The 65,036-nt window shown below is 51.2% G+C and overlaps 5 protein-coding genes and 1 pseudogene across 7 annotated transcripts; all 6 read right to left on the bottom strand.

The window, feature by feature from the left end:
• Nucleotides 1-7,678: 7,678 nt before the first annotated feature.
• LOC310913124 (uncharacterized protein) lies at nucleotides 7,679-13,148 on the bottom strand (the record flags this gene model as incomplete). Its single annotated transcript, XM_083868259.1, has 6 exons — nucleotides 12,586-13,148; nucleotides 12,110-12,378; nucleotides 11,609-11,731; nucleotides 10,781-10,869; nucleotides 8,160-8,995; nucleotides 7,679-7,965 (listed from the first exon to the last, which is right to left on the bottom strand). The coding sequence occupies exons 1-6, from the start codon at nucleotides 12,704-12,706 to the stop codon at nucleotides 7,679-7,681; spliced, it is 1,725 nt and encodes a 574-aa protein (XP_083724385.1). The 5' UTR covers nucleotides 12,707-13,148.
• Nucleotides 13,149-15,937: 2,789 nt separating this feature from the next.
• LOC310913332 (phospholipase A and acyltransferase 3-like) lies at nucleotides 15,938-21,885 on the bottom strand (the record flags this gene model as incomplete). 2 transcript variants are annotated; one of them, XM_083868675.1, is made up of 3 exons in its annotated part: nucleotides 15,938-16,161; nucleotides 21,305-21,573; nucleotides 21,765-21,885. In XM_083868675.1, the coding sequence occupies 3 exons, from the start codon at nucleotides 21,883-21,885 to the stop codon at nucleotides 16,030-16,032; spliced, it is 522 nt and encodes a 173-aa protein (XP_083724801.1). In that variant the 3' UTR covers nucleotides 15,938-16,029. The 2 variants fall into 2 exon arrangements, 1 of the variants encoding a protein (XP_083724801.1); XR_014590793.1 differs by lacking the exons at nucleotides 21,305-21,573; nucleotides 21,765-21,885 and adding an exon at nucleotides 16,545-17,124 and having other exon boundaries at nucleotides 16,049-16,161.
• Nucleotides 21,886-24,460: 2,575 nt separating this feature from the next.
• On the bottom strand, nucleotides 24,461-26,154 carry LOC310913331 (phospholipase A and acyltransferase 1-like). Its single transcript, XM_083868674.1, has 4 exons — nucleotides 26,124-26,154; nucleotides 25,509-25,708; nucleotides 25,045-25,313; nucleotides 24,461-24,659 (listed from the first exon to the last, which is right to left on the bottom strand). The coding sequence occupies exons 2-4, from the start codon at nucleotides 25,624-25,626 to the stop codon at nucleotides 24,537-24,539; spliced, it is 510 nt and encodes a 169-aa protein (XP_083724800.1). The 5' UTR covers nucleotides 25,627-25,708; nucleotides 26,124-26,154; the 3' UTR covers nucleotides 24,461-24,536.
• Nucleotides 26,155-34,392: 8,238 nt separating this feature from the next.
• Nucleotides 34,393-35,227, bottom strand: LOC310913096 (phospholipase A and acyltransferase 3-like; the record flags this gene model as incomplete). Its single annotated transcript, XM_083868228.1, has 2 exons — nucleotides 34,393-34,922; nucleotides 35,113-35,227. The coding sequence occupies 2 exons, from the start codon at nucleotides 35,225-35,227 to the stop codon at nucleotides 34,393-34,395; spliced, it is 645 nt and encodes a 214-aa protein (XP_083724354.1).
• Nucleotides 35,228-39,452: 4,225 nt separating this feature from the next.
• Nucleotides 39,453-40,051, bottom strand: LOC310913095 (phospholipase A and acyltransferase 1-like; the record flags this gene model as incomplete). Its single annotated transcript, XM_083868227.1, has 2 exons — nucleotides 39,453-39,769; nucleotides 39,931-40,051. 2 exons carry the CDS (start codon nucleotides 40,049-40,051, stop codon nucleotides 39,453-39,455), a joined length of 438 nt encoding a protein of 145 aa, XP_083724353.1.
• A 19,377-nt stretch (nucleotides 40,052-59,428) lies between these two features.
• Nucleotides 59,429-60,647, bottom strand: LOC310913333 (phospholipase A and acyltransferase 1-like; annotated as a pseudogene). Its single transcript, XR_014592756.1, has 3 exons — nucleotides 60,527-60,647; nucleotides 60,086-60,355; nucleotides 59,429-59,699 (listed from the first exon to the last, which is right to left on the bottom strand). The product of XR_014592756.1 is annotated as a phospholipase A and acyltransferase 1-like (transcript).
• Nucleotides 60,648-65,036: the final 4,389 nt, after the last annotated feature.

Genomic DNA, 65,036 nt, shown 5'->3' with positions numbered 1-65,036 from the left:
TTCCTAGGTCTCTCCATAGCTCCTCTTATCCTATTTAGATTGCTCCTCTATTGATTGCAGCTTAATGAATCATTAGGTACTGCACTGTAAAGCTGTGATTGCAGTGTGTAGTAGAAAGTGTATGCAGAAAAATGCTGCAGTTAAAAGGAAATTCTTGCTTTTAGAATCACAGGAATGATCAGAAATTTGAAAATTTAGTATTTAAAAGAATTCTTATATTAACACATAAGCATAAAAGCAATTTCCCCAGTCATGTGATTTACTACTGACAGGCAGCAAAGTCAGGCTCATTGAAGCAGACAAACTGGAGGGTTTCATTCCAGCTTCCATTTCCTGGTGATTGGCAGGAAAATGCAAGGCAAACACAGCTGCTCCCTATGTAAGCACAGCCAGGGATGGCTGCTTTTGAGTGCCAGGGGGAATTTAATGCTTACAATGCCTAATAACTGTCTCCTTGCTGGGGATTCAGAAGTAACTCTGAGGAACAGAGGAAACCTGGGGGCTAGTTCATATCTAACCCAGGGTATATGGGAGTGTGGTAGGGACTGTGCATCCTTTGGGGTGAAATCCTTCGTAGGGTGGTTCTTTCCTCAGGACTTGTGACATTACTACACGCATACCTGGCAAGGCTTTGCAGATGCAGTGGCCATCTCAGTCATGCTTGAAGTGTGCAGAATGAATGCAGTTAAACACACTTGTCTGTGTGACAACTTGCTGGGCCAAATTCCAGTGTCTGAGGTAGCAGCCTGCAGCTAACAGCAGGCTGGTATGTGTGAAAATGTGTAAAGAATCAAGCGTTGTCAGGTGAAGGTTTTACAAAGGGATCTTGCAGAAGGCTGTGTCCCTGGTTTCCTGGAGGGAAGCTGATAAGGTGGTGGTGAAATGACATGTTATGACCTCAGTCTGAAACTAATTTTTGTCTTATTTCTAGTAGGTATATGCTCATACTGAGGTAGAAATCACCTTGGAAAGAAGCCTGAAACCAATTTGCAATGAATGGAAAGTCCTCTCAGATTATTGTCAAGCACTTCTACAGCTTACTGCCAAAAGTAGATTCAGAGAAAACAATGCAATTGCTTGTCCCCCTATTTTATTTCATGTCAGTGGTGTTTTGTCAGGAGAAAGTGTTTTTTTCTGTCAGCAGCTGTAACATTACTTCATATTTTGACAACTCCAGGCAAGCTCCCACCATGCCTCAGGTTTAACCTGAACAGCTTGCTTTCAGCACCTTGTAACACCTCAGATGACAGGGGTGGCTGTGGCGCTGTGAGCAGCTGTGCAGCAGAGCTACTTCATGGTCACCTTCTCAATTCCAGTTTAATTAGAAACACCAACCCCATGTGCCACTTCCACAGCCAGCAGTGGCCTTGCTCAGCAGGGCCATCAGGAATGTGAAATAACCACCTCTAGCAGCAGAGATCTTTTACTCTTATCACTGAGTCCATAAAATAGCTGGTGCTGGGACAGATTTTCTACTCTCTAGCCAGATTTTCAGGTAGAAGGAATCTCAGGCTTTGCAGTGTTACTGCTGCTGTCATCAACCATCTGTTCTGCACGTGGGGAGCCCTTACAATGCCTGGCTGCTATAAAAGCTGCTGCAGACCACGTGGTGATCACTGGCTTCTCAGCACCTCTGACAGATCAGGCAAGGCAGAAAACACCAGGATAAATATGAAGTTAGAGGACACCTAAACCCTAAGGGGAAAAAAACATGTCAGGGTTTTTGAATTGGGATTAGAGCATTTTACAGGTGTCAGGGAACCACCAGGGAGGTCTAATCCTGCCTTGCTTCAGTGGAACGATAAATACTGCCAGGGCAGCCCATTGTTTTTTCTTTCAGATAATGGTGAATGCTCCTATCTTTGGCAGGATGTCTCCTGGCCAGAAGTCCAGCCTTGTTGAAGGATTTCAGAATTCAAGTAAAGTTCCCTTTTGTTTTCTTCTGGAACCAAACCAATAGTGTATTTTCTTGAAGTGTGATTGTCCCATCTAGTGCTGCTCCAGGCTGATCTTTCCCACCTTCCCTTTCTGTAGAAGCAATCCCTCTTTGCATCCTTTGCAGCTGCTTCTCTGCCAGTTCCCTAACAGGCATCCCTCTGCATCTGGAGTACCAGGACTCCTCACCCAGACAGAGCCTCTCTCCAGCACAGCACAGAAGGCAGCACTAAATGAGGCTGACAGAAAAACACCAGGGCAGATCGCACATTTACTAATAGCCCCAACTCCAGCAACTCCTGCACAGTGGCTGTTGCTGTCCTGCAGCCCAGCAGAGCTGAAAACAACCTGGCATAGTTTGGGGGTTTGACCCTAAAGATGATCCTCCAGGTTGCCCAGAAGAAAGCTTTGTCCCTCAACCATGATTCTCACTAATTATGGATATTGCCTTTTAAGCATAAACAAGACATGACACCTTTCTGAAAAAGCAACAGTTCATTATTTATTAATTATGAAGTGGAAGGATGTTTTTCCATCTTGTGCCTGCCATGGATTTCAGGCTTTGAAAATGATCCATGCAGTGATATCACTGTTAGAACAGGACGTGTCTGTGGCCTCATCTTTCACCTCCCAAGTCCCCAACCTCCAGTGTCTGCTGGAGCTGATCAGGTGAGTTTGTTCACGGGGCACTGCTGCCTGCTCTGAGCTTGGTGTTTGGGGTTGTGAGTGGGAATGCACAGCTCTCACAGGTGCTGATTGACCAAACTTTATTCCTCAGGAACTGTAAAAACATAGAAGAATGGGGTCTTGAATTGGGTTTGACTCTCAAATTTCAGTACTGGGAGGATTTTTTGGGATGTTAGGAGAGCTTTGTGCTTAGTAGCTAATATTTCTGGATGAAGTACAGAAGTGGAATCAAGTGAAAAGGCAAAATATAATGGTGAGCACAGAATAGATTTGCCTACCATTACTTAAAAAATTTTTAATTCCAGATGCTGCAGACAGTCATGGAGTAACAATGCCTTCTAACCAAATGTATGTGAAGATAATTACCTGTTTGTGTAGAAATGTGCTTGATTCCCAGAACTGTTGAGCAAATTAGTAATGTAAAGCAACAACAGCTTAATCTGGGTATTAAAATTGTAGCTGCAGAATAAAACAAAAGAAGCAAACTGCTGCAGATGAAGGGTAGTTAAGTAGCTCTGCAATACCTTAAGGCAAAAGTATTTATCTATGGAATTTGAACTGTTTCCTACTCTTCTGAGGGAGACTAAACATAGATCCTGAGCACAGAAACCATCTGCAGCACTAAACCTGCAGTACTGGAGCTGTAAGTAGGATTTGTGTTTTGAGCAGGGAAGATGGAGCTGCTGCCTTTGCTGTGAACACCTGACCATTTAGGTCCTGATTCAGTTTGTTGGTACCATTCTGGTGTTTCGGGTCAGTGTTGCACCCCCATTGTTTATCAGTACATGGTTCTCACCATAGGTTTTTTATCTTTATTGGTATCGCTCCGCAGGGGAAAAAGGACATACAGGCCTTCAAGTTTAACAAAGATCTGAAAAGCTGTATGATTACAGTCAGGGTGTGGATTGACTGTAGGAACCCTGAGAGTTGGGGAAAAGCCCCACAATACATCTTCATGTCTTCCAAAAGAAGAAACAGAGCTAGAAGGGTCTGAGTGCTGCCTGGCTGGCTGGTGGAGGCCAGGAAGAGAACTTGCTGTAAAATGGGGCTTTGGGAGAGCTGGAAAAAAAACCCCCAAAACCTTGAGAAAGAAGTCAGTGTCTCAGGCAGGTGAAGGAGGGTCGTGAGGAGAAATTACCATTGTGTATCACCAGTATGTGATGGTCCCCTAGAAACTTGATACATTAAAAGAAAGAGTGAAGGAAATTTAGGTATGGATTTACTCTGAGCTCTCTCCTTTGCCCCAGTCCATGTCTGTCTTGGGGGCACAGACCCACAGAGGGGGAAGGGCAGAGAGTAAAGTGAGATGCTGTGAATCTGCAAGGTTCATCCCAGGGCTGGTGCCAACAGGGTCCCCTGGTGGGTCACCATGTGGGGACAGCTTCCCCAGCCAGTAGTCCAGGGGCACCAACTTTGTCCGTATGCTCACTACACAAAGACTTTTCAACCTGGCATGAAGGGAAAAATCTGGCTGTCACTGCTAGTACTGTGTGCTGGGAGTGCATCATCTCACCTCAGGGTTTCAAGGGACATTGGAATCTGCATGGAGAAGGGTAGAAAAACATTCAAATGCCACATTAACCCACAAGTTCTGTGAATTAGCAAGGGCTTCAGTAGGATCCTGATATATTCCCTCTCCTGCCCTCCTCCCGGGGGCTCAGCTAGCTCAGTTATTAGCAGGATTTGAGAGAATTATATCAAGGACGAGGCAAGATATCTCAGAAGAGGCCCTTTCCCCAGGACATTTGTCCCAGGCATTTATTCTTCGAGTTTCCAGGGGGGAAAGAGGGCCTACAAAGGGAGGGGAGACAATTTATAACCTCCCAGCTCAGAGGAGAGATAGCTGGACCACGGGCAATGGGGTCAAAGAAGGAAGTAAGGGTCATTCTAAGTGGTCAGGGAGTCCAGGGAGTCAGGAGGGAGAAACCATTTCCCTAGAGAATTACAACAGGATCCAGCTGGTGAGCTGGGCTTCCTATTCCTCATGGGGTTGCACCATGGCTGTGAGACTGCTGGTGGTGGCAAGACGTTCTGAAGTACCATTGGATGCAGAGTTTTTATTGCCAAAGCCTAAGGGCTAACACATTTGAGTTTTCCAAATACCTCCTCTAAAGTAGGAAGGGTGCTGCCCATCTGAAAATGCAGGACAAGTGGCAGGGCCTGTGCCCATCCCCAGCCCCCTCTGCCCCACCCCGCTGCCCTCTCCAAGGTCTGGCCAAACAGCTCCACCAGGGAATAAAACAGCCTCTGGCCTGGTTTTTCTGGAATTCAACTTTGCTTGAAAACTGTCTCTGATATCAGAAGCTGGCTTGTTCCCATTTTAGTCAAAAGCAAAAAGACTGTGTGTGTGTATATATATATACACACACACAAAAGTGAGTAGTGTACCATCACACAGAAATGAAACAGCAGGGCAGGAGGCCCAGAGAGGCATTTCAGTGGGGATGTTCCCAGATGCCAGGGCTCAGCCAGGACTGTTTCCCTGCCTCTGCACGGATGCATCACAGGACAAGTGTGCCAGTGCAGGCAGCTGCAGCACACATCTTCATAGCTGTGTCTTTCAAGCACTGAGGCCATTGTCCACCTGAGAGCCAAGATTTTGGCACTGACCAGAAAGCTAAGGAAATATTTTTTTGTTTTGTATTGTCTGTTTGTTGTTGTTTTTTGTTTGTTTCTTTTTTTTTCCCTTTAATGTGTGTCTTTCACCCCTGTAATTGATACCTAGTTATGATAGCAGGCTGGACTGGAAAGAAGAGGGTATTGCTGTTTGCAGTTCCCTTTTCCTGGAGAGAGCAGGAACTAAATGTCTGAAATTACCTTTCAGACAGTGCTCTCCAGGAAACCAATGTGTCCCCCAGCAGCCCAGCGGGAAACGGTACCATAGTAAAGACACTGCAGCTGTGACTACTGTCTTCTGTCATCTGCATCATTGTGACCTGTGTTTTTCCCAAGGGAATACTCTTTTGGAAGCCCATCTACACGAACTGTGAGATGGAGTGACGTGTACTCTGCAGAATCCTGTTCCTCACTCAACCCTGGCTGGAGAGGCTGCTAGGAAGGGGATGCTCTGGATTTTTCTGTACCCACGGCAGTCACTGGCGCATAAAATAATTGTTGATCTTTGCAAGCTCCTCCCCCTCCACTTCAAAATGCTCTGCTTAAGTACCTCCCCCTTGAGAAAGGAGAAAGCAGAGCTGAAAAGGGAGACTGCAGTTTCAAAAATGTGTGCCTCCCTAAGATGGTGTGGTGGATTTAGTGCAGAAGTATGTATTATTGTGAGCACAGAACATATGAGGGTCAGATGTATTTATTTTGAAACAGACACATGAAATAGAATTCCTCTGAGATTCACAGCCTTACCTTGCCTGACTTCCATTCCTAGAGAAGAGAGAGAAAAGGTTGTGGTGATATCACTTTTAAAAACCTCTCTCCCCTTTTCTGTTTGAGTCCTGCAGAGATGATTTAGCCTGCCTACCCCTCAGTTGACTGAGACTTCTCTTGAAATTGCATCTTTTTGCTCCTGGATGAGAGGGCAGGACTTTGCTTAATCCTAGCAGAGTTGACTTTTTTAGGAGTTTTGTTAAAAGGCAGGTCCCAAGCCCATTTCACAGAGCACTGACCCCCTACAGAAGACAGGTAAGACCAGAAAGAAGCTGCAAGCAGTCAGGCTGAGATGTGACAGGGGATTTATCAGCTGAGAAATCTGCACATGCTTCTCTGTGTTTTATCCTTGTTTTGCAAACACCCCTGGGAGAAAGCAAAGGGCAATTCCCTTGGGTTTAACACCCATTTAGCTCTGCCTCCTCTTCTCCACAGTGTCAGGAATTTGCCAGGAAGCCCCTGGCAGCTGTTGACCCATCCTGCCAGCAAGGTTTAGGATGCTTAGCTCCCTTCTTTCCACCTCACAACCTCAAAGGAGCTGCTCAAGTTTGGTACCACGGGCAGGGACTCCAAGACACTGCACATGCCTTACTTGTCCCTTTGCAGTCCTGGCAACCAGAACTTTTCCACCTACTCAGGCCCACAGCAAGACTTTTATGTGACCTTTTCATAAAGCTAAGGCTAAAATCAATGATTCACAAAAAGAGCCCATAGGATGTAGCTGATAAAACCAGGATATGGGTAGAAAGCCTGCACCAGTCTTCAGAAAAGCACAAAAGGGGAAGTGTGTGGGGAGGAGCAAGAGGGGAAGGAAATGGAAATGTGCTTGCAAGTGCTTGTGGACTACCACAAAAATCATCCAAGACAATGAAATAAAAGGAGATGTGGCAATCAGACTAGTGCTGCCAGGGGTCACCTTGAATGGTCACCTCCTTGACTTATTATTTCTGATGGGATGGCAGGGAGAAGCAAGGCCAAACTTGCACACAAAGCTATCCTGAAATAGATAAAAGAGGATTTTAGGCATTATGAGTTTCGATTTCCAACATTTTATTGTGGCTTATTTAACATTTACACCAAGAGTACACAGTGGCTGGTCAGCCTGGATGGCAGGTGTAGCAAAAGCTGACCACTGACAGCTGTGGCCAGGGGCTCCCACTGCCTTGCTCTGAGCTCTTCCCAACAGCCCATCAGTAGCACCATTCCTAGGATAATGCCTTGGACAATGCTATGCCAACACCGAGAGCTGCAGCCAAAAGGATACCTTCCATTGTTGCAAAAATACCAACAAATGTTTTTTTGACCTATAAAGGAGAAAGCAAAACATGGGCTGAAAACATGAAGAGCACTCGTATTTATGCCCCTCAGCATGATAATGTAAAAAAGAGAGGGATAATCAGAGTAAATAAATCAGGGGGAGACATGTGCCCCATTAGCAGGATTTGCAACACCCAGGACTGTACTTCTTGGGGGTGGCACTGAGTGAGAGGGCACTGCCAGGGTGCAGACACACCACAGTGACCCTGCAGGTCCAGGGGCTCTGGGGAGGCCAGAGGCAGCGCTGGTTTGGAGCCCCCAGCTGGGACTTGGCTGTCCCCATGCAGGCTGCAGGCTGTGTCCCAGTCCCCGGCTCACAGCTCACAGCCAGGAGCTGCTCTGGGAGGCACCCAGGGGCTCACCCCGTGTCACTCACCTGGTCAGAGCGTCTTTTTCCATAGCGAAGCTTTGTCACAAAGTGCTCACAGTTGTTTGTAAGCACATTATATGGCACCTCCCTGTCAATCAATTCCTCAGCACGCCGGATGATCTCCTCCACAGGGAGAGGAGTGCGGGAGCGATCATACTTGTTGTTGACACGCCAGTTATCATTTCCCACCACCTCCTTCAGTAGCTGCTTCTTCACCTTGGCGTTTCTGGTGAATATTGGTGTGGTGCTCACCAACAGAGATGGGGCTCCTTCATCTGGGGAAGCCAAGGAGTGGATAAGGCAGGCTGGCAGACCCGCTCTGGCCCCTCCAAGACCTCAGATGGGTTTCTGACTGCTCCTGGAAAAGTCAGCTACACACACAGGGTCCAGCACCAGTTCGTGGAGGGAGAGAGAGTCCTTGGGGAATTCCAACACCCACTCGGCCCCTGCCAGGCTGCATCAGCCTTACCTACAGGTGCGACGTTGATGACATATCCATCCTCCAAGTAGAGGGCCCAGTGGTGGTAAATCTCCATGTCGATCTCGATCAGGTCCCCAGGCTGGGGGTGGCCCCTGCCATCTGCCATCTCTGGAACGTGCAGTGAGGAGGTGCAGGACCTGTAGTCGGGCTGGCTGAGCGCAGAGCGGGGAGGCTCGGGCTGTGCAGGGGCAGGCGGCGGGAGCGCAGGCACGGAGGGTGTCAGTGCCGGGCGCTCGGGGCCGCTGCCGCCCGCCGGCGCAGGGCGAGGCACCGAACGGCCCCGCTCCCCGCCAGCGCATCCGCCCGAGGCCGAGGCCGGGCCGGGCGGGTGTCCGGCTGCTGCCGCCGTCCCCGCCTGCCCCCGCCCGCCCGCCCGCCCGCGGTGCCCGCGCTCCCCTCCCGGCCGCGCTCCCTTCGGGGCTCCGCTGCTGCCGGGGCCGGGCCGCGCCTGCCCGGGGGTGCCCGCGGGGCCGAGCCCGTGCCCAGGCTCTGGGGCACCTCGGGCCGCCCAGCAGAGCCGCGCCCGCCACCGATAGACTGGAGGGGCCGCATCCTGCTGGCAAACGCCCGCTCGCATCCCCCGAGCCCCGCTCAGCTCAGCGCCTGTCCCGCTGCTGCCGTGGCCGGGCTCCCGACCCGCTGCTCTCGCTGTAAATACCTTACGAGGTGATTGCGCAATCTTTCCGAGGTCACTGCCCCGCAGCCGCATGTCTGGTACCTCCTGTCCCCCGCAGCGGTACGGCTCTGCTCTCAAGGATAGTGCCAAAAGTACTCCTTGGGTGGAAAAGGTGATTTTGTTGCCGAGGAACCGGGGCTGCCACCACCTCCTTATGGAGAGACTCTATTGTCAAGCCATCCTCCTGTCCAGGGATGGGCAACAACCATGACCCTGCACCCTGTCACCTGACTGGACATATTCTTGCCGTTCATCAACAACTGGATCATGCTTAAAACCTGGTTTGGGTACCAGTCAAACACTCTGTACCAAAAATGACTAAGAATACTGCAGAGGTATCTCTTATGGCCTTGTGTAAACCCAAAAGACTTTTTGGCAAAAAGCTGATGGATTAGGTTAATGTTAACCCCACCCACATATACAGTGAAGGGCACCAGGTTGCACAATGCTGGAGTTTGCCCAGATAAAATAATGCCAGTTCTCTTCTATTCCAGGATGAAGCAGAGATGTGGGAATTCCATACGCTGCCCTCACAGAGCACTCCCCATGCCAGGGTGTGCAGAGAGAATGTTCTGAGTGCAGAAAGGTTAAAGCTCACAAGTTACTATATAACCCTTTGTTAGCCTAGCCATGAGAAATGATTCAAATTCCAGGAATCCAAAAACACGTTTCAGTTTCAGTTTGATTATGATGTGTTTTCCTGTATTAATGCAAAGAACTTTACTCAGATATAGTAACAAATGGCAGTATAAAATAAGAGTGGAAAACTTGCCTTGGTTATTTCAAACACTGTAAAATGACCATTTAAAAAAAGCAGTGAGTAAATGCTTGTTTTGCTTTCCTTTAATGCAGAGCTTTCACTTTCCTGCTAAACCAACTTGTTCTCAAGCCACAAGATTTTCACTGCAACTCTTCTGATTCCCTCCCTGATGGGGCTGGCAGGGGAGGGAGTGAGTGGCTGCCTGGTGCTTTCTTGCTGGCTGAGGTTAATCCTGGACAACCTGTTCAGAGCACACAAAACCAGCCAGCCTCTCACTGACAGCTCTTCTGCTCCCACGTGTGCCTGCAGTCCAGGCAGTTGCATGTAAGAAAAGCAACTCAGGATTGTGTGTCTCACAGGTGGGATGCAGGTGACCTGGTTCCAAACACTTATGTCAGGTACTCCAGGTAAAGGACAATAAATCACACTTCCCCTGCACAGTTTTCTTCCAAGCCAATCCACACCTCAGCTTTGTGACAAGGAAACAGCGTGGCTCAGTACATTGGGAGACACTTTTTAGTCAGGGAAAAACTGAGCAAAACACCATCATGCCAAAATCAGAGCACTCCTGTAAAACTCTGAGGGATGCAGCTTATAAGACCTGCACTTCCTTCTGACCTCCCAACCTCCCAGGAGCTGATCAGTTTAGGCAGCAGAAGTACAGGCTCGAAGACACTGCACATGCCCTGCCTGCTCCTTTGCAGACATTGTAGCCAGGGCTTTCCCACCTACATAGAGCCTCAGCTGGAAAACCCTCAGCAGTACTTTTTTTTGAGTTTTTAAAAAAGTTGAGGTTAAAATCATAGATATACAGAAAAAATATACAAGAACCAATTGATGAAAATGGATGAAATGCCTGCACCAGTGCAAATGAGTCCAGACTACCACAAAAATCATCACAGTCAATGAAATAAAAGCAGATATGGCAACCAGGCTAGTGCTGCTTGAGGTCGCCTTAAATGGTGCCAATCTTGACTTTTTATTTCTTAATGAAACAGCAGAGAAAAGCAGGCTGAACAGTTGAACGTGGATGCAAATTTATACTCAGATAAAAGAGGATTTGGGGACAATTAATGTTTGGGTGTCTGATATTTTACTAAGGCGTGTTTAGTGTCGCGAGCAAGGGTGGCACAGTTCTAGGAAGCCTTTGTGGCAGGTATAGAAAAAGCTGACCAGTGACTGCTGTGGACAGAGGCTTCCCTGTTGAAATCCAGGGCATCCCTTTGGTCGCCCTGGAGGGTCAGGATCCCTTGCAGAGATGTCTGGGACCCAAGCAAGAGGGTTTGAAACCTGTACAGGGGGGTTTGAGACCTGTACAGGTGGGTCCGGGATCTGTACAGGGGGGTTGGAGACCTTGGCACAGAGCCCAGGAAGACACTGTCTTTGATTTCAGTCCATGGGAAAGGCTTCCAACACTGAGAGAGGAATTGCAAGTCTCACGAGTGAGAAAGACGATAGTTTAGCTTATCACAGGGTGGAAAATTCTGTAACTTTGGGTTTTTAGAATGGAGGTGAATGAAAGCAAGATGGTGATTTTTGGGTGGTGCCCTGGGTTCTTCTTCTTCATATCCAAGATGGAGAATTTTGTGTGGTGCCCTGGGTTCTTCTTCGTCTCCATTTTCTGCTGTGACGGTGGCACAAAGTAGATCAAGGACACTGCGTCAGAAATGACCTGTTTAGTATCGGTAGTAGGTATTGGTATGTAATTGTAAATAAGGGATACGTAATAATCACTATAAAGGGCAGCAATGTCCCATCAGAGGGGGAGTCACCTGATGCCCAAGATGCTGCACAGACCTTGGCTCGTGAGAGAAAATTGTAAGATAAGCAATAATAAACAAAGCAAGAAACCTTGAGAAACAAGAACTTGAAGACTCCATTTTATTCTTGTGTCTAGCTCAGGGCTTTTCAAAAGGCAAAAGATTCTAAACCACCTCGATCTCAAGAGATCAACTCAAGACTCCCCCTGCTTTGCTCTGAGCATTTCCTTACAGCCCATCAGATGTACAATATCTTGTGGAAGATCTTTCCACGCCAGAGCTTCACAATAGCACAGGCAGCACCGGGTAAAACGATACTTGCTATGATGGCTCCTGCTACAGTAGAAGCAACTATTTTTCTGACCTGTAAAGGGAAAGTAAAACACAGGCTGGAAATATGAGGAGTACTTAAATTTATACCCTATCACCATGATAGAAACAGCAGGGATAATCAGGGTAAATAAATCAGGGAGAGACATGTGCCCCATTAGCAAAAGGGGTAACACCCAGGATTGTATCCCAGGAGGTGGCACTGAGTGAGAGGGCACTGCCAGGGTGCAGACACAGTGACCCTGCAGGTCCAGGGGCTCTGGGGAGGCCAGAGGCAGCGCTGGTTTGGAGCCCCCAGCTGGGACTTGGCTGTCCCCATGCAGGCTGCAGGCTGTGTCCCAGTCCCCGGCTCACAGCTCACAGCCAGGAGCTGCTCTGGGAGGCACCCAGGGGCTCCCCCCGTGTCACTCACCTGGTCAGAGCGTCTTTTTCCATATCGGAGCATTGTCACAAAGTGCTCACAGTTGTTTGTAAGAGCACCATATGACACCTTACTGTCAATCCTTTCCTTAGCACGCTCGATGATCTTCTCCACAGAGTAAGGAGTATAGGAGCGATCATACTTGTTGTTGACACGCCAGTTATCATTTTCCACCACCTCTTTCAGGAGTTCCTTCTTCACCTTGCCCTTTCTGGCAAGTACAAATGCCATGTTCCGCAACGAGGATGGCAATTCTTTATCTGGGTAAGCCAAGGAGGAGGTAAGGGAGACGCACAGACCCTCTCAAGCCCCTCCCAAGCCCCTCCAGGATCTCAGATGGGTTTCTGACTGCTCCTGGAAAAGTCAGCTACACACACAGGGCCACCAGCAGCAGTCCATGGAGGGAGACAGAGCTCTTGGGGCATCCCAACACCCACTCGGCCTCTGCCAGGCTGCATCAGCCTTACCATCAGGTGCCACGTGGATGACATATCCATCCCCCATGTAGAGGGCCCAGTGGTGGTAACCCGGCCGGTCGATCTCGATCAGGTCCCCAGGCTGGGGGTCGTGACAATTGTCCTTTCCCATCCCAGGAGCGTGCAGTGAGGAGGTGCAGCAGGTGTATTGGGGCGGGCTGAGCGCAGGGCAGAGCGCAGCGGGGAGGCTCGGGCTGTGCAGGGGCAGGCGGCGGGAGCGCAGGCACGGAGGGTGTCAGTGCCGGGCGCTCGGGGCCGCTGCCGCCCGCCGGCGCAGGGCGAGGCACCGAACGGCCCCGCTCCCCGCCAGCGCATCCGCCCGAGGCCGAGGCCGGGCCGGGCGGGTGTCCGGCTGCTGCCGCCGTCCCCGCCTGCCCCCGCCCGCCCGCCCGCCCGCCCGCGGTGCCCGCGCTCCCCTCCCGGCCGCGCTCCCTTCGGGGCTCCGCTGCTGCCGGGGCCGGGCCGCGCCTGCCCGGGGGTGCCCGCGGGGCCGAGCCCGTGCCCAGGCTCTGGGGCACCTCGGGCCGCCCGGCAGAGCCGCGCCCGCCGCCGGCAGCCTGGAGGGGCCGCATCCTGCTGGCAAACGCCCGCTCCATCCCCGAGCCCCGCTCACCTCAGCGCCTGTCCCGCTGCTGCCGTGGCCGGGCTCCCGGCCCGCTGTAAATACCTTTAGAGGCGATTGCGCAATCTTTCCGTGGTCACTGACCCACAGCCGCATGTCTGGGACCTCCTGTCCCCCGCAGCGGTATGGCTCTGCTCGCAAGGGTAATGCCACAAACACTCACAGAGTGGTTTTGTAGCCGAGGAACTGGGGCTGCCACCACCTCCTTATGGGGAGACTCTATTGTCGAGCCATCCTCCTGTCCAGTGATGTGTATCAGCCCTGACTCTGCACCCTGTCGCCTCGATGGAGGTTTTCTTGCAGAACAACAACCACTGCATCATGCTTAAAACTTGGCTGGGGTACCGGTTAAACACTTGATACAAAAAATGGCTAAGAATACTGCAGAGGTATCTCTTATGGCCTTGTGTAAACACAAAAGACTTTTTGGCAAAAAGCTGATGGATTAGGTTAATGTTAACCCCACCCACAAAGACAGGGAAGGGCACCAGGTTACACAATGCTGGAGTTTGCCCAGACAAAATTATGCCAGTTCTCTTCTATTCCAGGATGAAATAGAGATGTGAGAATTCCATATGCTGCCCTCACAGAGCACTCCCCATGCCAGGGTGTGCAGAGAGAATGTTCTGAGTGCAGAAAGGTTAAAGCTCACAAGTTACTATGTAACCATTTGTTAGGCTAGCCATGAAAGATGATTCAATTCCATTTCCAGGAATCCAAAACCAACTTTCAGTTTCAGTTTGATTATCATGTGTTTTCCTGTATTAATGCAAAGAACTTTACTCAGATATAGTAACAAATGGCAGTATAAAATAAAAGTGGAAAACTTGCCTTGGTTATTTCAAACACTGTAAAATGACCATTTAAAAAAAGCAATGAGTAAATCCTTGTTTTGCTTTCCTTTAATGCAGAGCTTTCACTTTCCTGCTAAACCAACTTGTTCTCAAGCCACAAGATTTTCACTGCAACTCTTCTGATTCCCTCCCTGATGGGGCTGGCAGGGGAGGGAGTGAGTGGCTGCCTGGTGCTTTCTTGCTGGCTGAGGTTAATCCTGGACAACCTGTTCAGAGCACACAAAACCAGCCAGCCTCTCACTGACAGCTCTTCTGCTCCCACCTGTCCCTGCAGTCCAGGCAGTTGCATGTAAGAAAAGCAACTCAAGATTGTGTGTCTCACAGGTGACCTGGTTCCACACACTTATGTCAGGTACTCCAGGTAAAGGACAATAAATCACACTTCCCCTGCACAGTTTTCTTCCAAGACAATCCACAGATCAGTTTTGTGACAAGGAAACAGCGTGGCTCAGTACATTGGGAGACACTTTATAGTCAGGGAAAAACTGAGCAAAACACCATCATGCCAAAATCAGAGCACTCCTGTAAAACTCTGAGGGATACAGCTTATAAGACCTGCACTTCCTTCTGACCTCCCAACCTCCCAGGAGCTGATCAGTTTAGGCAGCAGAAGTACAGGCTCAAAGACACTGCACATGCCCTGCCTGCTCCTTTGCAGACATTGTAGCCAGGGCTTTCCCACCTACATAGAGCCTCAGCTGGAAAACTCTCAGCAGGTCTTTTTTTTTGAGTTTTTAAAAAAGTTGAGGTTAAAATCATAGATATACAGAAAAAATATACAAGAACCAATCGATGAAAATGGATGAAAAGCCTGCACCAGTGCAAATGAGTCCAGACTACCACAAAAATCATCACAGTCAATGAAATAAAAGCAGATATGGCAACCAGGCTAGTGCTGCTTGAGGTCGCCTTAAATGGTGCCAATCTTGACTTTTTATTTCTTAATGAAACAGCAGAGAAAAGCAGGCTGAACAGTTGAACGTGGATGCAAATTTATACTCAGATAAAAGAGGATTTGGGGACAATTAATGTTTGGGTGTCTGATATTTTACTAAGGCGTGTTTAGTGTTTAGAGCAAGGGTGGCACAGTTCCAGGAAGCCTTTGTGGCAGGTATAGAAAAAGCTGATCAGTGACTGCTGTGGACAGAGGCTTCCCTGTTGAAATCCAGGGCATCCCTTTGGTCGCCCTGGAGGGTCAGGATCCCTTGCAGAGATGTCTGGGACCCAAGCAAGAGGGTTTGAAACCTGTACAGGGGGGTTTGAGACCTGTACAGGTGGGTCCAGGATCTGTACAGGGGGGTTGGAGACCTTGGCACAGAGCCCAGGAAGACACTGTCTTTGATTTCAGTCCATGGGAAAGGCTTCCAACACTGAGAGAGGAATTGCAAGTCTCACGAGTGAGAAAGACGATAGTTTAGCTTATCACAGGGTGGAAAATTCTGTAACTTTGGGTTTTTAGAATGGAGGTGAATGAAAGCAAGATGGTGATTTTTGGGTGGTGCCCTGGGTTCTTCTTCTTCATATCCAAGATGGAGAATTTTGTGTGGTGCCCTGGGTTCTTCTTCGTCTCCATTTTCTGCTGTGACGGTGGCACAAAGTAGATCAAGGAGGCTGGGTCAGAGTAGAGATGACCTGTTTAGTATCGGTAGTAGGTATTGGTATGTAATTGTAAATAAGGGATACGTAATAATCACTATAAAGGGCAGCAATGTCCCATCAGAGGGGGAGTCACCTGATGCCCAAGATGCTGCACAGACCTCGACTCGTGAGAGAAAATTGTAAGATAAGCAATAATAAACAAAGCAAGAAACCTTGAGAAACAAGAACTTGAAGACTCCATTTTATTCTTGTGTGGATTCTCAGGGCTTTTCAAAAGGCAAAAGATTCTAAACCACCTGAATCTCGAGAGATCCACTCAAGACTCCCCCTGCTTTGCTCTGAGCATTTCCTTACAGCCCATCAGATATACAATATCTTGAAGAAGATCTTCCCACGCCAGAGCTTCCCAATAGCACTGGCAACAGTGGGGGAAATGATAATGATACTTGCTATGATAGCTCCTGCTACAGTAGAAGCAACTATTTTTCTGACCTGTAAAGGGAAAGTAAAACACAGGCTGGAAATATGAGGAATACTTAAACTTATACCCTATCACCATGATAGAAACAGCAGGGATAATCAGGGTAAATAAATCAGGGAGAGACATGTGCCCCATTAGCAGAAGGGGTAACACTCAGGATTGTACCCCAGGAGGTGGCACCCAGTGAGAGGGCACTGCCAGGGTGCAGACACACCACAGTGACCCTGCAGGTCCAGGGGCTCTGGGGAGGCCAGAGGCAGCGCTGGTTTGGAGCCCCCAGCTGGGACTTGGCTGTCCCCGTGCAGGCTGCAGGCTGTGTCCCAGTCCCCGGCTCACAGCTCACAGCCAGGAGCTGCTCTGGGAGGCACCCAGGGGCTCCCCCCGTGTCACTTACCTGGTCAGAGCGTCTTTTTCCATAGCGGAGCTCTGTCACAAAGTGCTCACAGTTACTGCCAAGCACATCATATGGCACCTCCCTGTCAATCCAGCGCTCAGCACTGGAGATGATCTCCTTCATAGGGTAAGGAATGTGGGAGCCATCATATTTGTTGACACACCAGTTATCATTTTTCAGTACATCCTTCAGGCGCTGCTTCTTCACCTTGGCCTTTTTGACAAGTAAATATTCAAAGTTTCTTAACTCAGGTGAAGTTTTTTTTCATCTGGAGAAGCCAAGGAGGAGATAAGGGAGGCAGGCAGACCCTCTCTGGCTCCTCCGGGATCTCAGATGTGTTTCTGACTGCTCCTGGAAAAGTCAGCTACACACACAGGGTCCAGCACCAGTCCATGGAAGGAGACGGAGCTCTAGGGGCATCCCAACGGCCTCAGAACACCCTGCCAGGCTGCATCAGCCTTACCTACAGGTGTCACGTTGATGACATATCCATCTCTAATGTAGAGGGCCCAGTGGTGGTAAATCTCCCGGTCGATCTCGATCAGGTCCCCAGGCTGGGCGTCGTGACAATTGTGCTGTCCCATCCCAGGAGCGTGCAGTGAGGAGGTGCAGCAGGTGTATTGGCGCGGGCTGAGCGCAGGGCAGAGCGCAGCGGGGAGGCTCGGGCTGTGCAGGGGCAGGCGGCGGGAGCGCAGGCACGGAGGGTGTCAGTGCCGGGCGCTCGGGGCCGCTGCCGCCCGCCGGCGCAGGGCGAGGCACCGAACGGCCCCGCTCCCCGCCAGCGCATCCGCCCGAGGCCGAGGCCGGGCCGGGCGGGTGTCCGGCTGCTGCCGCCGTCCCCGCCTGCCCCCGCCCGCCCGCCCGCCCGCGGTGCCCGCGCTCCCCTCCCGGCCGCGCTCCCTTCGGGGCTCCGCTGCTGCCGGGGCCGGGCCGCGCCTGCCCGGGGGTGCCCGCGGGGCCGAGCCCGTGCCCAGGCTCTGGGGCACCTCGGGCCGCCCGGCAGAGCCGCGCCCGCCGCCGGCAGCCTGGAGGGGCCGCATCCTGCTGGCAAACGCCCGCTCCATCCCCGAGCCCCGCTCACCTCAGCGCCTGTCCCGCTGCTGCCGTGGCCGCGCTCCCGGCCCGCTGTAAATACCTTTAGAGGCGATTGCACAATCTTTCTGAGTCACTGTCCCGCAGGCTTGTCTCTCGCAGCACCTGTCACCTGTAGTGATGAGGGTCTGCTCGCTAGTGTAGTGGCAAAAGACCTCGTTTAGTGGAAAATGTGGTCTTGTTACCGGGGAACTGGGGCTGCCACCACCTTATTGTGGGGACTCTATTCTCGAATCATCCTCCTGTCCAGTGATGGGCAACAGCCCTGACCCTGCACTCTGTCACCTCGATGGACATTTTTTTACCAAACAACAACCACTGGATCATGATTAAAATTTACTTGGGTACCAGTGAAATGATTGGTACCAAAAAAGGCAGAGGATGCTGCAGAGAGGTCTCTTATGGCCTCGTGTAAATGCAAAAGACTTTGCAGCAAAAAGCTGATGGATTAGACTTATCTCCACCCACAAACACAGTGAAGGGCACCAGGCTGCACTATTCTGAGGCTTCTCTGGCTCACTCTGAATCAGCCCAGGTTTCCATCCTCTGATGTGCACCACATTCAGATGCTTGAAATCTCTACAAAAGCCCTGCCATTTAGGGACAGGCTGTGCCCATGACCCTGGTCATAATCAAGGGTATTTCTCTCAGGTGCTGGGAAAAGAACAGGACTCTATTCCATGGCAACTGCAAGTCTTGGGCTTTGCCAATATCTCCTACAAAGGCTCAAAATTCAGCAAGTGATGGATTCTGCTGCTTCTCCTCTCACTCTCACCATATTTCACTCATGGTTTGTGCAGTGTTTCACCAAATCCTGCCAATGCACCCACCAGGCTCCATGGAAAGGCAGACGATAAAGAGCAACATCACCGTGACTTCAATGAAAGTCACAATCACAAAGTTCTGTATTCTGGGAAATCTTACAGCTTACAAGAACAACAAGGCAATTCCTCAGATGAAGTAATTTCACTTCTCTCTCAGTCCAGGATGAATTAGAGATGCCTGAAGTTCATACATTGCATGCACACTGCATTTCCTTTTCAAAGTTTGCGGAGAAAATACTCTTGAATGTAAAAAGATTAAGGCTCACAGGTTACTATATAACCATTTGTTAGCCTAGCCATGAAAGAAGTTTCGATTCCAGTTCCAGGAATCCAAAAACAAATTTCAGCTTTAGTTTGATTATCATGTGTTTTCCAGTATTAAAGCTAAAAACTTTATTCACGTATATTAACAAAGGGGCGTAGAAAATAAAAGTGGAAATCTTGACTTGTTTATTTCAAAAATTGTAAAACTGCCTTTTAAAGAAAGCAGTGAACTAGTTCCTTGTTTCGATCTCCTTTAATGCAAAGCTTTTGGTTACCTGCTAAACCAACTTGTTCTCAAGCCACAAGTTTTTTACTGCAACTCCTATGAATCCCTCCCTGATGGGGCTGGCAGGGGAGGGAGTGAACAGCTGCCTGGTGCTTTCTTCCTGCCTGGGGTTAATCCTCGACAATCTTTTCAGAGCAGACAGTTCTTCTGCTCTCACCTGTCCCTGCAGTCCAGGCAGTTGCATGTAAGAAAAGCAACTCAGGATTGTGTGTCTCACAGGTGGGATGCAGGTAACCTGGTTCTGAACACTTATGTCAGGTACTCCAGGTAAAGGACAACAAAGCACACTTATCTTGGACCGTTTTCTTCTAAGACAATCCACACCTCAGCTTTGTGACAAGGAAACAGCATGGTTCTGTACACTGGGAGATGAAGCCTTGGTGCCTCACAGCTCATTCTTCCCATCCCTCAGCCCCAGCACTGCAGAGACCCTGGCTTTGCCTTCCTGCTGCCTGGGGGAAGATTGAGCTGGTGCTGGGACTATGAACACTTTAGAACTACATTTGATCCCTGAAGTGACCATGGCCACAGCTCTTTGAGGCAAAGGCTCCTGACTGCCTTTGTAACTCCTTAATACCCACAGAGTTCAGGCTGCTCAAGGAGTAGAATCCTAGAATGGTTTGAGAGTTGGAAGGGACCATAAAAAGTCGTCTGTCAGGCTTGCTAAGTCCAAATGCCAGCAATCACTGCACTTACAGGAGTGAAGGAGAGGTAAACTTTGATAGCACAGTGGAACTCAGAGCTGACAGAAGAAAAGGCAGCTGGGGCTTTTCTGTCACACTTTCCCACACTGGGGGTCTGCTGCTGCCAAAGAGAGCCAAAAGAGCCAGAGAGAGGAACAATGTGTAGGCAGGGAAAAACTGAGCAAAACACCATCGCACCAAAATCAGAATGACCCTGTAAAACACTGTAGGATACAGCCTGTACAACCTGCTCTTCCCTCCTATTTCCTGGCCTCCCAGGAGCTGTTCAGTCTAGGCAGCACAAGCTGCCTAAGGATTCAGGACATGGCACATGCCCTGCCTATGCTTTTGCAGACCTGGCAGCCAGGGCTTTCTCACTTAGTGAATTGGTGAATCTTAGTGATTTTTTCCGCATTGTCATCGTGAAGATGCAGGGAGTAGGAGAGAGTGACTTCCTTGAGTCAGATGGTGAGTGAATGAGTCCTTTGAAAGAAGTGGCTGACAGCCCCTCACACCAATGGGATCATTTTGGGAGAGGAATGGGGGGCTTGGCAGGTTAGTAGTTGGTAGTGCTCTCTCATGCTCGGGGATGCGGAGCCGTCACGCGGTGTGGTGGGCAACGGTGCGCTCTGTGCCAGGACTTGGTTGTCCTGTCAGTCAGCAAACAATGTGTCTGTGGCTGTGCTGTCAGTTGGCAGCACGGTGTGTCTGTGGCTGTGCTGTCAGTTGACAGCACGGTGTATCTATGGCTGCACTTCCCGCCCGTGCCACTGCTGCTGGGCGCATCCCGCATGGCTGCCCAGGCTAGAGTTGCTGGGGATCATCTTGAACAGTGATGTTCCTGATTTAGCATATCTTAATGGGATGGCAGGGAGGAGCAAGGCTGAACTGTTAAACTCGCACGTAAAGCTATACATAGATAAAAGAGGACTTTAGGGAAATATGATTAGGATTTCAGACATTTTATTAAGGCTTATTTAATGTTTACAGCAAGGATGGCACAGTTGGTAATCAGCCTGGATGGCAGGTGGAGCAAAAAGGTGACCAGTGACCACTGTGGCCAGGGGCTCCCACTGCCTTGCTCTGAGCTCTCCTGACAGACCATCTGTAGCATTAGTTTCTGGATGTGCCCTTGGACACTGCCTCCAGAACAAGAGCAATAACACCAAGAATGCCTGCTGTTGCTGTTGCTGCAGTAGTACCAACAACTGCTTTTTTGACCTATAAAAGGGAAAGCAAAACACAGGCTGGAAATATAAGGAGCATTTGTATTTACTGCCCCTCACCATGATAATGTAGCAAAGGCAGGGAGAGTCAGGGTAAATAAATCAGGGAGAGACATGTGCCCCATTAGCAGAATTTGCAACACCCAGGATTGTACTTCTTGGAGGTGGCACTGAGTGAGAGGGCACTGCCAGGGTGCAGACAGACCACAGTGACCCTGCAGGTCCAGGGGCTCTGGGGAGGCCAGAGGCAGCGCTGGTTTGGAGCCCCCAGCTGGGACTTGGCTGTCCCCATGCAGGCTGCAGGCTGTGTCCCAGTCCCCGGCTCACAGCTCACAGCCAGGAGCTGCTCTGGGAGGCACCCAGGGGCTCCCCCCGTGTCACTCACCTGGTCAGAGCGTCTTTTTCCATAGCGGAGCATTGTCACAAAGTGCTCACAGTTGTTTATAAGCAAATCATATGGCACCTCCTTGTCAATCCATTCCTCAGCACGCCGGATGATCTCCTTCACAGGGAGAGGAGTGTGGAACCGGTCACGCTTGTTGTTGACCCGCCATTTATGATTTTTGACCACCTTCGTCAGGAGTTCCTTCTTCACCCTGGCCTTTGTGGCAGAATTTGATGAGCTGCTACCCAAAACTGATTGGCCTCCTTCATCTGGGGAAGTCAGGGAAGAGATAAGGCTGGCAGACCCACTCTGGCCCCTCCAGGATCTCAGATGGGTTTCTGACTGCTCCTGGAAAAGTCAGCTACACACACAGGGTCCAGCACCACTCCATGGAAGGAGACGGAGCTCTTGGGGCATCCCAACACCCACTCAGCCCCCTGCCAGGCTGCATCAGCCTTACCTACAGATGTCACATGGATGACATATCCATTCCCGACATAGAGGGCCCAGTGCTGGTAACCCGGCCGGTAGATCTCGATCAGGTCCCCAGGTTTGGGGTCGTGACAATTGTGCTGTCCCATCCCAGGAACGTGCAGTGAGGAGGTGCAGCAGGTGTATTGGCGCGGGCTGAGCGCAGGGCAGAGCGCAGCGGGGAGGCTCGGGCTGTGCAGGGGCAGGCGGCGGGAGCGCAGGCACGGAGGGTGTCAGTGCCGGGCGCTCGGGGCCGCTGCCGCCCGCCGGCGCAGGGCGAGGCACCGAACGGCCCCGCTCCCCGCCAGCGCATCCGCCCGAGGCCGAGGCCGGGCCGGGCGGGTGTCCGGCTGCTGCCGCCGTCCCCGCCTGCCCCCGCCCGCCCGCCCGCCCGCGGTGCCCGCGCTCCCCTCCCGGCCGCGCTCCCTTCGGGGCTCCGCTGCTGCCGGGGCCGGGCCGCGCCTGCCCGGGGGTGCCCGCGGGGCCGAGCCCGTGCCCAGGCTCTGGGGCACCTCGGGCCGCCCGGCAGAGCCGCGCCCGCCGCCGGCAGCCTGGAGGGGCCGCATCCTGCTGGCAAACGCCCGCTCCATCCCCGAGCCCCGCTCACCTCAGCGCCTGTCCCGCTGCTGCCGTGGCCGGGCTCCTGATCAGCTGCTCCCGCTATAAATAACCTGTTAGATGCGATTGCGCAATCTTTCCGTGGTCACTGCCCTGCAGCCGCATGTCTGGTACCTCCTGTCCCCCGCAGCGGTACGGCTCTGCTCGCAAGGCTAGTGTCAAAAGCACTCCTTGGGTGGAAAAGGTGATTTTGTTGCCGAGGAACTGGGGCTGCCACCACCTCTTTATGGGGAGACTCTATTCTCGAGTCATCCTCCTGTCCAGTGATGGCCAGAGCCCTGACCCTGCACCCTGTCGCCTCGCTGGACGTTTTCTTGCAGATCAACCACCACTGGATCATGCTTAAAACCTGGTTTGGTTACCAGTCAAACACTTGGTACCAAAAATGGCTAAGAATACTGCAGAGGTATCTCTTATGGCCTTGTGTAAACACAAAAGACTTTTCAGCAAAAAGCTGATGGATTAGGTTAATGTTAACCCCATCCACAAATACAGGGAAGGGCACCAGGTTGCACAATGCTGGAGTTTGCCCAGATAAAATAATGCCAGTTCTCTTGTATTCCAGGATGAAGTAGAGATGTGAGAATTCTATATGCTTCCTTCACAGAGCACTCCCCATGCCAGGGTGTGCAGAGAGAATACTCTGAGTGCAGAAAAGTTAAAGCTCACAGGTTGTTGTATAACCATATAATAGCCTAGCCATGAAAGATGATTCACTTCCGTTTCCAGGAAGCCAAAAGCAAGTTTTAGTTTCAGTTTGATTATCATGTGTTTTCCTGTATTAATGCAAAGAACTTTACTCAGATATAGTAACAAATGGCAGTACAAAATAAAACTGGAAAACTTGCCTTGGTTATTTCAAACACTGTAAAACTGCCATTTAAAAAAAGCAATGAGTAAATCCTTGTTTTGCTTCCCTTTAATGCAGAGCTTCATGGTTCCTGCTAAAGCAACTTTTTCTCAAGCCACAAGATTTTCAGTGCAACTCTTCTAATTCCCTCCCTGATGGGGCTGGCAGGGGAGGGAGTGAGTGGCTGCCTGGTGCTTTCTTGCTGGCTGGGATGAATCCTGGACAACCTGTTCAGAGCACTCAAAACCAGCCAGCCTCTCACTGACAGCTCTTCTGCTCCCACCTGTCCCTGCAGTCCAGGCAGTTGCATGTAAGAAAAGCAACTCAGGATTGTGTGTCTCACAGGTGGGATGCAGGTGACCTGGTTCCAAACACTTCTGTCAGGTACTCCAGGTAAAGGACAATAAATCACACTTCCCCTGCACAGTTTTCTTCCAAGACAATCCACACCTCAGCTTTGTGACAAGGAAATAGCATGGCTCTGTACACTGGGAGATGAAGCCTTGGTGCCTCACAGCTCATTCTTCCCATCCCTCAGCCCCAGCACTGCAGAGACCCTGGCTTTGCCTTCCTGCTGCCTGGGGGAAGATTGAGCTGGTGCTCTAGAACACTTATGAACGCTTTCAAATCAACATTTGATCACTGAAGTTACAATCGTCCCAGCACTAGCAGGCAAAGTCTCCTGTCTGCCCTTGCAATTCTTTAATCTCAGTGTTCAGGCAGCTCAAAGAGCAGAATCCTAGAATGGGTTGGGTTGGAAGGCACCAATAACAATCATCTGTCAGGCTTGCTAAGTTCCAATGCCAGCAATCATTGCACTTATGGGGTGAAGGGGGAAAACTTTGATGGCACAGTGGAACAAACAACCAAGAGACACAGAGCCCACTGGGTTTTCCTGTCAGACCTCCCAACATTGAGGGGTTTACTGCTCCCAAAAACAGTCAGAAGAGCTAAAGAAACATACACTTGGTAGAGAGAGGAAAAAGTAGCAAAACACCATCATGTCAAAATTATAGCACTGCTGTAAAACGCTGACTTATTTTTCTTAATGGATGTCAGGGAGAAGCAAGGCTGGACTGTAGGACTTGCACACAAAGCTATACTGAGATAAAAGAGGATTTTAGGGCAATACAAGTTTGGATTGCAGACATTTTATTAAGGATTATTTAATGTTTATGCCAAGAGTGGCATAGTATCTAGGAAGTCTTGCTGTCAGGTGTAGCAAAAGCTGACCAGTTACAGCTGTGGCCAGGTACTCCCACTGCCTTGCTCTGAGCTCTTCCAGCTCTTCCATCAATAGTAATCTCTCTCTTCACTGGATGAATCCCTAGAGAAGCCCTTCACAACAGCAGTGGCAAGACCAACAAGAAGGATACCTCCTACGGCTGCTGTAGTACCAATAACTGCGTTTGTGACCTAGAAAGGGAAAGCAAAACACATGCTGGAAATATGAGGAGCACTTGTATTTACTGCTCCCCAGCATGACAATGTAGCAACGGCAGGGATAGTCAGGGTAAATCAGGGAGAGACATGTGCCCCATTAGCAGAATTTGCAACACCCAGGATTGTACTTCTTGGAGGTGGCACTGAGTGAGAGGGCACTGCCAGGGTGCAGACAGACCACAGTGACCCTGCAGGTCCAGGGGCTCTGGGGAGGCCAGAGGCAGCGCTGGTTTGGAGCCCCCAGCTGGGACTTGGCTGTCCCCATGCAGGCTGCAGGCTGTGTCCCAGTCCCCGGCTCACAGCTCACAGCCAGGAGCTGCTCTGTGAGGCACCCAGGGGCTCACCCCGTGTCATTCACCTGGCCAGAGCGTCTTTTTCCATAGCGGAGCATTGTCACAAAGTGCTCACAGTTGTGTGTAATCACACCATAAGGCACCTCCCTGTCAATCCAGCGCTCGGCACGCCGGATGATCTCCTTCACAGGGAGAGGAGTGCAGGAGCGATCGTATTTGTTGTTGACACGCCAGTTATCATTTCCCACCACCTCCTTCAGGAGCTGCTTCTTCACCTTGGCGTTTCTGGTGAATATTGGTGTGGTGCTCACCAACAGAGATGGGGCTCCTTCATCTGGGGAAGCCAAGGAGTGGATAAGGCAGGCTGGCAGACCCGCTCTGGTCCCTCCAGGACCTCAGATGGGTTTCTGATGGCTCCTGGAAAAGTCAGCTACACACACAGGGTCCAGCACCAGTCCATGGAAGGAGACGGAGCTCTAGGGGCATCCCAACGGCCTCAGAACACCCTGCCAGGCTGCATCAGCCTTACCTACAGGTGTCACGTTGATGACATATCCATCTCCAATGTAGAGGGCCCAGTGCTGGTAAATCTCCCGGTCGATCTCGATCAGGTCCCCAGGCTGGGGGTGGCAATTGTCCTGTCCCATCCCAGGAGCGTGCAGTGAGGAGGTGCAGCAGGTGTATTGGCGCGGGCTGAGCGCAGGGCAGAGCGCAGCGGGGAGGCTCGGGCTGTGCAGGGGCAGGCGGCGGGAGCGCAGGCACGGAGGGTGTCAGTGCCGGGCGCTCGGGGCCGCTGCCGCCCGCCGGCGCAGGGCGAGGCACCGAACGGCCCCGCTCCCCGCCAGCGCATCCGCCCGAGGCCGAGGCCGGGCCGGGCGGGTGTCCGGCTGCTGCCGCCGTCCCCGCCTGCCCCCGCCCGCCCGCCCGCCCGCGGTGCCCGCGCTCCCCTCCCGGCCGCGCTCCCTTCGGGGCTCCGCTGCTGCCGGGGCCGGGCCGCGCCTGCCCGGGGGTGCCCGCGGGGCCGAGCCCGTGCCCAGGCTCTGGGGCACCTCGGGCCGCCCGGCAGAGCCGCGCCCGCCGCCGGCAGCCTGGAGGGGCCGCATCCTGCTGGCAAACGCCCGCTCCATCCCCGAGCCCCGCTCACCTCAGCGCCTGTCCCGCTGCTGCCGTGGCCGCGCTCCCGGGCCCGCTGCTCCCGCTATAAATACCTAGTTTGAGGCGATTGCGCAATCTTTCCGAGGTCACTGCCCCGCATCCTCATGTCTGGTACCTCCTGTCCCCCGCAGCGGTATGGCTCTGCTCGCAAAGGTAATGCCAAATACACTCATTGAGTGGTTTTGTTGCCGAGGAACTCGGGCTGCCACCACCTCCTTATGGGGAGACTCTATTGTCAAGCCATCCTCCTGTCCAGTGATGGCCAGAGCCCTGACCCTGCACCCTGTCGCCTCGCTGGACGTTTTCTTGCAGATCAACCACCACTGGATCATGCTTAAAACTTGGTTTGGGTACCAGTCAAACACTCTGTACCAAAAATGGCTAAGAATACTGCAGAGGTATCTCTTATGGCCTCGTGTAAATGCAAAAGACTTTTCAGCAAAAAGCTGATGGATTAGGTTTATGTTAACCCCACCCACAAAGACAGTGAAGGGCACCAGGTTGCACAATGCTGGAGTTTGCCCAGATAAAATTATGCCAGTTCTCTTGTATTCCAGGATGAAGTAGAGATGTGAGAATTCCATACGCTGCCCTCATAGAGCACTCCCCATGCCAGGGTGTGTAGAGAGAATACCCTGAGTGCAGAAAGGTTAAAATTCACAAGTTACCATATAACCATTTGTTAGGATAGCCATGTAAAATTATTCACCTTCCAGGAATCCAAAAACGTGTTTCAGTTTGATTATCATGTGTTTTCCTGTATTAATGCAAAGAACTTTACTCAGATATAGTAACAAATGGCAGTACAAAATAAAACTGGAAAACTTGCCTTGGTTATTCCAAACACTGTAAAACTGCCATTTAAAAAGAGCAGTGAGTTGATCCTTGTTTTGCTTTCCTTTAATGCAGAGCTTCATGTTTCCTGCTAAACCAACTTGTTCTCAAGCCACAAGATTTTCACTTGAACTCCTCTGATTCCCTCCCTGATGGGGCTGGCAGGGGAGGGAGTGAGCAGCTGCCTGGTGCTTTCTTGCTGCCTCGGGTTAATCCTGGACAACCTGTTCAGAGCACACAAAACCAGCCAGCCTCTCACTGACAGCTCTTCTGCTCCCACCTGTCCCTGCAGTCCAGGCAGTTGCATGTAAGAAAAGCAACTCAGGATTGTGTGTCTCACAGGTGGGATGCAGGTGACCTGGTTCCAAACACTTATGTCAGGTACTCCAGGTAAAGGACAATAAATCACACTTCCCCTGCACAGTTTTCTTCCAAGCCAATCCACAGATCGGTTTTGTGACAAGGAAACAGCGTGGCTCAGTACATTGGGAGACACTTTTTAGTCAGCGAAAAACTGAGGAAAACACCATCATACCAAAATCAAAGCACTCCTGTAATACTCTGAGGGATACAGGTTATAAGACCTGCAATTCCCTCTGACCTCCCAACCTCCCAGGAGCTGATCAGTTTAGGCAGCAGAAGTACAGGCTCAAAGACACTGCACATGCCCTGCCTGCTCCTTTGCAGACATTGTAGCCAGGGCTTTCCCACCTACATAGAGCCTCAGCTGGAAAACCCTCAGCAGTACTTTTTTTTGAGTTTTTCAAAAAGTTGAGGTTAAAATCACAGATATACAGAAAAAATCTTCAGGAACCAAATGATGAAAATGGATGAAATGTCTGCACCAGTGCAAATGAGTCTAGACTACCACAAAAATCATCACAGTCAATGAAATAACAGCAGATATGGCAACCAGGCTAGTGCTGCTTGAGGCTGCCTTAAATGGTGCCAATCTTGACTTTTTATTTCTTAATGAAACAGCAGAGAAAAGCAGGCTGAACAGTTGAACTTGGATGCAAATTTTTACTCAGATAAAGGAGGATTTGGGGGCAATTAATGTTTGGGTGTCTGATATTTTACTAAGGCTTGTTTAGTGTTTAGAGCAAGGGCCGCACAGTTCTAAGAAGCCTTTGTGGCAGGTGTAGAAAAAGCTGATCAGTGACTGCTGTGGCCAGGGGCTCCCCTGTTGAAATCCAGGGCATCCCTTTGGTCGCCCTGGAGGGTCAGGGGCCCTTGCAGAGATGTCTGGGACCCAAGCAAGAGGGTTTGAAACCTGTACAGGGGGGTTTGAAACCTGTACAGGTGGGTCTGGGATCTGTACAGGGGGGTTGGAGACCCTGGCACAGAGCCCAGGAAGACACCGTCTTTGATTTCAGTCCATGGGAAAGGCTTCCAACACTGAGAGAGGAATTGCAAGTCTCATGAGTGAGAAAGACGATAGTTTAGCTTATCACAGGGTGGAAAATTCTGTAACTTTGGGTTTTTAGAATGGAGGTGAATGAAAGCAAGATGGAGCATTTTGGGCAGTGCCCTCGGTTCTTCTTTGTCTCCATTTTCTGCTGTGACGGTGGCACAAAGTAGATCAAGGAGACTGGGTCAGAGATGACCTGTTTAGTATAGGTAGTAGGTATTGGTATGTAATTGTAAATAAGGGATACGTAATAATCACTATAAAGGGCAGCAATGTCCCATCAGAGGGGGAGTCACCTGATGCCCAAGATGCTGCACAGACCTTGGCTCGTGAGAGAAAATTGTAAGATAAGCAATAATAAACAAAGCAAGAAACCTTGAGAAACAAGAACTTGAAGACTCCATTTTATTCTTGTGTCTAGCTCAGGGCTTTTCAAAAGGCAAAAGATTCTAAACCACCTCGATCTCGAGAGATCAACTCAAGACTCCCCCTGCTTTGCTCTGAGCATTTCCTTACAGCCCATCAGATGTACAATATCTTGTGGAAGGTCTTCCCACGCCACAGTTTCCCAATAGCACTGGCAACACTGGGGGAAATGATAATGACACTTGCTACGATAGCTGCTGCTGCAGTATAAGCAACTACTTTTCTGACCTGTAAAGGGAAAGTAAAACACAGGCTGGAAATATGATGAGAATTTAAATTTATATCCTATCACCATGATAGAAACAGCAGGGATAATCAGGGTAAATAAATCAGGGAGAGACATGTGCCCCATTAGCAGAAGGGGTAACACCCAGGATTGTAACCCAGGAGGTGGCACTCAGAGGGAGGGCACTGCCAGGGTGCAGACAGACCACAGTGACCCTGCAGGTCCAGGGGCTCTGGGGAGGCCAGAGGCAGCGCTGGTTTGGAGCCCCCAGCTGGGACTTGGCTGTCCCCATGCAGGCTGCAGGCTGTGTCCCAGTCCCCGGCTCACAGCTCACAGCCAGGAGCTGCTCTGGGAGGCACCCAGGGGCTCCCCCCGTGTCACTCACCTGGTCAGAGCGTCTTTTTCCATAGCGGAGCTCTGTCACAAAGTGCTCACAGTTGTTTGTAAGCAGACCATATGACACCTCCTTGTCAATCCTCTCCTTGGCACTGCAGATGATCTCCTCCACAGAAAGAGGAGTGTATAAGCGATCATACTCGTTGTTGACACGCCAGTCATCATTTCCCACTACCTTCTTCAGGAGTTCCTTCTTCACCATGCCCTTTCTGGCAAGTACAAATGCCATGTTCCGCAACCAGGATGGCAATTCTTTATCTGGGTAAGCCAAGGAGGAGGTAAGAGAGACCCACAGACCCTCTCAAGCCCCTCCAGGATCTCAGATGGGTTTCTGACTGCTCCTGGAAAAGTCAGCTACACACACAGGGTCCAGCACCAATCCATGGAGGGAGACAGAGCTCTTGGGGCATCCCAACACCCACTCGGCCCCTCCCCGGCTGCATCAGCCTTACCTACAGGTGCCACGTGGATGACATATCCATCCCCCATGTAGAGGGCCCAGTGCTGGTAAAACCCCCGGTCGATCTCGATCAGGTCCCCAGGCTGGGCATCGTGACAATTGTCCTGTCCTATCCTAGGAGCGTGCAGTGAGGACGTGCAGGACCTGTAGTCGGGCTGGCTGAGTGCAGGGAGGGGAGGCTCGGGCTGTGCAGGGGCAGGCGGCGGGAGCGCAGGCACGGAGGGTGTCAGTGCCGGGCGCTCGGGGCCGCTGCCGCCCGCCGGCGCAGGGCGAGGCACCGAACGGCCCCGCTCCCCGCCAGCGCATCCGCCCGAGGCCGAGGCCGGGCCGGGCGGGTGTCCGGCTGCTGCCGCCGTCCCCGCCTGCCCCCGCCCGCCCGCCCGCCCGCCCGCGGTGCCCGCGCTCCCCTCCCGGCCGCGCTCCCTTCGGGGCTCCGCTGCTGCCGGGGCCGGGCCGCGCCTGCCCGGGGGTGCCCGCGGGGCCGAGCCCGTGCCCAGGCTCTGGGGCACCTCGGGCCGCCCGGCAGAGCCGCGCCCGCCGCCGGCAGCCTGGACGGGCCGCATCCTGCTGGGAAACCCCCGCTCGCATCCCCCGAGCCCCGCTCATCCTGTCCCGCTCCTGCCGCGTCCAGGCTCCCGGCCCGCTGCTCCCGCTGCAAAGATCGTTAAAGGCGATTTTACAGTCTTTCTGAGTCACTGCCTCACAGGCCTGCCTCTCTTGCTCCGGATGAGGGTGTGGTCGCTAGCATTGACGCAAAAGAACTCGTTGAGTGGAAAATGAAGTTTTGTTAACAGGAAACAGGGGCTGCCACCTCCTTATTGTGGGGCGACTCTATTCTCGAATCATCCTCCTGTCCAGTGATGGGCAACGGCCCTGACCCTGCACCCTATCACCCCGATGGACATTTTCTTACCAAACAACAGCCACTGGATCATGCTTAAAACTTTACTTGGGTACTAGTCAAACGGTTGGTACCAAAAATGGCAGATGATGCTGCCGAGGGGTCTCATATGGCCTCGTGTAAATGCAAAAGACTTTGCAGCAAAGAGCTGATGGATTAGACTTATCTCCACCCACAAACACAGTGAAGGGCACCAGGCTGCACAATTCTGAGGCTTCTCTGGCTCGCTCTGAATCATTCCAGGTTTCCATCCTCTGATGTGCACTGCTATGCTTGAAATCTCTACAAAAGCCCTGCCATTTAGGGACAGGCTGTGCCCGTGGCCCTGATCATAATCAACGATATTTCTGTTGGGTCCTGGGAAAAGAACAGGACTCTATTCCATGGCAACTGCAGGTCTTGGGCTTTGCCAATATCTCCTACAAAGGCTCAAAATGCAGCAAGTGATAAATTCTGCTGCTTTTCCTCACACTCTCCCCATATTTCACTCATGGTTTGTGCAGTGTTTCACCAAATCCTGCCAATGCACCCACCAGGCTCCATGGAAAGGCAAACGATAAACAGCAACATCACCGTGACTTCAATGAAAGTCACAATAGAATTGTAAACTTCTGTATTCTGGGAAATCTTACAGCTTACAAGAACAACAAGGCAATTCCTCAGATAAGATAATTCCACTTCTCTTGCAGTCCAGGATGAATTAGAGATGTGAGAGGTTCATACATTGCAAGCACAGTGCATTTCCTTTCCAAAGGCTGTGGAGAAAATACTCTTCAGTTTAGAAAGATAAAACTTCACAGGATACTGTATAACCATTTGTTAGCCTAAACATGAAAGAAATTTTGATTCCAGTTCTGGAAATAAAAAAAAAAAAAAATCAGTTTTTGTTTGATTATCATGTGTTTTCCTGTATTACAGCTAAAAACTTTATTCAGATATATTAACTAGGGGCAGTACAAAATAAAAGTGGAAATCATGGCTTGTTTATTTCAAAAATTGTAAAGCTGCCTTTTAAAGAAAGCAGTGAATTAATTCCTTGTTTCGATCTCCTTTAATGCAAAGCTTTTGGTTACCTGCTAAACCAACTTGTTCTCAAGCCACAAGTTTTTTACTGCAACTCCTATGAATCCCTCCCTGATGGGGCTGGCAGGGGAGGGAGTGAACAGCTGCCTGGTGCTTTCTTCCTGCCTGGGGTTGATCCTGGACAATTTTTTTAAAGCAGACAGTTCTTCTCCTCTCACCTGTCCCTGCAGTCCAGGCAGTTGCATGTAAGAAAAGCAACTCAGGATTGTGTGTCTCACAGGTGGGATGCAGGTGACCTGGTTCCACACACTTAAGGCAGAGACTCCAGGCAAAGGGCAACAAATCACACTTCCCCTGCACAGTTTTCTTCCAAGCCAATCCACACCTCAGCTTTGTGACAAGGAAACAGCATGGCTCTGTACACTGGGAGATGAAACACTGGTGCCTCGCAGCTCATTCTTCACATCCCTCTGCCCCAGCACTGCAGAGGCCCTGGCTTTGCCTTCCTGCTGCCTGGGGGAAGATTGAGCTGGTGCTGGGACTATGAACACTTTAGAACTACATTTGATCCCTGAAGTGACCATGGCCACAGCTTTTTGAGGCAAAGGCTCCAGGCTGCGATTGTAACTCTTTAAGCCCCTCAGTGTTCAGGCTGCTCAAGGAGTAGAATCCTAGAATGGTTTGAGAGTTGGAATGGATCATAAAAAAATCGTCCATCAGGCTTGCTAAGTTCCATTGCAATCACTGCACTTATGGGGGTGAAGAGGGGCTAAACTTTGATAGCACAGTGGAACTCAGAGCTGACAGAGGAAAAGGCAGCTGGGGCTTTTCTGTCACACTTTCCCACACTGGGGGTCTGCTGCTGCCAAAGAGAGCCAAAAGAGCCAGAGAGAGGAACAATTTGTAGGCAGGGAAAACTGAGCAAAACACCATCGCACCAAAATCAGAATGACCCTGTAAAACACTGTAGGATACAGCCTGTACAACCTGCTCTTCCCTCCCATTTCCTGGCCTCCCAGGAGCTGTTCAGTCTAGGCAGCACAAGCTGCCTAAGGATTCAGGACATGGCACATGCCCTGCCTATGCTTTTGCAGACCTGGCAGCCAGGGCTTTCCCACTTAGTGAATTGGTGAATCTTAGTGATTTTTTCCGCATTGTCATCATGAAGATGCAGGGAGTAGGAGAGAGTGACTTCCTTGAGTCAGATGGCGAGTGAATGAGTCCTTTGAAAGAAGTGGCTGACAGCCCCTCACACCAATGGGATCATTTTGGGAGAGGAATAGGAGGCTTGGCAGGTTTGTAGTTGGTGGTGCTCTCTCATGCTCGGGGATGCGGAGCCGTCACGCGGTGTGGTGGGCAATGGTGCGCTCTGTGCCAGGACTTGGTTGTGCTGTCAGTCAGCAAACAATGTGTCTGCGGCTGTGCTGTACGTTGGCAGCATGGTGTGTCTGTGGCTGCACTGTAAGTTGGCAGCACGGTGTGTCTGTGGCTGCACTGGAAGTTGGCAGCACGGTGTGTCTGTGGCTGTGCTGTCAGTTGGCAGCACGGTGTGTCTGTGGCTGCACTGGAAGTTGGCAGCACGGTGTGTCTGTGGCTGCACTGGAAGTTGGCAGCACAGTGTGTCTGTGGCTGTACTGTAAGTTGGCAGCACGATGTGTCTGTGGCTGTGCTGTAAGTTGGCAGCACGATGTGTCTGTGGCTGTGCTGTAAGTTGGCAGCACGATGTGTCTGTGGCTGTGCTGTAAGTTGGCAGCACGGTGTGTCTGTGGCTGTGCTGTAAGTTGGCAGCACGGTGTGTCTGTGGCTGCACTGTAAGTTGGCAGCACGGTGTGTCTGTGGCTGTGCTGTAAGTTGACAGCGTGGTGTGTCTGTGGCTGTGCTGTAAGTTGACAGCGTGGTGTGTCTGTGGCTGTGCTGTAAGTTGACAGCGTGGTGTGTCTGTGGCTGCACTGGAAGTTGGCAGCACGGTGTGTCTGTGGCTGCACTTCCCGCCCGTGCCGCTGCTGCTGGGCGCATCCCGCGCGGCTGCCCAGGCTAGAGTTGCTGGGGATCATCTTGAACAGTGATGTTCCTGATTTAGCATATTTTAATGGGATGGCAGGGAGGAGCAAGGCTGAATTGTTAAACTCGCACGTAAAGCTATACAAAGATAAAAGAGGACTTTAGGGAAATATGATTAGGATTTCAGACATTTTATTAAGGCTTATTTAATGTTTACAGCAAGGATGGCACAGTTGCTAGGAAGCCTTCCTGGCAGGTGGAGCAAAAAGGTGACCAGTGGCCACTGTGGCCAGGGGCTCCCACTGCCTTGCTCTGAGCTCATCCAGACAGCCCATCAGTAGCATTAGTTTCTGGATGTGCCCTTGGACACTGCTTCCAGAACAAGAGCAATAACACCAAGAATGCCGACTGTTGCTGTTGCTGCAGTAGTGCCAACAACTGCGTTTGTGACCTATAAAAGGGAAAGCAAAACACAGGCTGGAAATATAAGGAGCATTTGTATTTACTGCCCCTCAGCACGATAATGTAGCAAAGGCAGGGAGAGTCAGGGTAAATAAATCAGGGAGAGACATGTGCCCCATTAGCAGAATTTGCGACACCCAGGACTGTACTTCTTGGGGGTGGCACTGAGTGAGAGGGCACTGCCAGGGTGCAGACACACCACAGTGACCCTGCAGGTCCAGGGGCTCTGGGGAGGCCAGAGGCAGCGCTGGTTTGGAGCCCCCAGCTGGGACTTGGCTGTCCCCATGCAGGCTGCAGGCTGTGTCCCAGTCCCCGGCTCACAGCTCACAGCCAGGAGCTGCTCTGGGAGGCACCCAGGGGCTCCCCCCGTGTCACTCACCTGGTCACTGAGTTTTTGTCCATAGCGGAGCATTGTCACAAAGTGCTCACAGTTGCGGCTAAGAACATTATATGGCACCTCCCTGTCAATCAATTCCTCAGCACGCCGGATGATCTCCTTCACAGGGAGAGGAGTGCGGGAGCGATCATACTTGTTGTTGACACGCCATTTATTTTTTCCAGCCACATCCTTCAGGAGTTCCTTCTTCACCCTGGCCCTTGTGGCGGATATTGATGAGCTGCTACCCAAAACTGATCGGCCTCCTTCATCTGAGGAAGTCAGGGAAGAGATAAGGCAGGCTGATCATGTCTGGCCCCTCCAGGATCTCAGATGGGTTTCTGACTGCTCCTGGAAAAGTCAGCTACACACACAGGGTCCAGCACCAGTCCATGGAAGGAGACAGAGCTCTTGGGGCATCCCAACACCCACTCGGCCTCTGCCCGGCGACAAAAGCCCTACCTGTCACATGGATGACATATCCATTCCCGACATAGAGGGCCCAGTGCTGGTAACCCGGCCGGTAGATCTCGATCAGGTCCCCAGGCTGAGGGGGGTGGCAATTGTCCTGTCCCATCCCAGGAGCGTGCAGTGAGGAGGTGCAGCAGGTGTATTGGGGCGGGCTGAGCGCAGGGCAGAGCGCAGCGGGGAGGCTCGGGCTGTGCAGGGGCAGGCGGCGGGAGCGCAGGCACGGAGGGTGTCAGTGCCGGGCGCTCGGGGCCGCTGCCGCCCGCCGGCGCAGGGCGAGGCACCGAACGGCCCCGCTCCCCGCCAGCGCATCCGCCCGAGGCCGAGGCCGGGCCGGGCGGGTGTCCGGCTGCTGCCGCCGTCCCCGCCTGCCCCCGCCCGCCCGCCCGCCCGCGGTGCCCGCGCTCCCCTCCCGGCCGCGCTCCCTTCGGGGCTCCGCTGCTGCCGGGGCCGGGCCGCGCCTGCCCGGGGGTGCCCGCGGGGCCGAGCCCGTGCCCAGGCTCTGGGGCACCTCGGGCCGCCCGGCAGAGCCGCGCCCGCCGCCGGCAGCCTGGAGGGGCCGCATCCTGCTGGCAAACGCCCGCTCCATCCCCGAGCCCCGCTCACCTCAGCGCCTGTCCCACTGCTGCCGTGGCCGCGATCCTCGCCCGCTATAAATGCCGTTAGAGGCGATTGCACAATCTTTCCGAGGTCAGTGCCCTGCAGCCGCACCTCTGGCATCACCTGTCACCTGCAGCGATAAGGCTCTGCTCCCTGGGATAGTGCCAAAAGAACTCGTTGGATGGAAAACGTGATCTTCTTGTCGGGGAACTCGGGCTGCCATCACCTCCTTATGGGGACACTCTATTCTCGAGTCATCCTCCTGTCCAATGATGGGCAACAGCCCTGCCCCTGCACCCTGTCACCCCAATGGGCATTTTCTTGCAGAACAACCACCACTGGATCATGCTTAAAACCTGGCTTGGAGACCAGTTAAACGCTTGGTACCAAAAATGGCACATCATGCTGCAGAGGGGTCTCTAATGGCCTAATGTGAATGCAAAAGGCTTTGCAGCAAAAACCTGATGGATTAGGTTTATGTTAACCTCACCCACAAACACAGTGAAGGGCACCAGGTTGCACAATGCTGGGCCGTCCCTGGCTTGCTCTGAATCAGCCCAGGTTTCCATCCTCTGATGTGCACCACATTCAGATGCTTGAAATCTCTACAAAAGCCCTGCCATTTAGAGACTGGCTGTGCCCATGGCCCTGGTCATTTTCAAGGATATTTCTCTCAGGTGCTGGGAAAAGAACAGCTTTGACTCTATTCCATGGCAACTGCAGGTCTTGGGCCTTGCCAGTACCTCCTACAAAGGCTCAAAATGCCGCAAGTGATGGATTCTGCTGCTTCTGCTCTCACTCTCACCATGTGGTTCATGCAGTATTTCACCAAATCCTGCCAATGCACCCACCAGGCTCCATGGAAAGGCAGCCGATAAAGAGCAACATCACCTTGACTGCAAAGAGAAGCACAATACAGTTGCAAAGTTCTGCATTCTGTGAAATATTACAGATTTCAAGAACAAGAAGACAATTCCCCAGATAAAATAATGCCAGTTCTCTTGTACTGCAGGGTCAAGTAGAGATGTGAGAGTTCCATACGCTGCCCTCACAGAGCACTCCCCGTGTTGGGGTGTGCAGAGAGAATGCTCTGAGTGCAGAAAGGTTAAAGCTCACAGGTTGCTGTATAGCCCCATAATAGCCTAGCCATGAAAGAAGATTCAATTCCATTTCCAGGAATCCAAAAACAAGTTTCAGATTCATTTTGATTAGCATATGTTTTCCTGTACTAAAGCAAAGAACTTTATTCAGATGTAATAACAAAGGGCAGTACAAAATGCAACTGGAAATCTTGGCTTGGTTATTTCAAACATTGTAAAACTGATGATAAAAAGCCGTGAAATATTTCCTTGTTTTACTTTCCTTTAATGCAAAGCTTTTGGTTTCCTGCTAAACCTACGTTTTCCCAAGCCACAAGTTTTTCACTTGAACTCCTCTGATTCCCTCCCTGATGGGGCTGGCAGGGCACTGCGTGAGTGGCTGCCTGGTGCTTTCTTGCTGGCTGAGGTTTATCCTGGACAACCTTTTCAGAGCACACAAAACCAGCCAGCCTCTCACTGACAGCTCTTCTGCTCCCACCTGTCCCTGCAGTCCAGGCAGTTGCATGTAGGAAAAGCAACTCAGGATTGTGTGTCTCACAGGTGGGATGCAGGTGACCTGGTTCCAAACACTTATGTCAGGTATTCCAGGTAAAGGACAATAAATCACACTTCCCCTTGCACAGTTTTCTTCCAAGCCAATCCACAGATCAGCTTTGTGACAAGGAAATAGCATGGCTCTGTACACTGGGAGATGAAGCCTTAATGCCTCACAGCTCATTCTTCCCATCCCTCACCCCCAGCACTGCAGAGACCCTGGCTTTGCCTTCCTGCTGCCAGGGGGAAGATTGAGCTGCTGCTGGGACTTTGAACGCTTTAGAATCAACATTTTATCCCTGAAGTGACCACGGCCTCAGCTTTTTGAGGCAAAGGCTCCTGGCTGCCATTGTAATTCTTTAAGCCCCTCAGTGTTCAGGCTGCTCAAGGAGTAGAATTATAGAATGGTTTGAGAGTTGGAAGGGATCATAAAAATCATCTGTCAGGCTTGCTAAGTTCCAATGCAATCACTGCACTTACAGGAGTGAAGAGGGGGAAAGCTTTGATAGCACAGTGGAACTCAGAGCTGACAGAGGAAAAGGCAGCTGGAGCTTTTCTGTCCCACCTCCCCACACTGGGGGTCTGCTGCTGCTAAAGAGAGCCAAAAGAGCCAGAGAGAGGAACAATTTGTAGGCAGGGAAAAACTGAGCAAAACACCATCGCACCAAAATCAGAATGACCCTGTAAAACACTGTAGGATACAGCCTGTACAACCTGCTCTTCCCTCCCATTTCCCGACCTCCCAGGAGCTCCTCAGTGTAGGCAACACAAGCTGCCTAAGGTTTCAGGACATGGCACATGCCCTGCCTATGCTTTTACAGACCTGGCAGCCAGGGCTTTCCCACTTAGTGGATTGGTGAATCTTAGTGATTTTTTTTCTCCATTGTCATCGTGAAGATGCAGGGAGTAAGAGAGAGTGACTTCCTTGAGTTAGATGGTGAGTGAATGAGTCCTTTGAAAGAAGTGGCTGATAGCCCTGGCACACCAATGGGATCTTTTTGGGAGGGGAATGGGGGGGCTTGGCAGTTTTGTAGTTGGTGGTGCTCTCTCGTGCTTGGGGATGTGGAGCCGTCGTGCGGTGTGGTGGGCAATGGTGCGCTCTGTGCCGGGACTTGGTTGTGCTGTCAGTCAGCAAACAATGTGTCTGTGGCTGCACTGTAAGTTGACAGCACGGTGTGTCTGTGGCTGTGCTGTAAGTTGGCAGCACGGTGTGTCTGTGGCTGCACTGTAAGTTGGCAGCACGGTGTGTCTGTGGCTGCACTTCCCACCCGTGCCGCTGCTGCTGGGCGCATCCCGCGCGGCTGCCCAGGCTAGAGCTGCTGGGGATCATCTTGAAGAGTGATGTTCCTGATTTAGCATATCTTAATGGGATGGCAGGGAGGAGCAAGGCTGAATTGTTAAACTCGCACGTAAAGCTATACAAAGATAAAAGAGGATTTTAGGGCAATACAAGTTTGGATTTCAGACATTTTATTAAGGCTTATTTAATGTTTACAGCAAGGATGGCACAGTTGGTAGTCAGTCTTGCTGGCAGGTGGAGCAAAAAGGTGACCAGTGGCCACTGTGGCCAGGGGCTCCCACTGCCTTGCTCTGAGCTCTCCTGACAGACCATCAGTAGCACTAGTTTTTGGATTTGCCTGGGGACAATGCTTCCAGAACAACAAGACCAATAAAACCAAGAATTCCTGCTGTTGCTGTTGCTGCAGTACTGCCAACTGCTTTTTTGACCTATAAAAGGGAAAGCAAAACACAGGCTGGAAATATAAGGAGCATTTGTATTTACTGCCCCTCATCATGATAATGTAGCAAAGGCAGGGAGAGTCAGGGTAAATAAATCAGGGAGAGACATGTGCCCCATTAGCAGAATTTGCAACACCCAGGACTGTACTTCTTGGAGGTGGCACCCAGTAAGAGGGCACTGCCAGGGTGCAGACAGACCACAGTGACCCTGCAGGTCCAGGGGCTCTGGGGAGGCCAGAGGCAGCGCTGGTTTGGAGCCCCCAGCTGGGACTTGGCTGTCCCCATGCAGGCTGCAGGCTGTGTCCCAGTCCCCGGCTCACAGCTCACAGCCAGGAGCTGCTCTGGGAGGCACCCAGGGGCTCACCCCGTGTCACTCACCTGGCCAGAGCGTCTTTTTCCATAGCGGAGCATTGTCACAAAGTGCTCACAGTTGTTTGTAAGCAAATCATATGGCACCTCCTTGTCAATCCATTCCTCAGCACGCCGGATGATCTCCTTCACAGGGAGAGGAGTGTGGAACCGGTCACGCTTGTTGTTGACCCGCCATTTATGATTTTTGACCACATTTGTCAGGAGTTCCTTCTTCACCCTGGCCTTTGTGGCAGAATTTGATGAGCTGCTACCCAAAACTGATCGGCCTCCTTCATCTGGGGAAGTCAGGGAAGAGATAAGGCAGGCTGATCATGTCTGGCCCCTCCAGGATCTCAGATGGGTTTCTGACTGCTCCTGGAAAAGTCAGCTACACACACAGGGTCCAGCACCAGTCCATGGAGGGAGACAGAGCTCTTGGGGCATCCCAACACCCACTCGACCCCCTGCCAGGCTGCATCAGCCTTACCTACAGATGTCACATGGATGACATATCCATTCCCGACATAAAGGGCCCAGTGCTGATAACCCGGCCGGTAGATCTCGATCAGGTCCCCAGGTTTAGGGTCGTGACAATTGTCCTTTCCCATCCCAGGAGCGTGCAGTGAGGAGGTGCAGCAGGTGTATTGGGGCGGGCTGAGCGCAGGGCAGAGCGCAGCGGGGAGGCTCGGGCTGTGCAGGGGCAGGCGGCGGGAGCGCAGGCACGGAGGGTGTCAGTGCCGGGCGCTCGGGGCCGCTGCCGCCCGCCGGCGCAGGGCGAGGCACCGAACGGCCCCGCTCCCCGCCAGCGCATCCGCCCGAGGCCGAGGCCGGGCCGGGCGGGTGTCCGGCTGCTGCCGCCGTCCCCGCCTGCCCCCGCCCGCCCGCCCGCCCGCCCGCGGTGCCCGCGCTCCCCTCCCGGCCGCGCTCCCTTCGGGGCTCCGCTGCTGCCGGGGCCGGGCCGCGCCTGCCCGGGGGTGCCCGCGGGGCCGAGCCCGTGCCCAGGCTCTGGGGCACCTCGGGCCGCCCGGCAGAGCCGCGCCCGCCGCCGGCAGCCTGGAGGGGCCGCATCCTGCTGGCAAACGCCCGCTCCATCCCCGAGCCCCGCTCACCTCAGCGCCTGTCCCGCTGCTGCCGTAGCCGGGATCCCAGCGCGCTGCTCCTGCTATAAATACCGTTAGAGGCGGCAATCTTTCCGAGGTCACTGCCCCGCAGCCGCATGTCTGGGACCACCTGTTCCCTGCAGCGGTATGGCTCTGCTCGCAAGGGTGGTGCCAAAAGCACTCCTTGGTTGGAAAAGGTGATTTTGTTGCCGAGGAACCGGGGCTGCCACCACCTCTTTATGGGGAGACTCTATTCTCGAATCATCCTCCTGTCCAGTGATGGCCAGAGCCCTGACCCTGCACCCTGTCACCTCGCTGGACGTTTTCTTGCAGATCAACCACCACTGGATCATGCTTAAAACCTGGTTTGGGTGCCAGTCAAACACTTGGTACCAAAAATGGCTGAGAATACTGCAGAGGTATCTCTTATGGCCTTGTGTAAACACAAAAGACTTTTTGGCAAAAAGCTGATGGATTAGGTTTATGTTAACCCCACCCACAACCACAGTGAAGGGCACCAGGTTGCACAATGCTGGAGTTTGCCCAGATAAAATAATGCCAGTTCTCTTGTATTCCAGGATGAAGCAGAGATGTGGGAATTCCATACGCTGCCCTCACAGAGCACTCCCCATGCCAGGGTGTGCAGAGAGAATGTTCTGAGTGCAGAAAGGTTAAAGCTCACAAGTTACTATATAACCCTTTGTTAGCCTAGCCATGAGAAATGATTCAAATTCCAGGAATCCAAAAACAAGTTTCAGTTTCAGTTTGATTATCATGTGTTTTCCTGTATTAATGCAAAGAACTTTACTCAGATATAGTAACAAATGGCAGTATAAAATAAAACCAGAAAACTTGCCTTGGTTATTTCAAACACTGTAAAATGGCCATTTTAAAAAAGCAGTGAATTAATTCCTTGTTTTGTTTCCTTTTAATGCAAAACTTTCACTTTCCTGCTAAACCAACTTGTTCTCAAGCCACAAGATTTTCAGTGCAACTCCTCTGATTCCCTCCCTGATGGGGCTGGCAGGGGAGGGAGTGAGTGGCTGCCTGGTGCTTTCTTGCTGGCTGAGGTTAATCCTGGACAACCTGTTCAGAGCACACAAAACCAGCCAGCCTCTCACTGACAGCTCTTCTGCTCCCACGTGTGCCTGCAGTCCAGGCAGTTGCATGTAAGAAAAGCAACTCAGGATTGTGTGTCTCACAGGTGGGATGCAGGTGACCTGGTTCCAAACACTTATGTCAGGTACTCCAGGTAAAGGACAATAAATCACACTTCCCCTGCACAGTTTTCTTCCAAGCCAATCCACAGATCAGTTTTGTGAGAAGGAAACAGCATGGCTCAGTTCATTGGGAGACACTTTATAGTCAGGGAAAAACTGAGCAAAACACCATCATGCCAAAATCAGAGCACTCCTTTAAAACTCTGAGGGATACAGCTTATAAGACCTGCACTTCCTTCTGACCTCCCAACCTCCCAGGAGCTGATCAGTTTAGGCAGCAGAAGTACAGGCTCGAAGACACTGCAAATGCCCTGCCTGCTCCTTTGCAGACATTGTAGCCAGGGCTTTCCCACCTACATAGAGCCTCAGCTGGAAAACCCTCAGCAGGTCATTTTTTTTGAGTTTTTAAAAAAGTTGAGGTTAAAATCATAGATATACAGAAAAAATATACAAGAACCAATTGATGAAAATGGATGAAAAACCTGCACCAGTGCAAATGAGTCCAGACTACCACAAAAATCATCACAGTCAATGAAATAAAAGCAGATATGGGAACCAGGCTAGTGCAGCTTGAGGTCGCCTTAAATGGTGCCAATCTTGACTTTTTATTTCTTAATGAGGTAGCAGAGAAAAGCAGGCTGAACAGTTGAACGTGGATGCAAATTTATACTCAGATAAAAGAGGATTTGGGGACAATTAATGCTTGGGTGTCTGATATTTTACTAAGGCGTGTTTAGTGTTGCGAGCAAGGGTGGCACAGTTCTAGGAAGCCTTTGTGGCAGGTGTAGAAAAAGCTGACCCAGTGACTGCTGTGGCCAGGGGCTCCCCTGTTGAAATCCAGGGCATCCCTTTGGTCGCCCTGGAGGGTCAGGGTCCCTTGCAGAGATGTCTGGGACCCAAGCAAGAGGGTTTGAAACCTGTACAGGGGGGTTTGAAACCTGTACAGGTGGGTCTGGGATCTGTACAGGGGGGTTGTAGACTCTGGCACAGAGCCCAGGAAGACACTGTCCTTGATTTCAGTCCATGGGAAAGGCTTCCAACACTGAGAGAGGAATTGCAAGTCTCACGAGTGAGAAGGACGATAGTTTAGCTTACCACAGGGTGGAAAATTCTGTAATTTTGGGTTTTTAGAATGGAGGTGAATGAAAGCAAGATGGTGAATTTTGGGCGGTGCCCTGGGTTCTTCTTCATCTCCAAGACGGAGAATTTTGTGTGGTGCCCTGGGTTCTTCTTTGTCTCCATTTTCTGCTGTGACGGTGGCACAAAGTAGATCAAGGACACTGCGTCAGAAATGACCTGTTTAGTATAGGTAGTAGGTATTGGTATGTAATTGTAAATAAGGGATACGTAATAATCACTATAAAGGGCAGCAATGTTGCATCAGAGGGGGAGTCGCCTGGTGCCCAAGATGCTGCACAGACCTTGGCTCGTGAGAGAAAATTGTAAGATAAGCAACAATAAACAAAGCAAGAAACCTTGAGAAACAAGAACTTGAAGACTCCATTTTATTTTTGTGTCTAGATTAGGGCTTTTCAAAAGGCAAAAGATTCTAAACCACATGAATCACAAGAAATCAACTCAAGACTCCCCCTGCTTTGCTCTGAGCTCTCCCTGACAGCCCATCAGATGCAGAACATCTTGAAGAAGATCTTTCCATGACAGAGCTTCACAATAGCACTGGCAGCACCGGGGAAAACGATACTTGCTAGGATAGTTCCTGCTACAGTATAAGCAACTATTTTTCTGACCTGTAAAGGGAAAGTAAAACACAGGCTGGAAATATGAGGAGTACTTAAATTTATACCCTATCACCATGATAGAAACAGCAGGGATAATCAGGGTAAATAAATCAGGGAGAGACATGTGCCCCATTAGCAGAAGGGGTAACACCCAGGTTTGTACCCCAGGAGGTGGCACTGAGTGAGAGGGCACTGCCAGGGTGCAGACAGACCACAGTGACCCTGCAGGTCCAGGGGCTCTGGGGAGGCCAGAGGCAGCGCTGGTTTGGAGCCCCCAGCTGGGACTTGGCTGTCCCCATGCAGGCTGCAGGCTGTGTCCCAGTCCCCGGCTCACAGCTCACAGCCAGGAGCTGCTCTGGGAGGCACCCAGGGGCTCACCCCTGTGTCACTCACCTGGTCAGAGCGTCTTTTTCCATATCGGAGCTCTGTCACAAAGTGCTCACAGTTGTTTGTAAGCACATCATATGGCACCTCCTTGTCAATCCATTGCTTAGCCAGCCAGATGATCTTGTCCACGGAGTAAGGAGTATAGGAGCGATCATACTTGTTGTTGACAGTCCATTTATTTTTTACAGCCACATCCTCCAGGAGTTCCTTTTTCACCTTGGCCTTTCCGGCAAGTACAAATGCCATGTTCCGCAACGAGGATGGCAATTCTTTATCTGGGTAAGCCAAGGAGGAGGTAAGAGAGACCCACAGACCATCTCAAGCCCCTCCAGGATCTCAGATGGGTTTCTGACTGCTCCTGGAAAAGTCAGCTACACACACAGGGCCACCAGTAACAGCCCATGGAAGGAGACAGGGCTCTTGGGGCATCCCAACACCCACTCGGCCCCTGCCAGGCTGCAGCTGCCTTACCTTCAGGTGCGACGTGGATGACATATCCATCCCCCAAGTAGAGGGCCCAGTGCTGGTAACCCGGCCGGTAGATCTCGATCAGGTCCCCAGGTTTAGGGTCGTGACAATTGTCCTTTCCCATCCCAGGAGCGTGCAGTGAGGAGGTGCAGCAGGTGTATTGGGGCGGGCTGAGCGCAGGGCAGAGCGCAGCGGGGAGGCTCGGGCTGTGCAGGGGCAGGCGGCGGGAGCGCAGGCACGGAGGGTGTCAGTGCCGGGCGCTCGGGGCCGCTGCCGCCCGCCGGCGCAGGGCGAGGCACCGAACGGCCCCGCTCCCCGCCAGCGCATCCGCCCGAGGCCGAGGCCGGGCCGGGCGGGTGTCCGGCTGCTGCCGCCGTCCCCGCCTGCCCCCGCCCGCCCGCCCGCCCGCGGTGCCCGCGCTCCCCTCCCGGCCGCGCTCCCTTCGGGGCTCCGCTGCTGCCGGGGCCGGGCCGCGCCTGCCCGGGGGTGCCCGCGGGGCCGAGCCCGTGCCCAGGCTCTGGGGCACCTCGGGCCGCCCGGCAGAGCCGCGCCCGCCGCCGGCAGCCTGGAGGGGCCGCATCCTGCTGGCAAACGCCCGCTCCATCCCCGAGCCCCGCTCACCTCAGCGCCTGTCCCGCTGCTGCCGTGGCCGCGCTGCCGGGCCCGCTGCTCCCGCTATAAATACCTTGTTAGAGGCCCCTACAGCAATCTTTCCGAGGTCACTGCCTCCGAGGCGCGCCCCTGGCACCACCCGTCACCTGTAGCGATAAGGCTTCGCTCACCAGGGTAGTGGCAAAAGCACTCCTCGAGTGGTAAACGTTATCTAGTTGCCAGGGAATCCGGGGCCACCACCTCCTTAATGGGAGACTCTATTCTCGAGTCATCCTCCTGTCCAATGATGGGCAACGGCCCTGACCCTGCACCCTGTCACTCCACCAGACGTTTTCTTGCAGAACAACCACCACTGGATCATGCTTAAAACCTGGCTTGGAGACCAGTTAAACGCTTGGTACCAAAAATGGCACATCATGCTGCAGAGGGGTCTCTAATGGCCGAATGTGGATGCAAATAGCTTTGCAGCAAAAACCTGATGGATTAGGTTTATGTTAACCTCACCCACAAACACAGTGAAGGGCACCAGGTTGCACAATGCTGGGCCGTCCCTGGCTTGCTCTGAATCAGCCCAGGTTTCCATCCTCTGATGTGCACCACATTCAGATGCTTGAAATCTCTACAAAAGCCCTGCCATTTAGAGACTGGCTGTGCCCATGGCCCTGGTCATTTTCAAGGATATTTCTCTCAGGTGCTGGGAAAAGAACAGCTTTGACTCTATTCCATGGCAACTGCAGGTCTTGGGCCTTGCCAGTACCTCCTACAAAGGCTCAAAATGCCGCAAGTGATGGATTCTGCTGCTTCTGCTCTCACTCTCACCATGTGGTTCATGCAGTATTTCACCAAATCCTGCCAATGCACCCACCAGGCTCCATGGAAAGGCAGCCGATAAAGAGCAACATCACCTTGACTGCAAAGAGAAGCACAATACAGTTGCAAAGTTCTGCATTCTGTGAAATATTACAGATTTCAAGAACAAGAAGACAATTCCGCAGATAAAATAATGCCAGTTCTCTTGTACTGCAGGGTCAAGTAGAGATGTGAGAGTTCCATACGCTGCCCTCACAGAGCACTCCCCGTGTTGGGGTGTGCAGAGAGAATGCTCTGAGTGCAGAAAGGTTAAAGCTCACAGGTTGCTGTATAGCCCCATAATAGCCTAGCCATGAAAGAAGATTCAATTCCATTTCCAGGAATCCAAAAACAAGTTTCAGATTCATTTTGATTAGCATATGTTTTCCTGTACTAAAGCAAAGAACTTTATTCAGATGTAATAACAAAGGGCAGTACAAAATGCAACTGGAAATCTTGGCTTGGTTATTTCAAACATTGTAAAACTGATGATAAAAAGCCGTGAAATATTTCCTTGTTTAACTTTCCTTTAATGCAAAGCTTTTGGTTTCCTGCTAAATCTACTTTTTCTCAAGCCACAAGTTTTTCACTTGAACTCCACTGATTCCCTCCCTGATGGGGCTGGCAGGGCACTGCGTGAGTGGCTGCCTGGTGCTTTCTTGCTGGCTGAGGTTAATCCTGGACAACCTGTTCAGAGCACACAAAACCAGCCAGCCTCTCACTGACAGCTCTTCTGCTCCCACCTGTCCCTGCAGTCCAGGCAGTTGCATGTAGGAAAAGCAACTCAGGATTGTGTGTCTCACAGGTGGGATGCAGGTGACCTGGTTCCAAACACTTATGTCAGGTACTCCAGGTAAAGGACAATAAATCACACTTCCCCTGCACAGTTTTCTTCCAAGCCAATCCACAGGTCAGCTTTGTGACAAGGAAGCAGCGTGGCTCTGTACACTGGGAGATGAAGCCTTGGTGCCTCACAGCTCATTCTTTCCATCCCTCACCCCCAGCGCTGCAGAGACCCTGGCTTTGCCTTCCTGCTGCCTGGGGGAAGATTGAGCTGGTGCTCTAGAACACTTACGAACGCTTTTGAATCCACATTTGGTCACAGAAGTTACAATCTCCCCAGCTCTGGCAGGCAAAGGCTCCTGTCTGCTCTTGCCATTCTTTATGCCCTTCAGTGTTCAGGCAGCTCAAAGAGCAGAATCCTAGAATGGGTTGGAAGGGACCATAGGAATCATCTGTCAGTCTTGCTCAGGTCCAATGCCAGCAATCACTGCTCCTACAGGGGTGAAGGAGGAACCTTTGATGGCACAGTGGAACAAAGAGCTGAGAGACAGAGCCAGCTGGGGTTTTTGTCAGATATGCCAGGGAAGGGAACAATTTGTAGGCAGAGAAAAAGTGAGCAGAACACCTAGAGGCCAAAATCAGGCCACTCCTGTAGAACATTGAAGGATACAGCCTATAAGACCTTCCCTTCCTTTCTATCCCCTGGCCTCCCAGGAGCTGCCCAGTTTAGGCAGCACAAGCACGGTCTCCAAGACACTGCACATGCCCTCCCTGTACTTTTGCAAACCTGGCAAGCTGGGCTTTCCCACCTACACAGGTCTTCAGCTGGAAAACCCAATAAACTCTCAGCAATCCCTTTTTTTTACTACATTTGACTTTTATTTGACATGTTCAGAAAGTTAAGGTTAAAATTGCAAATACACAGAAAGAGCCTACAGGAACTAGCTGATAAAAACAGGAGGAAAAGCCTGCACCAGTCCTCAGCAAAGCACTGGAGGGGCAGTGTGGGAGAAAGGAAGACAAGGGATAAACTTCTTGCAATTGCTCTCAGACTACCACCAAAATCATCACAGGCCATGAAATAAAGGCAGATGTGGCTAGCAGGATCCTGCTGCTGGGGTCGTGTTGGATGGTGAAAATCTTGACTTGTTATTTCCAACTGGAATGGAAAGTGTGGCTGAGCATTTCCTCTTGCACATAAACCTGTACTCAAAAGATAAAAGAGGATTTTAGGGCAAAATATGAGTTTAGTTTTCTTACAGTTTATTAAGGTTTATTTAATGTTCCTGGCATGGGTTTGGGAGAGTGTATCAAGGATTTCAGTTGGTAGTAAAGCTACCGGCTCAGTGTGATCGTCAGGGCTTTTCCTCCTCTCCTGATAGTCCTCTACCCGCCGCGGGTAATCAAGGATTTCCCTCTCCTCTATCCGCCGCGGGTAATCAAGGATTTCCCTCTCCGCATTCTGAGGTACTTCTGCTGGCGTGGTTGGAGCTCTCCTCGCTCTTTTTTTCTCCAACAGCTTGGTCCAAGTGCTCCGGATAATAAAGAGCAAAGTAACTGCAGATAATATTGCTGGACCATAAATTTTATTTCTGACCTATAAAAGGGGAAGTAAAACACAGGGTGGAAACATTAGGTGCACTTATATTTATTCACCCCCAGAAAAGTAATATAGAAAAGGCAGGGATAATCAGGGTAAAGAAATCAGGGAGCGACGTGTGCCCCATAAACAGAATTTGCAACACCCAGGATTGTACCCCAGTACAGTAGGAGGGCACTGCCAGGGTGCAGACAGACCACAGTGACCCTGCAGGTCCAGGGGCTCTGGGGAGGCCAGAGGCAGCGCTGGTTTGGAGCCCCCAGCTGGGACTTGGCTGTCCCCATGCAGGCTGTGTCCCAGTCCCCGGCTCACAGCTCACAGCCAGGAGCTGCTCTGGGAGGCACCCAGGGGCTCACCCCGTGTCACTCACCTGCTCAGAGATTTCTTCATCATAGCGGAGCAGTGTCACAAGGTGCTCACAGTTCTTCCAGAATACACTATATGGAATCTCCATGTCAATTAAACTCTCAGCATTCTGGATGATCTATTCAACTGGGAGAGGAGTGTAGGAGCGATCATACTTGTTGTTGACACGCCAGTAATCACCTTTCACATCCTTCAGAACGTCCTTCAGAGCCTCCTTCTTCACCTTGGCTTTTCCAAATAAATATGGAGGGCGGACGACTGACACAAATACAAGTCAAGGACTAAGTCAAGGAGGAGATAAGGCAGGCAGACAAACTCTCTCTGGACCCTCCAAGACCTCAGATGTGTTTCTGACTAAATCTCACCTGCACGTGCAGGATGCACCAGCCGCACAGGCAAGTAGAAAGCGGTTCTGGCACAGCCCAACACCCACTGAGGTCCCTGACGTCCTGCCCCAGCCTTACCTACATCGCTCACGTGGATGACATGTTCATTCTCCACGCAGATGGCCCAGTGCTGGTAAATGCCTCGGTCGATCTCGATCAGGTCCCCAGGCTGGGGATGGTGACAATTGTGCTGTCCCATCCCAGGAGCGTGCAGTGAGGAGGTGCAGCAGGTGTATTGGGGCGGGCTGAGCGCAGGGCAGAGCGCAGCGGGGAGGCTCGGGCTGTGCAGGGGCAGGCGGCGGGAGCGCAGGCACGGAGGGTGTCAGTGCCGGGCGCTCGGGGCCGCTGCCGCCCGCCGGCGCAGGGCGAGGCACCGAACGGCCCCGCTCCCCGCCAGCGCATCCGCCCGAGGCCGAGGCCGGGCCGGGCGGGTGTCCGGCTGCTGCCGCCGTCCCCGCCTGCCCCCGCCCGCCCGCCCGCCCGCGGTGCCCGCGCTCCCCTCCCGGCCGCGCTCCCTTCGGGGCTCCGCTGCTGCCGGGGCCGGGCCGCGCCTGCCCGGGGGTGCCCGCGGGGCCGAGCCCGTGCCCAGGCTCTGGGGCACCTCGGGCCGCCCGGCAGAGCCGCGCCCGCCGCCGGCAGCCTGGAGGGGCCGCATCCTGCTGGCAAACGCCCGCTCCATCCCCGAGCCCCGCTCACCTCAGCGCCTGTCCCGCTGCTGCCGTGGCCGCGATCCCGGCCCGCTATAAATACCGTTAGAGGCGATTGCACAATCTTTCCGAGGTCAGTGCCCTGCAGCCGCACCTCTGGCATCACCTGTCACCTGCAGCGATAAGGCTCTGCTCCCTGGGATAGTGCCAAAAGAACTCGTTGGATGGAAAACGTGATCTTCTTGTCGGGGAACTCGGGCTGCCATCACCTCCTTATGGGGACACTCTATTTTCGAGTCATCCTCCTGTCCAATGATGGGCAACAGCCCTGCCCCTGCACCCTGTCACCCCAATGGGCATTTTCTTGCAGAACAACCACCACTGGATCATGCTTAAAACCTGGCTTGGAGACCAGTTAAACGCTTGGTACCAAAAATGGCAGAGGATGCTGCAGAGGGGTCTCTAATGGCCTAATGTGAATGCAAAAGGCTTTGCAGCAAAAACCTGATGGATTAGACTTATGATAACCACACCCACAAACGCAGTGAAGGGCACCAGGTTGCACAATGCTGGGCCGTCCCTGGCTTGCTCTGAATCAGCCCAGGTTTCCATCCTCTGATGTGCACCACATTCAGATGCTTGAAATCTCTACAAAAGCCCTGCCATTTAGGGACATGCTGTGTCCCTGTCCCTGATCATTGTCAAGGATATTTCTCTCAGGTGCTGGGAAAAGAACAGCTTTGACTCTATTCCATGGCAACTGCAGGTCTTGGGCCTTGCCAGTACCTCCTACAAAGGCTCAAAATGCCGCAAGTGATGGATTCTGCTGCTTCTGCTCTCACTCTCACCACGTGGTTCATGCAGTATTTCACCAAATCCTGCCAATGCACCCACCAGGCTCCATGGAAAGGCAGCCAATAAAGAGCAACATCACCTTGACTGCAAAGAGAAGCACAATACAATTGCAAAGTTCTGCATTCTGTGAAATATTACAGATTTCAAGAACAAGAAGACAATTCCGCAGATAAAATAATGCCAGTTCTCTTGTACTGCAGGGTCAAGTAGAGATGTGAGAGTTCCATACGCTGCCCTCACAGAGCACTCCCCGTGTTGGGGTGTGCAGAGAGAATGCTCTGAGTGCAGAAAGGTTAAAGCTCACAGGTTGCTGTATAGCCCCATAATAGCCTAGCCATGAAAGAAGATCAATTCCATTTCCAGGAATCCAAAAACAAGTTTCAGATTCATTTTGATTAGCATATGTTTTCCTGTACTAAAGCAAAGAACTTTATTCAGATGTAATAACAAAGGGCAGTACAAAATGCAACTGGAAATCTTGGCTTGGTTATTTCAAACATTGTAAAACTGATGATAAAAAGCCGTGAAATATTTCCTTGTTTAACTTTCCTTTAATGCAAAGCTTTTGGTTTCCTGCTAAATCTACTTTTTCTCAAGCCACAAGTTTTTCACTTGAACTCCTCTGATTCCCTCCCTGATGGGGCTGGCAGGGCACTGCGTGAGTGGCTGCCTGGTGCTTTCTTGCTGGCTGAGGTTAATCCTGGACAACCTGTTCAGAGCACACAAAACCAGCCAGCCTCTCACTGACAGCTCTTCTGCTCCCACCTGTCCCTGCAGCCCAGGCAGTTGCATGTAAGAAAAGCAACTCAGGATTGTGTGTCTCACAGGTGGGATGCAGGTGACCTGGTTCCAAACACTTATGCCAGGTGCTCCAGGTAAAGGACAATAAATCACACTTCCCCTGCACAGTTTTCTTCCAAGCCAATCCACAGATCAGCTTTGTGACAAGGAAATAGCATGGCTCTGTACACTGGGAGATGAAGCCTTGGTGCTTCACAGCTCATTCTTTCCATCCCTCAGCCCCAGCACTGCAGAGACCCTGGCTTTGCCTTCCTGCTGCCTGGAGGAAGATTGAGCTGCTGCTGGGACTTTGAACGCTTTAGAATCAACATTTTATCCCTGAAGTGACCACGGCCTCAGCTTTTTGAGGCAAAGGCTCCTGGCTGCCTTTGTAATTCTTTAAGCCCCTCAGTGTTCAGGCTGCTCAAGGAGTAGAATTATAGAATGGTTTGAGAGTTGGAAGGGATCATAAAAATCATCTGTCAGGCTTGCTAAGTTCCAATGCAATCACTTCACTTATGGGAGTGAAGAGGGGGAAAACTTTGATAGCACAGTGGAACTCAGAGCTGACAGAGGAAAAGGCAGCTGGAGCTTTTCTGTCCCACCTCCCCACACTGGGGGTCTGCTGCTGCTAAAGAGAGCCAAAAGAGCCAGAGAGAGGAACAATTTGTAGGCAGGGAAAAACTGAGCAAAACACCATCGCACCAAAATCAGAATGACCCTGTAAAACACTGTAGGATACAGCCTGTACAACCTGCTCTTCCCTCCCATTTCCCGACCTCCCAGGAGCTCCTCAGTGTAGGCAGCACAAGCTGCCTAAGGTTTCAGGACATGGCACATGCCCTGCCTATGCTTTTACAGACCTGGCAGCCAGGGCTTTCCCACTTAGTGGATTGGTGAATCTTAGTGATTTTTTTCTCCATTGTCATCGTGAAGATGCAGGGAGTAAGAGAGAGTGATTTCCTTGAGTTAGATGGTGAGTGAATGAGTCCTTTGAAAGAAGTGGCTGATAGCCCTGGCACACCAATGGGATCATTTTGGGAGGGGAATGGGGGGGCTTGGCAGTTTTGTAGTTGGTGGTGCTCTCTCGTGCTTGGGGATGTGGAGCCGTCGTGCGGTGTGGTGGGCAATGGTGTGCTCTGTGCCAGGACTTGGTTGTGCTGTCAGTCAGCAAACAATGTGTCTGTGACTGTACTGTACGTTGGCAGCACGGTGTGTCTGTGGCTGCACTGTAAGTTGGCAGCATTGTGTGTCTGTGGCTGCACTGTAAGTTGGCAGCACGGTGTGTCTGTGGCTGCACTGTAAGTTGGCAGCACGGTGTGTCTGTGGCTGCACTTCCCACCCGTGCCGCTGCTGCTGGGCGCATCCCGCGCGGCTGCCCAGGCTAGAGCTGCTGGGGATCATCTTGAAGAGTGATGTTCCTGATTTAGCATATCTTAATGGGATGGCAGGGAGGAGCAAGGCTGAATTGTTAAACTCGCACGTAAAGCTATACATAGATAAAAGAGGACTTTAGGGAAATATGATTTGGATTTCAGACATTTTATTAAGGCTGATTTAATGTTTACAGCAAGGATGGCAGAGCTGGTAATCAGCCTGGATGGCAGGTGTAGCAAAAGGTGACCTGTGGCCATTGTGGTCAGGGGCACCCACTGCCTTGCTCTGAGCACTCCTGACAGCCCATCAGTAGCACTAGTTTCTGGATGTGCCCTTGGACACTGCCGCTGCAACAATAGCACCAACAGCACCAAGAATGTTGACTGTTGCTGCTGCAGTAGTGCCAACAACTGCTTTTGTGGCCTATAAAAGGGAAAGCAAAACACAGGCTGGAAATATAAGGAGCATTTGTATTTACTGCCCCCCCGCATGATAATGTAGCAACGGCAGGGATAGTCAGGGTAAAGAAATCAGGGAGAGACATTTGCCTCATTAGCAGAAGGGGTAACACCCAGGTTTGTAACCCAGGAGGTGGCACCCAGTGAGAGGGCACTGCCAGGGTGCAGACAGACCACAGTGACCCTGCAGGTCCAGGGGCTCTGGGGAGGCCAGAGGCAGCGCTGGTTTGGAGCCCCCAGCTGGGACTTGGCTGTCCCCATGCAGGCTGCAGGCTGTGTCCCAGTCCCCGGCTCACAGCTCACAGCCAGGAGCTGCTCTGGGAGGCACCCAGGGGCTCCCCCCGTGTCACTCACCTGGTCACTGAGTTCTTGTCCATAGCTTTGTCACAAAGTGTTCACAGTTGCGGCTAAGAACATTATATGGCACCTCCCTGTCAATCCAGCGCTCAGCACGCCAGATGATCTCCTTCACAGGGAGAGGAGTGTGGGAGCGATCATACTTGTTGTTGACACGCCAGGTATCATTTCTGGCCACCTCCTTCAGGACCTGCTTCTTCACCCTGGCCCTTGTGGCGGATATTGATGAGCTGCTACCCAAAACTGATTGGCCTCCTTCATCTGGAGAAGTCAGGGAAGAGATAAGGCAGGCTGATCATGTTTGGCCCCTCCAGGATCTCAGATGGGTTTCTGACTGCTCCTGGAAAAGCCAGCTACACACACAGAGTCCAGCACCAGTCCATGGAAGGAAACAGAGCTCTTGGGGCATCCCAACACCCACTCGGCACCTTGCCTGGCTGCTCTAAAGGCTGCTGCAGACCATGTGGTGATCACTGGCTTCTCAGCACCTCTGACAGATCAGGCAAGGCAGGAAACACCAGGATAAATATGAAGTTAGAGGACACCTAAACCCTAAGGGGAAAAAAACATGTCAGGGTTTTTGAATTGGGATTAGAGCATTTTACAGGTGTCAGGGAACCACCAGGGAGGTCTAATCCTGCCTTGTTTCAGTGGAACGATAAATACTGCCAAGGCAGCCCATTGCTTTTTCTTGCAGATAATGGCGAATGCTCCTATCTTTGGCAGGATGTCTCCTGGCCAGAAGTCCAGCCTTGTTGAAGGATTTCAGAATTCAAGTAAAGTTCCCTTTTGTTTTCTTCTGGAACCAAACCAATAATGTATTTTCTTGAAGTGTGATTGTCCCATCTAGTGCTGCTCCAGGCTGATCTTTCCCACCTTCCCTTTCTGCACAAGCAATCCCTCTTTGCATCCTTTGCAGCTGCTTCTCTGCCAGTTCCCTAACAGGCATCCCTCTGCATCTGGAGTACCAGGACTCCTCACTCAGACAGAGCCTCTCTCCAGCACAGCACAGAAGGCAGCACTAAATGAGGCTGAGAGAAAAACACCAGGGCAGATCCCACATTTACTAATAGCCCCAACTCCAGCAACTCCTGCACAGTGGCTGTTGCTGTCCTGCAGCCCAGCAGAGCTGAAAACAACCTGGCATAGTTTGGGTGTTTGACCCTAAAGATGATCCTCCAGGTCGCCCAGAGGAAAGCTTTGTCCCTCAACCATGATTCTCACTAATCATGGATATTGCATTTTAAGCATAAACAAGACATGACACCTTTCTGAAAAAGCAACAGTTCATTATTTATTAATTATGAGGTGGAAGGATGTTTTTCCATCTTGTGACTGCCATGGATTTCAGGCTTTGAAAATGATCCATGCAGTGATATCACTGTTAGAACAGGATGTGTCTGTGGCCTCATCTTTCACCTCCCAAGTTCCCAACCTCCAGTGTCTGCTGGAGCTGATCAGGTGAGTTTGTTCACGGGGCACTGCTGCCTGCTCTGAGCTTGGTGTTTGGGGTTGTGAGTGGGAATGCACAGCTCTCACAGGTGCTGATTGACCAAACTTTATTCCTCAGGAACTGTAAAAACATAGAAGAATGGGGCCTTGAATTGGGTTTGATCCTCAAATTTCAGTACTGGGAGGATTTTTTGGGATATTAGGAGAGCTTTGTGCTTAGTAGCTAATATTTCTGGATGAAGTACAGAAGTGGAATCAAGTGAAAAGGCAAAATATAATGGTGAGCACAAATTAGATTTGCCTGCCATTACTTTTTTTTTTTTTAATTCCAGATGCTGCAGACAGTCATGGAGTAACAATGCCTTCTAACCAAATGTATGTGAAGATAATTACCTGTTTGTGTAGAAATGTGCTTGATTCCCAGAACTGTTGAGCAAATTAGTAATGTAAAGCAACAACAGCTTAATCTGGGTATTAAAATTCTAGCTGCAGAATAAAACAAAAGAAACAAACTGCTGCAAATGAAGGGTAGTTAAGTAGCTCTGCAATACCTTAAGGCAAAAGTATTTGTCTATGGAATTTGAACTGTTTTCTACTCTTCTGAGGGAGACTAAACATAGATCCTGAGCACAGAAACCATCTGCAGCACTAAACCTGCAGTACTGGAGCTGTAAGTAGGATTTGTGTTTTGAGCAGGGAAGATGGAGCTGCTGCTTTTGCTGTGGACACCTGACTATTTAGGTCCTGATTCAGTTTGTTGGTACCATTCTGGTGTTTCGGGTCAGTGTTGCACCCCCATTGTTTATCAGTACATGGTTCTCACCATAGGCTTTTTATCTTTATTGGTATCGCTCAGCAGGGGAAAAAGGACATACAGGCCTTCAAGTTTAACAAAGATCTGAAAAGCTGTATGATTACAGTCAGGGTGTGGATTGACTGTAGGAACCCTGAGAGTTGGGGAAAAGCCCCACAATACATCTTCTTCTCTTCCAAAAGAAGAAACAGAGCTAGAAGGGTCTGAGTACTGCCTGGCTGGCTGGTGGAGGCCAGGAAGAGAACTTGCTGTAAAATGGGGCTTTGGGAGAGCTGGGAAAAAACCCCCCAAAACCTTGAGAAAGAAGTCAGTGTCTCAGGCAGGTGAAGGAGGGTCGTGAGGAGAAATTACCATTGTGTATCACCAGTATGTGATGGTCCTCTAGAAACTTGATACATTAAAAGAAAGAGTGAAGGAAATTTGGGTATGGATTTACTCTGAGCTCTCTCCTTTGCCCCAGTCCATGTCTGTCTTGGAGGCACAGACCCACAGAGGGGGAAGGGCAGAGAGTAAAGTGAGATGCTGTGAATCTGCAAGGTTCATCCCAGGGCTGGTGCCAACAGGGTCCCCTGGTGGGTCACCATGTGGGGACAGCTTCCCCAGCCAGTAGTCCAGGGGCACCAACTTTGTCCGTATGCTCACTACACAAAGACTTTTCAACCTGGCATGAAGGGAAAAATCTGGCTGTCACTGCTAGTACTGTGTGCTGGGAGTGCATCATCTCACCTCAGGGTTTCAAGGGACATTGGAATCTGCAGGGAGAAGGGTGGAAAAACATTCAAATGCCACATTAACCCACAAATTCTGTGAATTAGCAAGGGCTTCAGTAGGATCCTGATATATTCCCTCTCCTGCCCTCCTCCCGGGGGCTCAGCTAGCTCAGTTATTAGCAGGATTTGAGAGAATTATATCAAGGACGAGGCAAGATATCTCAGAAGAGGCCCTTTCCCCAGGACATTTGTCCCAGGCGTTTATTCTTCGAGTTTCCAGGGGGGAAAGAGGGCGTACAAAGGGAGGGGAGACAATTTATAACCTCCCAGCTCAGAGGAGAGATAGCTGGACGACGGCCAATGGGGTCAAAGAAGGAAGTAAGGGTCATTCTAAGTGGTCAGGGAGTCCAGGGAGTCAGGAGGGAGAAACCATTTCCCTAGAGAATTACAACAGGATCCAGCTGGTGAGCTGGGCTTCCTATTCCTCATGGGGTTGCACCATGGCTGTGAGACTGCTGGTGGTGGCAAGACGTTCTGAAGTACCATTGGATGCAGAGTTTTTATTGCCAAAGCCTAAGGGCTAACACGTGTGAGTTTTCCAAATACCTCCTCTGAAGCAGGAAGGGTGCTGCCCATCTGAAAATGCAGGACAAGTGGCAGTGCCTGTGCCCATCCCCAGCCCCCTCTGCCCCACCCCGCTGCCCTCTCCAAGGTCTGGCCAAACAGCTCCACCAGGGAATAAAACAGCCTCTGGCCTGGTTTTTCTGGAATTCAACTTTTTCTTGAAAACTGATATCGGAAGCTGGCTTGTTCCCATTTTAGTCATAAGCAAAAAGACTCTCCCCATGTTCCAGAGCCAAACTGTATTGTGTATTATTCACATATATATATATATTTACACACACATATGCGTGTGTGTGTGTGTATATATATATATATATATATATATACACATATATATATACACACACACAAAAGTGAGTAGTGTACCATCACACAGAAATGAAACAGCAGGGCAGGAGGCCCAGAGAGGCATTTCAGTGGGGATGTTCCCAGATGCCAGGACTCAGCCAGGACTGTTTCCCTGCCTCTGCATGGATGCGTCACAGGGCAAGTGTGCCAGTGCAGACAGCTGTAGCACACATCTTTATAGCTGTGTCTTTCAAGCATTGAGGCCATTGTCCACCTGAGAGCCAAGATTTTGGCACTGACCAGAAAGCTAAGGAAATATTTTTTTGTTTTGTATTGTCTGTTTGTTGTTGTTTTTTGTTTGTTTCTTTTTTTTTTCTCCCTTTAATGTGTGTCTTTCACCCCTGTAATTGATACCTAGTTATGATAGCAGGCTGGACTGGAAAGAAGAGGGTATTGCTGTTTGCAGTTCCCTTTTCCTGGAGAGAGCAGGAACCAAATGTCTGAAATTACCTTTCAGACAGTGCTCTCCAGGAAACCAATGTGTCCCCCAGCAGCCCAGCGGGAAACGGTACCATAGTAAAGACACTGCAGCTGTGACTACTGTCTTCTGTCATCTGCATCATTGTGACCTGTGTTTTTCCCAAGGGAATACTCTTCTGGAAGCCCATCTACATGAACTGTGAGCTGGAGTGACGTGTACTCTGCAGAATCCTGTTCCTCACTCAGCCCTGGCTGGAGAGGCTGCTAGGAAGGGGATGTTGTGGATTTTTCTGTACCCACAGCAGTCACTGGCACATAAAATAATTGTTGGTCTTCGCAAGCTCCTCCCTCTCCACTTCAAAATGCTCTGCTTAAGTACCTCCCCCTTGAGTAAGGAGAAAGCAGAGATGAAAAGAGAGACTGCAGTTTCAAAAATGTGTGCCTCCATAAGATGGTGTGGTGGATTTAGTGCAGAAATATGTATTATTGTGAGCACAGAACACATGAGGGTCAGATGTATTTATTTTGAAATACACACATGAAATAGAATTCCTCTGAGATTCACAGCCTTACCTTGCCTGACTTCCATTCCTAGAGAAGAGAGAGAAAAGGTTGTGGTGATATCACTTTTAAAAACCTCTCTCCCCTTTTCTGTTTGAGTCCTTCAGAGATGATTTAGCCTGCCTACCCCTCAGTTGACTGAGACTTCTCTTGAAATTGCATCTTTTTGCTCCTGGATGACAGGGCAGGACTTTGCTTAATACAAGCAGAGTTGAGTTTCTTACGAGTTTTGTTAAAAGGCAGGTCCCAAGCCCATTTCACAGAGCATTGACCCCCTACAGAAGACAGGTAAGACCAGAAAGAAGCTGCAAGCAGTCAGGCTGAGATGTGGCAGGGGATTTATCAGCTGAGAAATCTGCACATGCTTCTCTGTGTTTTATCCTTGTTTTGCAAACACCCCTAGGAGAAAGCAAAGGGCAATTCCCTTGGGTTTAACACCCATTTAGCTCTGCCTCCTCTTCTCCACAGCGTCAGGAGTTTGCCAGGAAGCCCCTGGCAGCTGTTGACCCATCCTGGCAGCAAGGTTTAGGATGCTTAGCTCCCTTCTTTCCACCTCACAACCTCAAAGGAGCTGCTCAATTTTGGTACCATGAGCAGGGACTCTAAGACACTGCACATGCCTTACATGTCCCTTTGCAGTCCTGGCAACCAGAACTTTTCCACCTACTCAGGCCCACAGCAAGACTTTTATGTTACCTTTTCATAAAGCTAAGGCTAAAATCAATGATTCACAAAAAGAGCCCATAGGATGTAGCTGATAAAACCAGGATATGGGTGGAAAGCCTGCACCAGTCTTCAGAAAAGCACAAAAGGGGAAGTGTGTGGGGAGGGGCAAGAGGGGAAGGAAATGAAAATGTGCTTGCAAGTGCTTGTGGACTACCACAAAAATCATCCCAGACGATGAAATAAAAGGAGATGTGGCAACCAGACTATTGCTGCCAGGGGTCACCTTGAATGGTGACATCCTTGACTTATTATTTCCGATGGGATGGCAGGGAGAAGCAAGGCCAAACTTGCACACAAAGCTATCCTGAAATAGATAAAAGAGGATTTTAGGCATTATGAGTTTCGATTTCCAACATTTTATTGTGGCTTATTTAACATTTACACCAAGTGTACACAGTGGCTAGTCAGCCTGGATGGCAGGTGTAGCAAAAGCTGACCACTGACAGCTGTGGCCAGGGCTTCCCACTGCCTTGCTCTGAGCTCTTCCCGACAGCCCATCAGTAGCATTAGATTCTAAATGTGCCCTTGGACACTGCCGCCGCAAAAAGAGCACCAACAGCACCAAGAATGCCGACTGTTGCTGCTGCTGCAGCACTGCGAACAACTGCGTTTGTGGCCTATAAAAGGGAAAGCAAAACACAGGCAGGAAATATAAGGAGCATTTGTATTTACTGTCCCTCACCATAATAATGTAGCAAAGGCAGGGAGAGTCAGGGTAAATCAGGGAGAGACATGTGCCCCATTAGCAGGATTTGCAACACCCAGGACTGTACTTCTTGGAGGTGGCACTGAGTGAGAGGGCACTGCCAGGGTGCAGACAGACCACAGTGACCCTGCAGGTCCAGGGGCTCTGGGGAGGCCAGAGGCAGCGCTGGTTTGGAGCCCCCAGCTGGGACTTGGCTGTCCCCATGCAGGCTGCAGGCTGTGTCCCAGTCCCCGGCTCACAGCTCACAGCCAGGAGCTGCTCTGGGAGGCACCCAGGGGCTCCCCCCGTGTCACTCACCTGCTCAGAGCGTCTTTTTCCATAGCGGAGCATTGTCACAAAGTGCTCACAGTTACTGCCAAGCACATCATATGGCACCTCCCTGTCAATCCAGCGCTCGGCACGCCGGATGATCTCCTTCATAGGGAGAGGAGTGCGGGAGCGATCATACTTGTTGTTGACACGCCATTTATTGTTTCCCACCACCTCCTTCAGGTAGGAAATGATAAATGCCCTTCACCTTGGCCCTTGTGGCATATAGTGATGAGATGCCACCCGAAACTCCTTCATCTGGGGAAGCCAAGGAGTGGATAAGACAGGCTGGCCCTTCGGCTCCTCCAGGATCTCAGATGGGTTTCTGGCTGCTCCTGGAAAAGTCAGCTACACACACAGCGTCCAGCACCAGTCCATGGAGGGAGACAGAGCTCGTGAGGCAGGCCTGCCAGGCTGCATCAGCCTTACCTACAGGTGTCACGTCGATGACATGTCCATCCCCCACGTAGAGGGCCCAGTGGTGGTAAATCTCCCGGTCGATCTCGATCAGGTCCCCAGGCTGAGGGGGGTGGCAATTGTCCTTTCCCATCCCAGGAGCGTGCAGTGAGGAGGTGCAGCAGGTGTATTGGGGCGGGCTGAGCGCAGGGCAGAGCGCAGCGGGGAGGCTCGGGCTGTGCAGGGGCAGGCGGCGGGAGCGCAGGCACGGAGGGTGTCAGTGCCGGGCGCTCGGGGCCGCTGCCGCCCGCCGGCGCAGGGCGAGGCACCGAACGGCCCCGCTCCCCGCCAGCGCATCCGCCCGAGGCCGAGGCCGGGCCGGGCGGGTGTCCGGCTGCTGCCGCCGTCCCCGCCTGCCCCCGCCCGCCCGCCCGCCCGCGGTGCCCGCGCTCCCCTCCCGGCCGCGCTCCCTTCGGGGCTCCGCTGCTGCCGGGGCCGGGCCGCGCCTGCCCGGGGGTGCCCGCGGGGCCGAGCCCGTGCCCAGGCTCTGGGGCACCTCGGGCCGCCCGGCAGAGCCGCGCCCGCCGCCGGCAGCCTGGAGGGGCCGCATCCTGCTGGCAAACGCCCGCTCCATCCCCGAGCCCCGCTCACCTCAGCGCCTGTCCCGCTGCTGCCGTGGCCGGGCTTGGGGCTCGCTACTTCTGCAATAAATATCATGGCAGAGGAAATTACACGAATCCTGCCGGGCTCACTGCCAGCCACGCTCCGGAGCCGGCCCGTCCCGTCACACTCGACCCCCACTCTAAAGAACCCTGTGCTTCCAGTCGTAGTGCAAAGACCACCCGTTGATTGCAAAAATCTCTTCCTGTACCCGAGACAGTCGAGCTGCCGCCTCGTTGCAGTGAGCCTCCTTCCCCAGCGGGTCCTCCTGTCCAGTGATGGGCAACAGCACTAAACCTGTCATTCCACAGGACATTATCTTGCAGAACAAAACCTCTGGATGCTGATTAAAACCTGCCTTGGGTACCACTCAAACAGTCCATACCACAAATGCAGAGGATGGTGCAGAGGGATTTGAAATGGCCTTGTGTAAATGCAAAAGACTTTGCAGCACAAAGCATGGATTGCATTGATGTTAACCCACCTGCAAACAAAGTAAAGAGGGTTATGTGAGACCCTGCAGCCGTGCCCAGGGCTGCACGAAGTTGGGGCTTCAGCCCAAGTTTGATCCTCTGAAGTGAACCGGATCCACATGGCTGAAATCCCTACAAAAGCCCTTCCATGTAGGGATGGGCTGTGCTTGTCCTTGCTGTGCCTCAGAGCACATACAAGGATATTTTTCTCAGTTTTTGGGAAAAAACTGCCTTGATTGTACACATGGCCAACTGTAAAACCACCTAATTGGTTTAGCTGTGAAAAAAAAAAAAATTCATTTCCAGGAATCCGAAAAGGAGTTTCAGTTTTGGTTTGATTATTACATGTTTTCCTGGAAAAAAAATAAAAAAATAAAATTTGGGGATGTAATAAGAGGGCAGCAGAAAAACAATAAAAATTCTGCCTTGATTATTTCAAACATTGAAAAACTAATGTTTAAAAAGGCACTGAATTAATTTTTTGGTTTTTTTTTCTTGTGGCACAGCTTTTGGTTTACCAATTAAACCAACTTGTTCTCAAGCCACAGGTTTTTCACTGCAACTCCGATTCCCTCTCAGATGGGGCTGGCAGGGGGAGAGTGAACAGCTGCCTGGTGCTTTCTTGCTGGCTGAGGTTAATCCTGGACAACCTGTTCAGAGCACACAAAACCAGCCAGCCTCTCACTGACAGCTCTTCTGCTCCCACCTGTCCCTGCAGTCCAGGCAGTTGCATGTAAGAAAAGCAACTCAGGATTGTGTGTCTCACAGGTGGGATGCAGGTGACCTGGTTCCACACACTTATGCCAGGTACTCCAGGTGAAGGACAACAAATCACACTTCCCCTGCACAGTTTTCTTCCAAGCCAATCCACACCTCAGCTTTGTGACAAGGAAACAGCATGGCTCAGTACATTGGGAGACACTTTTTAGTCAGGTAAAAACTGAGCAAAACACCATCATGCCAAAATCAGAGCACTCCTGTAAAACTCTGAGGGATACAGCTTATAAGACCTGAACTTCCCTCTGACCTCCCAACCTCCCAGGAGCTTGTTATAAATGCAATGGCAAATATCAGATTAATAAAAAGACAATTTATTAATAACAGAATATCGAACACCAGCAAAATGAGAAAACCACAAATTAGGAAATTAGCAGCGCTGCGCCAGGTGGATAGGGGTCCGCACACCAGGGTACAAGACGCCCAAATCCACGCTGTGCAGTTCTCAGTCCACCATTTTATAGGATTTTTTTGCCCTTAGGCAGTCCAGGTGTCCAGGGTGGGCTGAATAGTCCGAATTTCTTTTCGATGGCCTTCCCTGATCTTGTCAAGTCCCGTTGATCCATTCCGGGAAGGTTCTTTCTTATGCCAATTATACAGGTCAGTCTTATGTTGATTTCAGTTTGCATATCGTGCCAGGGTGTTGATGAAATCTGCATCGTCGTCAAGAAGGAATTCTCCTTGCATTGGCGAGGAAGTGATTCTTATCGGGGCTGGCTAGCGTCTTTGTTCAGTCTGATGATCCTTGTCCTGTTTCACAACTGAAGCCGTGCAGGCTGGGGGGGAACAATTTGCTTCCTACTGGATTTTACATTTTATTAACATTGTTCTTATTATACATCGGATTATTATTTCATACATGAATTTTTACCCCAAATTTATCACAAGCTGATCAGTTTAGGCAGCAGAAGTACAGGCTCAAAGACACTGCACATGCCCTGCCTGCTCCTTTGCAGACATTGTAGCCAGGGCTTTCCCACCTACATAGAGCCTCAGCTGGAAAACCCTCAGCAGGACTTTTTTTTTTTTTTTGAGTTTTTTGAAAAGTTGAGGTCAAAATCACGGATATACGAAAAAACCTACAGGAACCAATTGATTAAAATGGATGAAAAGCCTGCACCAGTGCAATCGCACCGAAATGACCACAAAAAAATCACCACAGTCAATAAAACAAAAGCAGATATGGCAACCAGGCTAGTGCTGCCGGAGGTCACCTTAAATGGCGTCAATCTTGACTTTTTATTTCTGTTCTGGTTTACAATATAGGATGTGCACAAAGTATTCTATCACCACCTTCATGAACTATTGAATCCAATTGTTGGAGCAGTGTTTTCCCAGGCCCCCTCCCTCTGGGCTATCATCTGTTAATGGCCCATCAATGCCTTGCCCATGACTCACAGGTAACTCCCTCCAGGAGTTGTCTCTGCTTAATGGTCATCAAGGACCCATTTCACAACTCATCATCCCATTGTGAGATGCTCCGCCCAGGGGGAGGAGCCAAGCATTCTCACTTGGATATAAGCTGGGATTTGGGACAGTCCAAGCAGCCCTTACGCATTGGATTTGTAGAGGACCAAAGCTACCAGACCTTTCTACATGATCATTGCTTCAGGAAGAGCACCTCACCTGGACTGCTTCCACCATCCTGCTCAGGTTGTATTTTGACTCTGTCAGGGGTCTTCTGTATTATTTCATTTATTTTATTTTATTTTATTTTATTTTATTTTATTTTATTTTTCTATTTTTCCTTTCTTCTTATTAAATTGTATTTCTGACTTGGAGCCTCTCACTCATTTTACTTTCAGACCACAACAATTTCTTAATGAGATAGCAGACAAAAGCAGGCTGAACAGTTGAACTTGGATGCAAATTTATTCTCAGATAAAAGAAGATTTTGAAGAAATAAACATTTGGGTTTACGACATTTTATGAAGGCTTCTTTAATGTTTACAGAAAGGGTGGCACAGTTGCTAGGAAGCTTTTCTGGCAGGTGTAACAAAAGCTGACCAGTGACCGCTGTTGCCAGGGGCTCCCCCTGCCTTGCTCTGAGCTCTTCCAGGCAGCCCATCAGTAGCACTATATGCTGAAAGACTTCCTACGAAGGAACATCACAATAAAATGGGCGAGAACAGCAAGACAGTAAACTCCTACAGCCGCTACAATACGAAGAATTATTTTGATGGCCTATAAAGGAAAAGTAAAAAACAAGCTGGAAATGTGATGAGCACTTACATTTATACCCTATCGTCATGACAATATAGCAAAGGCAGGGGTAATCAGGGCAAAGTAAATCAGGGACAGACATGTGCCTCATTAGCAGAATTTGCAACACCCAGGTTTGTACCCCAGGAGGTGGCACCCAGTGAGAGGGCACTGTCAGGGTGCAGACACACCACAGTGACCCTGCAGGTCCAGGGGCTCTGGGGAGGCCAGAGGCAGCGCTGGTTTGGAGCCCCCAGCTGGGACTTGGCTGTCCCCATGCAGGCTGCAGGCTGTGTCCCAGTCCCCGGCTCACAGCTCACAGCCAGGAGCTGCTCTGGGAGGCACCCAGGGGCTCCCCCCGTGTCACTCACCTGCTCAGAGACTCCCTCTCCATAGCGGAGCTCTGTCACAAAGTGCTCACAGTTGTTTGT

This window comes from Zosterops lateralis (assembly GCF_965231275.1).
Source record: "Zosterops lateralis genome assembly, chromosome: 10".
NCBI classification, from domain to species: domain Eukaryota; kingdom Metazoa; phylum Chordata; class Aves; order Passeriformes; family Zosteropidae; genus Zosterops; species Zosterops lateralis.
This window is presented reverse-complemented; position numbering and strand designations above follow the sequence as displayed.

Excerpts from the sequence above, each read along its gene's own strand:
- LOC310913331 (XM_083868674.1), bottom strand. The coding sequence starts at position 25,626 with ATGGGACAGGACAATTGCCACCCCCAGCCTGGGGACCTGATCGAGATC. Across the intron at positions 25,314-25,508 it reads CATCAACGTGACACCTGTAG|ATGAAGGAGCCCCATCTCTG; the intron begins GTAAGGCTGATG and ends TGGCTTCCCCAG. Across the intron at positions 24,660-25,044 it reads GAAAAAGACGCTCTGGCCAG|GTCACAAACGCAGTTATTGG; the intron begins GTGAATGACACG and ends TTCCCTTTCTAG.